The sequence below is a fragment of the Ictalurus punctatus genome, chromosome 28 (genome assembly GCF_001660625.3).
Source record: "Ictalurus punctatus breed USDA103 chromosome 28, Coco_2.0, whole genome shotgun sequence".
Lineage (NCBI taxonomy): Eukaryota > Metazoa > Chordata > Actinopteri > Siluriformes > Ictaluridae > Ictalurus > Ictalurus punctatus.
The window spans coordinates 9,448,901-9,510,770 of NC_030443.2; the positions used below are offsets into that span (position 1 = coordinate 9,448,901).

A 61,870-nucleotide genomic window follows, 5' to 3' on the forward strand; every position below is an offset into this window, starting at 1 on the left:
AGAAGGGAACCCGTCCTCATCTGGGTAACAGCAGATAGTGTGAAAGTAAAAGAAAGTTAATTATTTTTTAAACATGAAGTCAATATGGTGTTAACATTAGTCATTTTATAGACACGTCCCCAACTACCTGTCACATTCTCATAAATCTTTATGAGGAGAAGTTGCAAGTTCATACTTGTGATTTGGCTTTCAAGCAGTTGAATCTCTGAATGCGCTTGAAAGTGACATGATACTCCTTGCTAATAGCAACGTTAGTTAGCATGCTAACAACATGCTAAATGCCATAAGTTCTGGGGGTGGAGCTTTATGTACATGGGTGGAAATGGGGGCAGGCTCATTGAGTAAAAAAAATCATTCGAATCTTGTTCAGATCCAGTCATTTAAACGTTAGAGACCTATTTTCACAAATCTTACCTAATAGACTTTTAAAATAATGAACCCATTTCAGATTTAGTCCCCCTTCAATGTTAAAATAAGCTCTTCTGGGAAGGCTTTCCACTAGATTTTGGAGCGTGACTGTGGGGATTGATGATCATTCAGCCACAAGAGTATTAGTGAGGTCAGGCACTGATGTTGGGTGAGGAGGCCTGGTGTTCAGTGGTTTGAGGTCAGGGCTCTGTGCAGGTCACTCAAGTTCATCCACATCAAACTTGGCAATTCATATTTTCATGGATTTTGCTTTGTGCACAGGGGTAATGTCATGCTGGAACATGTTTAGGCCTCTTGGTTCCAGTGAAGGGAAATTGTAATGCTACAGCATACAAAGACATTTTATACAATTGTGGGTTTCCAACTTTGTAGGAACATTTTAGGGAGGAACCACATATGGGTGTGATGGTCAGGTGTCCAAAAACATTTGGCCATGTTTTATAAATCTGCTTAATAAATCAGATATTAAATACTGGCTTCCTCAAATTACTTAGAGGGCCATGGCCAAACTTCACATTTATTTAGTAGAGTAAAAACAAAAGAAATCAAATAAAGTACTTGGGTACAGTGATACTGGCTCCCAAATCTTTAAGATCCTTTTTTGGAGGTGTGATGGCAGACATAACAAATGAGAATCTCAGATGCAGGTGTGTGTGTGTGTGTGTGTGAATCCTGCAGGGATGAGATGCCCATTAAATGTGATAGACTGTCAGCTGGAAGCACATATGCAGGAGCCGACTGAGAGTCAGATCAGACAATTTCACAATCAGCCTGAAAAGCAGATGGTCATGAAGGCAGATATCATGGATCACAGTAGACTACAAGCAAGAAACGTGCGGAGGAGTTAGGTGCATGACTTTCTTTGTTTTGAATATGTAGGGTTGTTCTGATAAAATGCAATGGGCCTTGCAATGATAGGAAAATAAACAACGATGGGGCGGTGTGATGCAGTCCCATGCAAAGGTGATTATTTTGATTATCCTAAGGTGTTTTATTTTTCTCACACTACAGAAATTTGCTAAGGATTACAATTTTTATTTATTACCTTTAGCCATTTATAGTAGTTTCAAACTGAGTATGAATATGAGCACATGGTTTTGGGTATTCACTGGTACTACAACTGCTACAGAAATTAAAACCTTACTTAGTAATAATCAATCAAGGGCATCAAGGAGCATTTTATTTAGCTCTCTTTAGGTTGATTGCTACCATGTGCTGCTAGCAATAAACTCCTCCTGTAGAGTTTCCTTTAATCGAGGGTGTAAGGTGGCCAACCTGTGTATCAGTAAGATTAGTCATTAAAATGAGTGCATGGTGCTGTGAATTGCACCCTTATTCATGAGCAAAGTGTAGACCTGAAGTGTGCATATCTCAGTGTTCAGTGCTTACAGAACTGACAATCTCTCACATGCAAAAGCATCTACAGTGAGGGAAAAAAGTATTTGATCCCCTGCTGATTTTGTATGTTTGCCCACTGACAAAGAAATGATCATTCTATAATTTTAATGGTAGATTTATTTGAACAGCGAGAGACAGAATAACAACAAGAAAATCCAGAAAAACGCATGTCAAAAATGTTATAAATTGATTTGCATTTTACTGGGCTGTGGAATAATAAATACATAAATAAATATCAGCAGTAATTAATATTCCATTTTAATGCTAATTCTTTTCTAAACTAGTTGAATTCATATTTGCTCATTTAGCAGATACACCTCCATCCATCCATCAATCCATCCATTTTCTGTACCACTTATCCTACACAGGGTTGCAGGGAGCCTGGAGCCTATCCCATGGAACTTGGGGCAGAGGGCAGGGGGCACAATCACACACACATTCACACACTATGGACAATTTGGAAATGCTAATCAGCCTACAATGCATGTCTTTGACTGGAGGAGGAAACCGGAGTACTCGGAGGAAACCCCTGAAGCACAGGGAGAACATGCAAACGATACACTTATGCAAAACAACTTACAAGCAAGACAGAAATCAAACCCAAACATATAAGTTAGGCTCACTGAGCACTTTATTAGGAACACTACTGTACTAATACTGGAATACTGGGTAGGGCCTCCCTTTGCTTTTGAAACAACCTCAAATGGGCCCAAACCATGCCAAGAAAGCATTCCCCACACTATTATACCACCTCCACCAGCTGTTGTTGCAAGGCAGGTTGGGTCCATGGATTCATGTTGTTGGTGCCAAATTCTGACCCTACCATCTGTGTGCCTCAGCAGAAATCAATTAGAAATTCATTAGACCACACTACGTTTTTCCAGTCTTCAGCTGTCCAATTTTGGTGAGTCTGTGCCCACTGCAGCCTCAGCTTTCTGTTCTTGGCTGACAGAAGTGGAACCTGACGTGGTCTTCCGCTGTTGTAGCCCATCTGCCTAAAGGTTTGACGTGTTGTGCATTCTGAGATGCTTTTCTGCTCACCGCAATCGTACAGAGTTCGTTATCTGAGTTACTGTAGCCTTTCTGTAAGCTTGAACCAGTCTGGCCATTCTCTATTGACCTCACTCAACTGCCGCCCACTGAGTGGTTTTCTTTACTGCACCATTCTCGAGTAAACTCTCGAGACTGTTGTGTGTGAAAATCCACAGGAGACAATCATGCCATAGTCAAAATCACTGAGATAACATTTCTCCCCATTCTGATGGCTGATGTGAACATTGCCCAAAGCTATCTGCATGATTTTATGCATTGCACTGCTACCATACTATTGCCAGATTAGATAACTGCATGAATGAGTAGGTGTACAGATGCTCCTAATAAAGTGTTTGGTGAGTGTATTTCGACTCTGCCCTGTTCTTAAGACTTTTACATGAGTTTGTGCTGAGGAAAAGTGATCTGCTTCAAAATAGATCTGCTATTGTGTTTTATTTCTGTTATGTACTGTAGTCTATTTTTAACAGTGTCATGTAATGTCAGTAGCAGTTTAGCTATAAACTATAAGCTCCCTTACTTTTTTAGTCTTGTCGCACCAATGGAAAAATATAGAAGCTAACTTTTTGATGCCATGTCTTGGCTACATTCAGAGTAAGAAGAAAAATTTAATTAACATTTTCACCAAACTACTGTTTTAAATGTGGTTTGTAAAAATTCCTTCACACTAGTATTAATCCACTCTGTCCGTTACATCTGAACATATGATCAAAATCCATAATTACCAATTAAATTTGGCAACAGTGTATGGAACAGCCACACTTCCAATCCTTATTACACCAGCTTAAGAGAGACAGTGAGAAATCATGTTTGATTTAATTATCCATGTGACACACGGAGCGAATGGTATTTTGGAAGTGTTGCTCTCACTTTACTATGCTAAAGAGCCTTACAATCTTCAGCACAGTATTGTGAAACAAAACTGCAGAATGTCACAGTTTGCAAACTGTTAACTTATATAGGTATATATGCTAACTAGAAGTTAGCATCTATAACTAGGAGCAAAAATATTGTTTCATGATACACAATATGTATCACAAAACATAGTTCTGCTTAAATGCCAGGAAAGCAATGGTGTTACATTGAAAAAAAGGAGGAATTGATTTTGTTTTCATTTATAAATGGAGAGTATTTAACCAAGAGCAACATGGAATTAAAATAACTGTTAAGAGGAAAATTAACATCCAATGTTTCGTTAATGTGAGTAACAACACAGGGCCAGATGTACTTAGCTGTGTGAACCTATTTTTAGGTATAATTATAATTGTCCTCCTCAACCATATGCATTTGTGGGAGGATCTTGCAAAAAGTGGGAAGTGGGACTAATTGCATATTCTGTTCGATGTACTAAACTTTGGGCAAATTAGTGCCGTGTGTTTGCTCAGAGATTTATAGGCAGTGCTGTCATGGATTACCACAGAATCAAGCTATTATTGAACTGCCAGTGTTGTGAATAATATGATTTTTGTGGTCTGCAATTTTCCAGATACAGGAAACACACTTTTATACGAAGTAGCTTATTCTGTAAAAAAAAAAACAGCTGTACCATAGCACTGTTGAATTCTTCATTCTGACTGGTCAAAAGGTCTTGATTAACCCTTTCTCACAGTACAAACTGACTTATTGGGCATTTTCAACCAGTATAAACAAATTAATTATTTATTATAAGAATAGTGAGGACACTGTTGGGTTTCTGTGTGTAGAGTATAGTGACTATGTGTCAGGTGCTGGTGGGCGATGGGAATGGGGAGGGGTGCGAACCTCCTGCCAGGGAAACAATTAAATCCTCTTCACAATAACATTGGTATAAAGATAAAACAGACAGCACAACTAAAACTTTTCTGATAGTAAAACACTGTACACAACTGCCAAAATAAAATTATAACATTTAACACTTGACATAATCTAAGCCCAATAATAAGCAGATTTACAAAGTGTAAATGTTTACAAACTTTATAATCATTAATATGGTAATACCTTCTATAAGGAGGTTTATGTAACATTCATGCAAAGAGTTTCAGGTGTCAGTGCTTTGCAACTGTCAGTAAGTTTTCCTCTCTTCAGCACGGAAGACTTTCTAGTTTCTTGGCAACATGACAATCTGTGTGGGTTTTTTTGTTGTTGGTTTGTTTTGTCAGCAAATTGCTGTGGTATATAAGGAGTAATGAAATAGTCAACCTTGAGGTAGTAATGGCCCCCTACTTCGATTGCCCTATAACACATACAGTACAGCACACTTACATAGTAATCAAAAGGCACATCAGCTGCATTAATGCCCTCCACACCAGTAACTTGTTCTGACATGATCATATTTAATAAAACAGATTTTAGCATTATTATTCTTAAGTTAATTTCAGACACACTGTGAGTGAATTCTGTAGCTGAATTGCATTCCGTTTTGCTCTGTGTCTCCTGACATGTGTACGTCTAACCCAGAGTCTGTCAGTCAGTACGTTTACATGGACAACAATAATCCGATATTAACCCGATTAAGACAATACTCTGATTAAGAAACTAGCATGTAAACAGCGATTACTGATGACTTTAATCCGACTATAGTCATACTCGAAGTAAACACAAATCAAATTAAGACATGTGGAGTATTCCTTATTTAGTCACAATATGGAAGTGCATTATAGACATGTACGCACCTTAATAACACTATTAACATCGTGTGGGAGTTTTCCCTGCATTTTGCGACAGGACACGCGCACACACACACGGCAGTGCTCAACCGTTTGAGTGCAAACAAGAGAGCACGGCTGCGTCCAAAACTGCGTACTTACCTACTATATAGTAGGAGATATACATGTATTTCGGCTACTATACAGTAGGTAAGTACACGGTTTGGGACGCAGCCCACGGCTTCAAGCAGTCGTCTATTTGCACGTACAGCATGACAAACAATTAACTGCACTTGAAGCTTTCGTAAAATGAAAAATGAAACACCCAAAACTGTATACTGTACCATAACGAAGACTAACTGTATGTTGATACGTGAAATTCTGGAGGAAACGTCGGACGGCGTGGTGCGGTGACGTAATGACGTGTGCCGTTACTCGATTTCTGTTCTATAACATGTAAAACAGATACATGAAAGGAGTAATCTAAAAGCAACTCAGGTATACACCTTAATCACAATATTGTCTTATTCAGAATAAGGTCAATAATTAGATTACTGCTGTCCATGTAAACATAGTCAGTGTTGAAAAGTTGTTAACAAAAACCATACACGTGATTCTTTGGAAACTGCATAGTGGCATAGTTTAAAACAATATTAATGTTATAACATCATATCACTCAGCCTTACTGCTAACTAGATCACGTTTCAACATAGCTTGCTAATAAGGGGGAAAAGTTTTATTATTCTCAATTTAACTCCCTCTGTAAAAGACCCAGAGTTCTGTTTTAAAACCATTTTGATTTATTTATGAACTCCAATAACACGTCATTACATACGTTATGATGTGAGTGTATTCACAATATTGACTGTGTTAGCAATACAGTGCTGAGTTCTTGAAAGGAACATGCAGCACTCCTAACCACTTCTCTAAGGAGACCAAGATGGTCATTTATACTTTTTAAAAAAAAGATTTATGCTTAAAAAGCTGCCCTTGATGTAATTCTTGTACCTTGATGTAACATCAAGGTACAAATGATGGAAATGTACCTTCAATACTTAAAAATAATATAGTTCTTAATGTTCTTAAATATGTTTTTCCCATGTCAAAGACTACAGGGTGTAAAATGTATTTTTCAAGTGTCAATACATGTAAATAATGAAACTTGAACTGTTTCAAGTTTCATTGAACAGAAAAGTCAGCAGTTTGAGTAGACAAACAGGGAATGAATACATACTTTACAATTTCATGCTGTACAAGGTGCTGCATATTCAAATATGACTATCCTGTTGAACAAAGTACGTTTTTGCTTTCAGATTTGTTAGTACCATAGATATATTATAATATGACCATAATCACTCATGATGTCATTTTGTACAGAGAGATGTGAAGCTTCTGGCTGCCATATTGGTGTGCCTTCTCCATAATGTAAAATGACTTAATATGGACGTGATGTAAACACTGTTTTATCTAGCGTTACTCTAAAATTAGCCAATTAACCAATCATTTTCCTAGCTAACAAAGATAGCTTGCTAGATTAGACTCTTTTTGTCACAAATTTCTGTTAAGCAAGTAAAGTGGATTGAAATGGAAAATAGTATCTGAGTTAAATAAACAGAATTTTTCAAAATGCACCATATTAAGAGAAATCAGTAATCTGAAAATTGTGGAACAGTTCCTTTTGAGACATATGAGCCAAGGCTTAACACCTTAGCAGGTCTATAATATTCTATGTTTAGTTAGAGAAGCAATACATCACCATATCAGAGTTTAATGCAAGTCACACGCCCCGGTATGATCAGAGAAGCATCACAAGAGCAGCACATGTTGCAGCAGTAATTTACACCACACATGTGATCAGAACAGTTTAAAACAATGACATAAATAGGTAATTAAATACTGGATGCATGTCTGTATACATGAAACCAAGTATAATACATTTTCACTTTATCTTCAAAAAGACTGGCCTATCAGGTCCAGTGAATCACAGCCTTTCATGTCATTGTCCATAATCTACAATTCAATAACACAGTTTAAATTTTTATTCATTTATTATATACTTATATGGAAAGTGGAACATGTTGTCCTGTTTGGAGGCCCCTCATGAGTTTGATGTGTCTGAATGTCTTCATCTTGCTCCACCAAACAAAATAAAATGGACGGGTCTACTGGTATTCAGTAATATACTGATTTTTATATGTGCACTGCTCATGCATGGGTGCTTCTCTCTCCTTTAAAGGAAATTACTTAAGTCATCATATTCACAAGAATCTGGAGAATAATTCTGCAGAAGATGGCACTGTAATGTTGTCTTGACCTGTGTTTTTCTTTGACTATGCAGATGAATAATTGACAGCTGAGACGTATCCACAAGCATCCCCCACAATGCGCCAATGCAGTACATGGTCCAAGCAAGTGTGGGAAAGCAAGGAACACATCAGCTTCTCTCACAGAGCAAGCAGGATGGCAAAAATGGATTGTCGAGGTGGCCTGCGATCAGACAAAATGTCATTGAACAAGAAAAATCTATGTTGCAGTGGTGCTTGAAAGTTTGTGAACCCGTTAGAATGCTCGATATATCTGCATAAATATGACCTAAAGCATCATCAGATTTTCACACGAGTCCTAAAAAATGATAAAGAGAACCCAGTTAAACAAATGAGACAAAAATATTGTACGTGGTTGTTTATTTATTGAGGAAATTATCCAATATTAGATATCTGTGAGTGGCAAAAGTATGTGAACCTCTAGGATTAGCAGTTAATTTGAAGGTGAAATTAGAGTCAAGTGATTTCAATCAATGGGATGAGTGAGTGTGAGTAAGCGCCCTGTTTTATTTGAAGAACAGGGATCTATCAAATACTGATCTTCACAACGCATTTGTGGATTTGTATCATGACATGAACAAAGGAGATTTCTGAGGACCTCATCAAAAGAGTTGTTGATGCTCATCAGGCTGGAAAAGGTTACAAACCCATCTCTAAAGACTTTGGACTCCACCAATCCACAGTCAGACAGACTGTATACAAATGGAAGTGTATACGGTGATCTATCAACGAAGATCACTCCAAGAGCAAGACATGTATAGTCCACAAGGTCACAGAGGAGCCAGGGTTACTTCTAAGCAACTAAAGGCCTCTCTCACATTGGCTAATGTTAAAGTTCATGAGTCCACCATCAGGAGAACACTGAAAAACAATGGTGTGCATGGCAGAATTGCAAGGAGAAAGGCACTGCTCTCCAAAAAGAACATTACTGCCCAGCTGTAGTTTACTAAAGGTCACATGGAATAAAAATAAAAGTTTTGGTTTCAATGAGAAGGGCTTTGTTTGGAGAAAGGAAAACACTGCATTCCAGCATAAGAACCTTTCACAATCTGTGAAATGTGGTGGTGGTAGTATCATGGTTTGGGCCTGTTTTGCTGCATCTGGGCCAGGATGGCTTGCCATCATTTATGAAACAATGAATTGATGGAACAATGAATCTGTCCATGAACTGAATCTCAAGAGAAAGTGGGGCATGCAGCAAGACAATAACCCTAAACACACAAGTCATTCTACCAAATAATGTTTAAAGAAAAAAGTTAATGTTTTGGAATGGCCAAGACAAAGTCCTGACCTTAATCCAATATAAATGTTGTGGAAGGACCTGAAGCAAGCAGTTAATTGAGGTAACCCACCAACATCCCAGAGTTCAAGCTGTTCTGTACTGAGGAATAGGCTAAAATTCCTCCAAGCCGATGTGCAGGACTGATCAACAGTTACCAGAAATGTTTAGTTGCAGTTATTGCTGCACAAGGGGGTCACACCACATACTGAAAGCAAAGGTTCACATACTTTTGCCACTCACAGATATGTATTCGATTATTTTCCTCAATAAATAAATTACCATGTATAATATTTTTGTCACATCTGTTTAATTGGGTTCTCTTCATCTACGTTTAGGACTTGTGTGAAAATCTGATGATGTTTTTGGTCAAATTTATGCAGAAATATAGAAAATTCTAAACTTTCAAGCATCACTGTAAGCACCAAATTGCTAATATATATACATATATATACATACTCTCACCAGCCAAACATGTGGCAGCAGCACTATAGGTAAAATCATGCATATACAGGTCAAGAGCTTCAGTTAATGGTCACATCAAATATCAGAATGGAGAAAAACATGTGATCTCAATGATGGAAACTGTACATCTGAAGACTGGAAAAATATTGCCTGGTGAGCTGCAGTTCACTGGATATTTTTTTTTGTTGTTGTTAAAATACTCAAGCGTTTCTGAAATACTCGAACCAGTCTGTCAGGCACCAACAACCACGACAGGGTGAAACGTCACGGAGATAAAATTTTTTCCCTCATTCTGATATTTGATGTGAGCATTAACTGAAGCTCCTGACCTATATCTGCATGTTTTAATGCATTGCGGTGCTGCCACATGATTGGTTGATTACATGAATGAGCTGGTATACAGGTGTTTCTATTAAAATGGCTGCATAATATAATATAATACAGTTTCAACTGTGAAATGGTTCTTAGGGTTGTCATTCTGTTCTTCACAAGCATAACTCTTTAGTTTAATTGTGTTTGCACAATTGCTGTTTTTGTTGTAAAAAATGTGGGTTGCCAGTGCATCAGAGGGCACCATGCAAACACTCTTTCACACACACATTCACACCTGGGGCAATTTAGAGCAGCCAATCCACCTACCAGTATATTTTTATGAGGTCAGAGGAAAGCAGAGAATTCAGAGGAAACCCAAACAGACACTGGGAGAACATGCAAAACTCCTCACAGACAGTAACAATAAGTTCATGGCAGACTCAGTGACCCTGGAGCTGTGATGCAGCAGCGCTACCCGCTGCACCACTGCAGTGTACAGCAAAAAATTGAGTTCATAGCAATGTTGTTTAAAGGCTTGTGTTTCTAAAAGAATTCAGAATTTTGTCTCAGAACTGTATAATTGTCCCAGTAAACAGTGAATAGATGGAGAGAGATGGAAACTTACTGTGTGCCATGTTGAAGTCTGGCTACACAAGACCATCATAGAGTGACAGCGCCTGTACAATGGAAGGATCTGCCTTGGAGCCCTCTTGAAACTCCTGTAGTGTCAACATCCCGTCTGCATTCTGGTAATGGAGAAATGGATACTTTCCTCAAACTCAAACTTAGAATCAGTCACAGGGCTGTGCAGTGCAACAATACTGTCACAGTGCCTAGGTTAAAAAAAATCATTGAGTGCTAAAAAAAGATCACAGATGGTCCTGTGAATAAGAATTTTGTGTTGTTGTGTATGTGTGTATACACATCCATAGTGCATTCATGTTGTGATGGCCTTATGGTAAATTCATAATAATGACTAGGAGATTCCACTCAGAGGTCGTTCATCTCCTCCATCTCCAACAAATTTGCCACAAGCCTCCAGTCGAAGTGACATATCCATGAAATTGGTTGTTAGTAGGACTTTTTGTTGTTTGTGTTCCTGTTAATTAAAGTTATTTCTCATAACCAGCTTTCTTCACATACAGGTTACGAGTTAAAACAGGTCCATGATAAAGCTTCAGACTTAAGGTATTTTACATTGTTGTCCTCATCAAAGCTGTTTTGTGTTCCAGTTTGCCAGTTCATTGTATCAGTAAGGTCATACAGTATAACAGGCTCCTACTAGCTTAGTGGTCTTGATTAAAAACGTATGCATGTAACCATCAAATTTCACAAGTCATAATTTGTGTAGAAGAAATACAAGAAAAAAGTAAACAACACATGTAAAAAACAAATGCAGCAGTAAAATAGCCAGTCTGCCCAAAGGTGTCTAAAACCTAATTGTGCTATTCTCACACATTGAATGCCGTGCTAAGATTGCAGTTGGATAGTTATGTGCTGTAGTGAAAATAGACACAAGACAATCAATACAGTTTGTAATCAGATACCCAACTCCTAAAATGTCATCATCATCAAAACAGAGAAGAGCACTTACACACTCTCTATAGCTCAGACAGACATCATTCGAGTGAAGAGGCAATGATGAGGCTTATGTTTAAATGCCAAAAGTGTTTAAATGACTTTGGTGATGAGACAGAGACTGATGTTGATGATGTTAATAAGCTAAGTGATAACTCATTTCCTGTTGTAAACTTATAGTCATTTTGTTTTAGTAGATTTGGTTATAAATGTATAAACAGGTGGGGCACCTTTCAGTGGTATTTGAATTAAATCTTTAAAAGTAATTTTCTCAATTTTCACTTGTGCATAAAAATACATGCAAGTAAGATACTGATTTCAGATCAGCAAAGTCAGTAGTTTTCAGCGCTATATATAGTAGAAAATATTAACATTTGACACACATTTAGCAATAGTTGTTTATTATATTAATATATTTTTAAAAACATAATATACTATATGTTTATATGAATCTGATGTATAGATGAGTATAACTATATGAATAGGATTCATTCAAGAACTATTTGAAAATATTTATTGCAACAAAAGGAATTCTGCTATTTGTACAGACAAAGAACATTTTCTGATATCTTTAGAGCTTTTTTCTTTTGTAATAGTGTAGTTCTTTGCTTGGTGCAGACTAAACTGTGACTGTAGTATAGTACTCTGTAATAGTGTGCATATGTTACCTCTGCATTACATAACATTACACTATCTTTACATTAAAGAATACATAAGTATTATTAATACACTGGGCATAAACAGTATATAAATTTGAAAGTACACTTGTTTTGTTTTGGGGTGGGGGGTGGTGGTGGTGGGAGGGGGATTGGTGTGATTAAACATTTTTTTGACATCACAGTGGATTGCTGGCCTCTGTAGTGCAAAATTTCTCAAAGACAAGCTGAATACTTTACCACTGCAGTTTGTAATCAGATACCCAACTCCTAATATGTCATCATCATCAAAACAGAGAAGAGCACTTACACACTCTCTGCACAACAAAACTTGAAATAAAAAAGTAATTGGTTCTGTTTGTGTCACGAGTCATCTCAGATCACTCTTATTTTAACAGCATGAGTGTCAACCAAAGTGCCATATAGTAAAATAAAATAATAATAAATATGAATTTAAGTAAAGGCAGACTGAATAGATCTGTTGAATAAACATATTCTGAGTGCATTGCATAGATTAAAATGAAGGTGTATATTTAGACATACTAGTATATCAAAAGTAAACTAAGTATACTTGACAATGTACTTGCAGTACTACAGCTTTTCTAGTAATCATTGCTGCCTAAATAAAAAGTTATTACATTCTACTGGGTGATTTGTATGACTGACAGGATGAGTATGTGCTGGTTTGGATGGTAAGTTTTCTGTAGTTTACTGTCCTAAGGACTGCAATGCAGTTTGGAGTGTGATGTGTTGGAATGGAGATTGAGATTGTCTGTAGTGGTGAGAAATACTGTATGAGAGGTTCTCACTCCATTAATCAGGGAATTAAAATATCTTGGTTTGAAAGTCTACTCAAGCCAGTGCATTTCTGACCTTTAATATAATCTGTCCTTCATGGCTTTGGTGCAGTAAGGGCTACTGCAGCACAGGGGCTGGACCATGATTTACTGAGTGAGTATCAACAGACAGTTATGAGCCCATGTATGAAGCAGATAATAAATAGAAAAATATGAGAGAAGTATGAGAGGCATGGCTTATCAACATTGTAAACAATGGTATTTATAGGCCTACACATATAATTGGATATTTTCCAATTTTAATGCAAACAGATGGCCAGACAAATATATAATTGGATACTGTGTAAAAGTCTTACGAAATGCTGTAAAGCATAAATGCCTTCAAAAATAATGAAAGTAAACATTTTCAACATTAAAAAAAATACTAAAAAGAGCAGTAGACAGCACTGAATTAAAGAAATATTTGGTGTGACAACCATCTGCATCAGTAGTCTTAGGTATACAGTACACATTAGTCGCAGGTTTGTGCAGTTTTATGGGATCATTGACTGGTAAGTTTTTCTAAACATCTTGGAGAGCCTGCTACAGTTCTTTTGCCCACTTTGACTGTCACACTTCTGTTTTTGTAGGTAATAACTGACAGAAAGCATTAATGTTTTGTCTGAAAAGTGGTCTATTATGCAGTATGTTACTTTCTTTACTGACTGTGATGGAGTGTGATGTTTGAATGGATTCAGAGAGTGGGTTCACTACATATAGACTGCACAAGTCCTGTGTGACCAACAGACAAAAACAAACAAACAAACAAACACTATTTACAGTCTAGGGTAAAGAAGAAAAATTATTCTCAGTTCAAACCGACTCCATTAGCCCAACAGCTACCCATTGGCTAAGCTCCAGCAGCCACTTAACTATCCTAGTTTCAACTACAGTCTAGGAAATAAGGTAAGTACCTTATAAAATGTACCAGTAAATACATTTTTCCAGTTTTAATTAACAATATCTCTCCTTGTACAAGGGCCCCTTTCTCCACCATAGTGTGTCCAGTCTTTCTTGGAAACAATTTCTGGCTGAATACACTGCACTGGTCTCAGGTCATCACCCTCACCCTGCAGTAACACTGCTCCGGTTTCACTATCTGATGCATCTGTCAGTTCAACAAAAAAAAATTTAATAAAAAATATGGGCTCTGATGAACTGGCTCTGAGCACAAGCGTGGAAGTCTTGGAATGCTGCTTCACTCTCCCGTGTCCACTTGATCTTTGGGGGTTTGTCCCTTTCGGTCAGGTCAGTGAGTAGCAGTGCATGGCTGAAAAGGTTGGAGATAAACCTCCGTTACCATTTGCCTAGGCCAAGAAAGATTTTCACCTTCCTCAAGGATTGGTACTGGTATTCCTCTGATGGCCTCCACCTCATCGACTTGTGGGCATATCCTGCCACTTCCCAAGACACGTCCATGGAAGGAGACTTCACTTCTTGTAAAATTGCACATTGCTGGATTCACTGTCAGTATTGCATTAATGATTCTCTGGAATACTACCAAATGATCTAGATAATCTTCTCAATTCATGCTGTAAATGACATTGTCATCTATGTATGCGTCTGCAAAGTCCTCTGTGCTTTTAAAAACATTATCTATCAGTCTTTGAAATGTTTTGCAGTAGCTCCATTTAACTCAATCTACATAACTTTAACATGGTATAGGCCACTCACTGGGCACACAGAATGCATTCAACTCCTTTGCTGCTTGACACAATGGTATCTGCCAGTATCTTTTACACATACGTAATGCTAAAACCTTTACCCAGCCCCTCTATCAGTTGGTCAGCTCTCTGCATCAGGCAAAGGTCAAAATCCGATACTGTGCTGAATTTTTAAATGTCCACACAAAACTGTAGTCCTCCATCCTTTTTTTTTTTTTGGAACCAATACCACTGGGGTACTTTTGGACAGTTCAATCTCCCCCAGCTCCAACATTTCCTCCATCTCTCAGGAATCTATCACGCTGGTACCCTGCAGTTTGTCTATCGAATAGATCCTGCTTTTTGTAAGACAGATGTGGTGTTCTATGATGTTCAGTCTTCCTGATTCCTCTCTGAACAGATTTGTTGTAATTCAGCTCTTTACCTACAGCTGTTGTTGTTGGCTCAGATGATCTGTTGGTGCAGTATCTTCCTCAATGGCACATGCCCAACTCTCAGCTTTTTCTCACCATGGTCTCAGCATGTTGATGTGGAAGTTTAACTGAAAAATCTTCTTCTTCTTTCTGTCTGGCAGACTCAGTTCATATGTAGCTGCTCCTCATTTCTCTGTCCAACTTTTCTCTTGTTGTTAGGCCATATTCTCATTCTTGAGAACAGAGGCCAGGACATTCAGACCTTCCTCTGTGTTGTCCCCTTCCAAAGCTTCTATGAGGAAGTAGAGAGGAAGTATAACTGTCTTCTGTGCAGAAGTTCATATGGAAAAAATCCAATTGAAGCTTGTGGGGCTTCTCTGTATGAAAAAAAATATATGGGAGCCAGGTATCCCAGTTAGCTATGGTCTCCATCATGTACTTGCCCAGCATGTTCTTTTGTGTTTTAATCAAACACTCCACCTTCACGCCAGTTTGGGGGTAGTATGGTATGGTATGGGGGTTTTAATGCTCCTAACAGTGTGAACACCTCTTTTATCTGCTGTGTTATAAAATTAGTGCCTGGATCTGTCAGTACTTTACTCAGTATGCCTGCTCTAGAAGTCACTTGTATTTCATTATCTGGCATATTTTTCAAAGGTAACATATAGCGAGTTATGTATTCACAGATTATCAAAATATAGTAGTTTCCCAAATGACTTTTGGCAGGGGGTCTACTATAGCCATGGCAAGTCTTGAAAATGGCACGTCATGATTGATTGACTGACGTTATTAAAGGGTCAGATTTCTGTCCTGGGGCTTTTAACTGGCACTCTGGACATGATTTACAAAATTCCACCCCATCTAGATACTGACTGCTATTCTATCAATTGTTTTGTTTTGTCCTAGTTGCCCACAGTACTGAGTGTCCCAGTTTTAGTGCTATCTTTCTGAGAGATTTAGGAACCATTAAGTACTCACTCACCTCCTTGACTCCGTACAATTTATCTTCCTTAAGAATAACTTGCCCTTCTCCTACATATATAATGTATAATGAATCTTTATTTGTCACATATACATTACAGCACAGTGAAATTCTTTTCTTCGCATACCCCAGCATGCCAGGAAGTTGGGGTCAGAGCGCAGGGTCAGCCATGATACAGCTGGAGCAGAGAGGGTTAAGGGCCTTGCTCAAGGGCCCAACAGTGGGGGCCTGAACCCCCGATCTTCATATCATTAACCCAGAGCCATGCAGTGCTGGGGCTTGAGCCCACAACCTTCTGATCAGTTACCCAGAGACTTAACCGCCAAGCCACCACTACCCCTTAAAGACCGCTTTCATTTAGTAAATAATGAATTTTAAATGATTCATCTTTTTTTCTGAGGTTATGTTACTATGTAACACAATGTTTCATTGCTAACAGGTGTTTTAACTGCTCCACTATTCTACTGCCATAACTTTCACTTGTCTTTTGTCCCTGTCTGATTGCTTTCTTTTGGGCTTCTTTGCTATAGGTAAGTCATTTTTACGGCTCAGCTGATTTCTTTTCTTTAGCTTAGGGTATTCACGCTTCTTGTGACCTATATGGGTACAACTGTTGCATTTCAGTTGTGTTTTTTTCTTAAAGTTGTTGTGTGCGTTTTTTCCCTGTAAAGATTTCTTTAACTCAACATCCTTGTGCAGTGGTACAAGTACCCTGCTGTTTTGGACCAATGTCAACCCCTCTCCCAAACTTACCAGGCACAAAGCTGGATCTGGGTCTATCTCTGACAAGCTGGAATTCATCTTTTACTTGTCTCGTTACCATATATGCTTCCACCATTTTCCAGTGCTTGTTTCACGAATGATGGGCTGCATTCAAAAATCTAAGCCTTCAGCTTTGGATCCTCTTTAGTTTTCTTGCTTATAGTTATCCATTTCTCATATAGGACCTTCAATCTTGTTAAGAACTCTGTTGGCATTTTGCCCTCAAGTACATTGTTTTCTCTGAAGTGCTGCCTGTTAGTTTCTTTACTGATTTCATAGGAACAAAGCCACATCAAAGTCCATGGCCACATATGCTGTCCACATATTTACCGAGAAGCAGCATTACAAGATGCAATGCCCACTCCTTTTTGGGCCACCTAGATCCTTGAACGCAATGCATTCAAATGCCTCTACGCACATCCTCTTGCAACAGACAAAACTGCCGTTGTAGTGAATGCCACCTTTGTTCTTGTTTCACAGCTTCTCTTTCAAATGGCTCATCTCTTTCATGCTAAGCTCGGATGAAGATCTGGAACATGTAGCAACGGCACTCCACACTCACAGTGCTTTTATCTGTTACAGACCCTTCACTGCTGCCACCATTTGTGATTGTGTCTGACACTTGAGTGTATCCATACAAGCTCTCCAGGTAAGCTCCAGTGTTCTTTTATTGGTGTATCCAACATTCAAAAACAAACACAATTTACAGTCCCAGAAAAAGAATAAAAAATGATTTTCATTTCAATCCCCTAAGTCACTCCAAGCCCTTAACTCACTCCTTAAGTCTGGGGGCTGTAAATAAATATAAAATAAACATCTAAGACAAGCTTAATATTTAAAAAATAATAATACCTAAGACAGCATATTGTATATAAAATCATGCTGGAAGGTTTTCTTTTTTCTACTGTAGATATTAAACTGAAATCATTGTATGTGGACTTCACCTTGTCCATCATAGCGAAAATGCGATCCACTCTTTTCTCTGGGGTGTTTTCTTCCTCTGGTAGCTCCACTGTGTTTCCCTGCAATCGAAAGAAGCTGAAGCCTAAGAATGTGATCTGAGAGACATGAACTCACATGCTCATATTCACATGTTCACAATCAGCCTCTAGCCAACATGGAAAATATTCACACAAATACACAGATATAAATAAAGATGGCATTTCACTGGTCAAGTTAGTGATACTATGAAGGAGGAGAGAGAAACAGGAAGCTACATTATATAACTCACCACCATCTGGTAGATAGCATCCACAATGTTCAGCATCTCATCTCGAGTTATGTAGCCATCATTGTCAAGGTCGTAAAGTTTAAAGGCCCCTGCAACATCAACATTATATGAGCATATACAATTGCTGTAATGCTTCTACACATGTAAAAATTCTGATGCTTTTCAATAGCTGTACTATTGAGCCTGAAGTCACTGAGCATGTTTATCAGACATGAGAAGACAGCATTCAGGGTAACCTTTCTGTATGGACATAAGATCATTGCCATTGTGGTGACAGAATATTAACAGCATTCAATTTCACAATCATATGTTTCCTTATCAGATGTCAGAGTAGTCAGCCATGTACATTGTGCAAACAAATATAAAATTCATTATCATTGAACCCAGATTGATCCGTCACTGCATTTTAATTGCTATTCTCGAGCAAGGGCTGTGTCTTGACACAATAAAATGTAACATTACCTGTTTTGTAAATTAGTCTGTGCTGCTAAAACTAGGCTTAGCATTCATTTACACGCAGCTTATGTATTCTTGTGCACAAATTGCCAAGATGCCATGCATGATTTAATTTCTATTTCCTGTTATTATGTTTTATATTGACACAATGCCAACACAGAGACAATATATAAAAACTGTTAACTTATTTAAAATATTACTCAAATAAATAACTGATTGATTTATTTTGTTGAAGTCATCAAGACTTAAGGAGTTGTATGTTGTATATGAATAATGGACATCTTAATAGCTTAGCACTTACATCTAAGTTTTTCATCCAGTGTTCCTCTGGAGGTGACAGAAAGTGCTTGGATGAATTCAGAGAATTCAATGCGTCCATCCTGCCGAGAGAGAGAGAGTGAGAGATGGATAGGTAGGTACAGGAGAGCAGAACCATCCATCCATCCACCCATCCATTTTCTATACCACTTATCCTTCAGGGTTGTGTGGAACCTGGAGACTATCCCAGGGAGCATGGGGCACAAGGCGGAGTACACCCTGGACAGGGTGCCAGTCCATTGCAGGACACAATCACACACACATTCACACACCCATTCATACACTACAGACACTTCAGATATGCCAATCAGCCTACCATGCATGTCTTTGGACTGGGGGAGGAAACGGCAGTACCCGGAGGAAACCCCCGCAGCACAGGGAGAATATACAAACTCTGCATACGCAGGGCCGTGGCGGGAATAGAACCACGAACGTGCTAACCACTAAGTCACCATGTGCCTGAACAGAACAATATTATATGGGTATCAACTAGGTCTGAACTAGTACCTGTTATGTGCCATCATCATATCTGACTATTGTACAAGACTTGAAAGCTAAACTGATTTAGTTAACCATCGAGTTAATAATATTAAATATTCCAAAAAATATATAAGGCACTGACAGTTTTCTCTGACAGCACTGGTCAGGAAATAGTGTGATTTTTATGTGTTGACAGGCAGATGAGGTCAGTGTGTGTTATAAACTGTACACACACACACACACACACACACACACACATTAACTGTCTCTTCATTACAGATAATATAACAAACACATCTGTGTTTAATCCAGTACTGTATATAAAAACTGCTCATGGGTACTGGGTTTTCCTCCACTTTTTTATTTTTTCTAAAGCCTCCTTCAATCTTGACACCTCCTTACCTTGTTCTCATCAAAGACGTTAAAGACAAATGTAGCGAACTTGGTGGGATCCCCGAAGGGAAAAAACTGCTTGTAAATTTTCTGAAAGCCAGCTGAGTCCAGTTGCCCACTGGGACAGTCCTTAATAAAACCCTTGTACCTGAAGAAAAGAGAACAGAAGAGACGAATAGAGGCAGGAAGGAAATAAGTTGTGGGGGAGAGATTTGGAGAGAGATAGGAAGCAGTTTTTAATAAGTGTGAGCTTCTAAATTAGTTTATTTGGCATCTCTGTATACAGTAAAACACATCCAACATGTTCATTAATCTTATGAATATCAAGAATCCGTCAACATAAATGAGCAATGCATTATATGAAACATATAAAGAAACAGAGGTAGGCCTAGTTTCCCCAAAACATCCTGCAGTTAGGATAATCTCAACTGGTAATCTTAACTTTGTTTGTATGCCAATTCCCACACACCAGCACACGCTCCGCTATCACACAACAGCAGTCAGGCTAACCAGGCTAACACGTGCATCTTTTCAAATTACTGCATCACATGGCGACGTGGCTGTGATTGACAGGAGTGAGAGAGTATGCCATGCCTCCCGCACAAAGAGCACAGCCAATTTTGCTCTCTAGATTCGCAGCGTATTGCTATTGCATTGTTGAAATTTGAACTTGCGATCTCCCGATGACAGAATGAACTGTTTTCTGTTGCACCAATTGGAAGCCACTCACTCTACCATTTAATAATCATCCTTGTGCTCCAGTGCTTCTAGGAAAATCAGCCCTGACATTTAATCTGAAATTTGAACAGCTGAAAAGAAATTGATAAGTAGAAAAGCCTCTTCAGGGCACATGCTTAAGGTAAACAAGAGAGCAAGAGATTATTTCTGGAGGGTGTGCTCACAGAAAATGACAAAATATGCAAAGATATGTAAATACGTGATGGAAAATGAAATTTTTTTATTTTTTTTGCAGACATCAGAATCTGAGCTCCAATGTATGAAATTTTATAATAAAAATCATTAATCATTTACAGACACAGATTTAGCAAGACATATATAACACAAGATCCACTATATAGAAACAGAGATTTAATTTCTGATACCATATATATTCGACAAGACACATATACACATTTTTGCCAAGTTTCACCAGGCCAGTTGTTGTTGGGGGAAAAAAAGCTAATGAAGGCCTCTTGGATGCAGTACACACTTGTGTAATTAAAGTGTGCAGAGTTAAAAAAAAAAAAAAAAAAAAAAAAAAAAAGTGTTTAAATGAACATGTAAATAATTTCTCGTTTGTAAACGTAAAACTAGCCCATAGTATTCATACTGACACAGTGAACCTCACACCAGTAGAAATTGTGTACAGATTTTGTTCTTTTATGAAAGCTCACAGAATATTTGTATAGGACCAATCTGAGTGGATGATCACTGCTTTTTAATGAGAGTCAGCTATCTTTTTATGTATCTTTGATGCTTGTCGGCTACTTAATGAAGCTTTCTGCCATTTTGAGCTTGTTAGAATTAACACAGTTCTCATCCTGTATTTCTTCCAAATGTGAGAACCTGTGCATGCACAGCCCTCCTGTTTGAAGGGCATGCCATGTTGCTAATCATCAGGAGATGTTACAGTGTTACAGACAAATTTATACTGTCTAACAACTTATTACAAGGGTTCTGTTAGACACGGACAGATCCAGGCGTTTCTCTCTGATGTCTTAACACAAATAATGGCATTAATGTTCTCATGGTAATGTACTAATAGCTAGAGAGCGTTCACATATGCAGTACTGTTGTACTGTTGCCATTGCTGTCTCAACCTTGATTCAAGACAAATGGAGGAAGTGGTTAATGAATAAAAGACTTCTCAGAGTGTATTTCCAATCAGACGCTTTACTACAATAAATTCGGCAATATCTGAATTCTGGTCTGTTTGAATTTGATTTTAATTTTGTCGTTGTCTGTTTGCTAGGTAATCAGAGTGAACTGCATACTTTTGGATCATTTTAGTTTACAGCTGACTTGCTGAATTTGGGTTAATTGTGTTCTCACTGCAGACAAAATACACCAAGGCACAAATGGCAGCAGTTCAAGGACACCATTAGATTTGAGTGAGTTTTCTCTGGTAGGCATTACTAGCCTGTATTAGCTACCACTCACTGCTTTGTTTGCTATGTTATCTCGTTAGGCCGATAACCAATCCTCATACTAACTGCTTATCTATTATTGAGGAAAGACACAGAGGACCCCCTTGCCTAAGAAGAGGCTGACCCACTGGCTTATAAAAGTGCTGGACACTCAGCCTCTTTTGTGACATGTCACACTATGACTACCATCTCGTCCTCGTGGAGCCAAGCTGTTCAGGGACTCTGTACTACTGCTGCACGTGTATCACCATGTTCTACATCCTTAACATTGCCCTTCCCAGTTGTGTGAGTGAGTCATCATCTCTGCGTTGAGTCATGTTCCTTATGACATTTCTGACATACTTTATCCAGGTGTTTCTCATCATCCAGGTGCATTGAAGGAGTAACATGATCCACCAGTTATGTAACCCCTCATCCAGAAGCGGCGATAGTTGAGTAGGTGACAGTGAATTATGGCTGTATAATAGAGGTATTTATTGCAAATACCATACTGTGTGTATCCAGATGCACACAGTTATCTTGGTTTCATTGAACCATAGTTACAATGTTAATTTGTTATACATTATGTTTAGGCCATTACAAATACTATACCAACATATAGTACATAAATGATATGAATGATATACATATCTTTAAACAACCCATGCACCATATTTACTTGGGTAATGAGCACTGTTTCAAGAGACTGATTGGAGTTTAATACATCACTAAAATCAACTATGCCCAAACAAATGAATGAAAGCTGTTGTTAATGAGAGATCTCAGAGATCTCAGGTTGTAGACTTTAGTTATTTTCTTTCATTGGTATGAATGTTTCCTTATGAGTTCATCTTGGTGAACCAGCTGATAGGCTGCACAAACAAACAGGTTATTTTAATCAAGCCGCAGCCTTTTGTAATCAGCAGAGGAGATGGCTGGAGAGATGGAGGTGGGAGGAGATGCTTTCCAAACTGAAGACACATTTACAGTTAGCAGATTATCTTGACGAACAGTGTGGAGGAGGGAATATGGCAGTAAAATCTTGAGACGGATAAAATGCATTTTAAGTGTCTGTTTGTAACATCTGAATAACACTGAAAAAAAAAATGCTTGCAATCATAAGATGAGTGTGTGTTTCAGGAAATAGTAACAAGAAGCTTGATAAAGCCAGCTGTGCTGTCATTGGTGCTCCAGCTGTTAGTACTGCAATAAGAAAGGCTGTCAAATAACAAGACAACTACAAATGCAGTCAGTAAACTCATTCATCCATGTAGCTTTAGACTGTGATGGCAGAATTTTACATATCTGTTTATATTTACAAATACACATATGTTTTCCCTAAATGCAGTAAAACGTTCTTAACCTTTTTTTCCCCGAACTTGGGTATATATTTGGACTTAGTTTACCCTACAGTTTGTTCAGCCAAGACATGTTTACTTCAGTAATATATTCGGTAATATATTGCCAAAGGTATGTGGACATTTGACCATCACACTCACATGGAGTGTTTGTTGAACATGCCATTCCAGATTTAGTCCCACTTTTGCTGTTATAATAACCTCCACTCTTCTGGAAAGGCTTTCCATTCGATTTTGAAGCATGGCTGTGGGAATTTGTGCTCATTCAGTATTAGTGAAGTCAGACACTGATGATGAATGAGGAGGCCTGACCTGCAATCAGAATTCCAATTCATCTCAAAGGTGTTCAGTGGGGTTGAGTTCAGGGCTCTGTGCAGGCCACTCAACTTCTTCCACACCAACTTTGACATACCATGTCTTTATAACCTTGCTTTGTGCACAGGGGTAGTGTCATGCTTGAACTTTTAAGAACGTTTCGGCCTTTTAATTCCAGTGAATGGAAATCTTAAAGTTACAGCATAGAAAGACATTGTTTTTAATGTCAGCATTCATGTATCTTTCATAGTGATACATATCCCATAATCCTGTGTGTCACCTCGAGTACTAGAGCCAGTCTGGCAAAAACAGAGAAGAAATTACAGCAGAGAGGGTATATTTACGGTTTGTTAGCTTGTTAATAGTGTTTAGTTGGTGCAGTAGCAGAATATTTGTGAAAGAGGTCACTAGTTTACACTAGTTTAGTGTCTTGGCCACTTTGTGCGACATATGTGGCTTTCAAATACTGTCTCAAACTGTTTACTTAGAAATACTTTCATTGACCAAAAGATATTATTTGGCAAAATAATACAAATTTCAATTTGTCAGGATTGTGTCTCCACCTTAAGAAGAAATTCATTTGTTCGTTCATTAATTAATTAATAATTCATCTTGAGTAAGTGCTTTGTTTTGGTCGGGGATGCTCCAGAGGGCTCCAGAGTCTATCCTGAGAGCATGGGGTGGGGGTACACTGTGGATGAAATACCGTTCCATCACATGGCACCCTATGCACACACATTTAGTGTAGATAGCAGGTTTTTGAGAACTGAGAGGAAACCAGACAGCTTGGAGGAACTCCATGTGTACATGGGGAGAACATTCACAGAAACTCCACACAGACACTCAACAGAGCTCAGGATCAAGTCAGGGATGCTGTTTCTGTCAGGCAGCGACACTACCTACTTAGTAGTTAGCACATTCGCCTCACACCTCCAGGGTCCGGGGTTCGAGTCCTACCGGGGCTGTGTGTGTGAAGTTTGCATGTTCTCCCCATGCTGCGGGGGTTTCCTCTGGGTACTCCGTTTTCCTCCCCAGTCCAAAGACATGCAGGGTAGACTGATTGGCATGTCTAAAGTATCCGTACTGTATGTGGGTGGGTGAGTGTGTATGTGACTGTGCCCTGCGATGGACTGGCACCCTGTCCAGGGTGTACCCTGCCTTGTGCCCGATGCTCCCTGGGATAGGCTTCAGGTTCTCCGTGACCCTGAAGAGGAGAAAGCAGTAGAAGATGGATGGATGGAAGTGTTTGATTAATTGCTCTTGTTAGTTTTCCTGCATCAAGTAAAGATAGGATGTTTGAGAGGAAAAGCACAAGTTTACTGCTTTCCTATGTATAGCACCAAGGTTCAGTTAGCCTTCTTTTAATACAGTATAAACAAATGTTCTATAATCAATAAAACATGAGAAGACAAGGGAGGCCTGAGAAATATCCACACACAACAAGGTTCATGAGATTCATGCATTTATAAATGCTGTTTAGGACCCATTGGTCTCTAAACATGCCCTTAATTTCTAATTTGCAGACAGCCTTATTTTAGCTTTGAGGACAGAGCTTCTTCAGTAACAGCCAGTTCTGAAGATCAGAAATCATTGCGCTGAATCTCTTATTGCTTTTCTGCCAAGAAGACTGTACTGTGTTTTATTTTCTACAGCCAATGTGAAGAGCTAATACAAAAGTAAACTTGTATTTACAAACCTGTAAAGCCATGAGTGCAGGTTTGTTAGAATACAATCAAACAGTATTCACACATAGTTGTTCTTCACACCCAAATAAAAATGACAAGTCATTTGTCTCCATCTATGTCCTTTTATCAGTTTTCACTTTGTTCTATTGATTTACCTCCTGATTGTTCTGTTCAGCTTCCCCTAATGCTATGTATTAATACTCTCTCTCTCTCTCTCTCTCTCTCTCTCTCTCTCTCTCTCTCTCTCACACTGACTCACCCCCCCACCCTCTCCCTCTCTCCCTCTCTCTCTCTCTCTCTCCTGGGCATGCTGTCCCATGTCAATTGCTCTCCATCTGCTGTATGTGGTATACAGCAGGCGGGTAAGCTGAGGCTTTTGGCACATGCATTAAGGGAATTAAGAATGCAGAGAGGAAGAGAGAAAGAGAGAAGAGAATGACTCAATATAACAAAATGTACAGTCCAAAGTGACACAGCAGGGGCAATAGTTAGGAAAGTTTATTTGCGAGAAACGAAATCCTTGAAACAAGTGAAACTATAGTAAAGCACTAAAGTGTTTGCTCACACATATAAGTAAACATTAAGGCACCTGCTCTTGAGAGTGTTCATGGCTGTTGTGGCATTTGGGAAACTGGAGTAAATGCAACTTTCAAAAACAGGGTTGACCTTTTCCCAGAGCCAAATTACCAGCAAAATGTAGCTTTGATATTCTGTTTGGGTCAAAATAATCCATTTAAATTCACTAAAAGTGGAACAAAATAATTTTCTCCCCACATGAATGGGTAAATTTTTAGCTCAGTTTCTCTATTAAACATGGAGAAATCATATTTATATTTAAAATATTCTATTCAGTCTATATTAGCATAAATGTCCAATCCACAGCACATATTTTCAGTTAAGCACTACCGATGATATAGCATGCTTCATTTTTTTATGCAGAAAATGAAGGCTAATATGTACAATAACCTTAGTGTAACATGAAGGCTGGGGACAGTCCTTGGACAAGCTGTAATTACAACACAATTCATTTGAAATTCTGATAGGAGACAGCGTGAAAGTTAACACCCCATGGCTGCACTAATTCTGGTCCCTTATGGTGGTGTTGATGTAATGAACATCATTACCATAAAAACACTTTGCTCTAACACTAAATGCAGCACTACCATACACAAACAGAACCATCTACAGCAAAGTGCTGACTGCACAGCTGGATTCTGGATGGGGTTAAATTTTGACACACAGGAGTTTTATGTCTCAGGGGCTGGTGTGGATTGGTTAAAATTTGTGTTACGTTACAATACACATGCTTCAGAAACCATCAGTGCAAACTGGCCTTATGGGTAAAAGAACAAACCAAAAGTGTTAAATTGACTGGTGTTATTTTTAACCATCACCTTCCCTCATTGTCACTTGCTTCCACTGACACAGATGAACATTAGGATGATCAGCGTGTTTTTCACTATTACAACTTTTATATTTTGTGTTTTAGGTCTCATGTTCTACCTTCAGTCATGTAATCTAACATAGGCATCTACTAAAACTCATTGGCAAAATGACCCCTGTATTTCTTGATAAAAACAGCTCTAAATAAATACATTAATTTTAAAAAAGTATTTTTGTATGTTATGTATCAATTTCCAACTGACATACAATTGATCTACACACATATTGCAGTCACTTATTGGTGATATTGGAGGTTTCTGTGGCCTAATCTCAAATGGTATTCAAGTATACAGTACTATGAAAAAGTATTGGACCTCTCTGGATTTCCTCTATTTCTGCATATTTGTCACTACATGGTTTCAGATCCTTATACAGAATGTTATATAAGACAAGGGGAACATGTTATATAAGACAAGGGGAACAAACCACAGACTTTACATCTACATTTACATTTACATTTATTCACTTAGCAGACGCTTTTTTCCAAAGCGACTTACAAATGAGAAAGCGACTTTAAATGATAATTTCATTTCAGGAAAAAGATTAAGCATAGCATATATATATATATATATATATATATATATATATATATATATATATATATATATATATATATATCTGTCTGTCTGTCTGCCGTCTATCTATCTAAATCCCCTATATACACTCACTGTCCACTGTAAAACACAACACATCAAAACTTGAGGTGGATGGGCTACAACAGCAGAAGATCACATCAGGTTCCACTCCTGTCAGCCAAGAACAAGAATCGGAGGCTATCATGGGCATGGGCCTATCATGGGACTCTTGGAAACTGCACAGTTGAAGACTGGGGAAAAAAAAATCACCTGGTCTGTTTCCAGTCTTCAGCTGTCCAGTTTACAAGAGTCTGTTCCCATGATAGCCTCAGATTCTTGTTCTTGGCTGACAGGAGTGGAACCTGATGTGCTCATCAAACCTTGAGTTGAATATTGTAGCCCATTCAGCCCAGGGTTTCAAGAAAAAAGCCTCTACTCTCATCCAAAAACAAACTCAAGTGTCTACAGTTTGCCAGACACTAAAGCTTAAAATGGGCCGTGGTTGAATCTTCCAACAGGAGAATAATCCAAAACATCAAAATCAACACAGAAATGGTTTACTGACCACAAAATCAAGGTCCTGCCATGGCCATCCTAGTCCCCTGACTTAAAACTCACAGAAAACCTGTGGGGTGAACTGAAGAGGAAAGTCCACCAGCTTGGACCTTGAAATGTGAAGGATCTGGAGATATTCTGTATGGAGGAATGGTCTCAGATCCCTTGCCATGTATTCTCCAACCTCATCAGGCATTATAGGAGAAGAATCAGAACTGTTATCTTGGCAAAGGGAGGTAGCACAAAGTATTGACTAAAAGGGTGCCAATAACTGTTGCACACCTATATTTAAAAAAAGTTTTTTTTTTTTTTTGATAAACCTGCATTCTGTTTGCAATTATTTGATATCCATGACAGCAGAGTAGTTTTGTTCATTTTTTTAATTTTTAAATTTTTCATAGCCTTCTTTGCTCATATTTACCATATTTGCCAATATTAGTGGAGGGCACTGTACACACACACACACACACACACACACACACACACACACACACACACACACACACACATACACACACACACACACACATCCACACATGGACACACACACTGACCGTCCAAGTGAATAAGTAATTGCTCTTCTATACTTAATAACCAAACTCTTCCATTAACTGGAGATCGGTCTTTCAGATCAGTGTGGAGGAATTCTAGCCAACACGTTTTTACAACATTGCTTTAATTCAGTCACATTGGAGGGCCTTCGATCATGAAATGCCAGTTTAAGGTCACTGGGGTTAGCCTACTCTAAACCTTAATTTTGTTTCTTTTGAGCCATTCAGTGGTAGAGTTGCTCTTGTGCATCAGATCGTTGCCTATAACCCAATTGTGCTTGAGCTTCAGATCACAGACCAATGACCAGATATTCTCCTTCAGGAAATTCTGGTAGAGAAGAGAATTCCAGGTTCCCTCAATTATGACAAATTGCTCCGGCCCTGAAGCAGCAAAGCATGCCCATACCATCACACTACCACCACCATGTTTGACTGCTGGTATGATGATCTTACTGTGGAATGCTGTGTTTATGCCAGATGTAATAGGACCCATATCTTCCAAAAAATTCTACTTTTGACTCATCAATCCACAGAACATCCCAGAAAGCTTGGGGCCATCAAGGTTTTTTTTGTCTTTCTTTTTTTTTCTTGCAAACGTGAGACAAGCCTTTATGTTCCTCTTGGTGGTTTTCAACCTGCAACTCTCCCATGGAGAAAATTTCTTTCCAGTTTCTAACTAATTGTGGAATCATGAATGCTAACCTTATCTGAGGTAAGAGAGTCCTGCAGTTCCTTTGATGTATATCTGGGTTCTTTTATAGCTTCCTGGATGAGTCATCGAAACACTGCTAGAGTAATTTTTGAAGGACGGTCACAGGTTTTCTCCTTAGAAATGGTTTTGTAACCCTCTCATTTAATGATATACATATTTCAGTAAGTTTCTTTCTTATCTCTTCAGGAATTTCTTTGATTATGGCATAATATTTTAACCTTGTTTTATTGAATGATGTTTAGATTCAACAGAGCTGGCAGTAATCAAGCCTGGATGTGTCTAGTCTAATTAAAAAGTGCATTTTGTGTTTACTCAGGTTGTCTTTGTCTTATATTAAATTTTATTGGAAAGTCTGAAACAATTATACAAAAATAGAAGAATTAAGGAAGGGGGCAATTACTTTTTGCTGTACAGTACACTAGGGTTTACTATGTTGTATGCTATGTAATGAACATGTGTTGTGACATGGATTCGATTGAAAATTCAGTCTAATTGTGTTCAATCCATCCATCTTCTACCGCTTACTCCTTCTTCAGGGTCGCGGGGGAACCTGGAGCCAATCCCAGGGAGCATCAGGCACAAGGCGGGGTACACCCTGGACAGGATGCCAGTAGTCTAATTGTGTTTTGAAATTAAAACATATCTTAGTAAAGGCAACTTGAAGATGCTGGATTTCTTAAGGACTTATGTTTTCTTATGATGTCTTATGTGCATCCAGGATCAAGCCAGATACAGTGAGGGAAAGAAGTATTTGATCCCCTGCTGATTTTGTACGTTTGCCCACTGACAAAGAAATGATCAGTCTATAATTTTAATGGTAAATTTATTTGAACAGTGAGAGACAGAATAACAACAAGAAAATCCAGAAAAACGCATGTCAAAAATGTTATAAATTGATTTGCATTTTAATGAGGGAAATAAGTATTTGACCCCCTCTCAAACAGAAAGATTTCTGGCTCCCAGGTGTCTTTTATACAGGTAACGAGCTGAGATTAGGAGCACACTCTTAAAGGGAGTGCTCCTAATCTCAGCTTGTTACCTGTATAAAAGACACCTGTCCACAGAAGCAATCAATCAATCAAATTCCAAACTCTCCACCATGGCCAAGATCAAAGAGCTCTCCAAGGATGTCAGGGACAAGATTGTAGACCTACACAAGTCTGGAATGGGCTACAAGACCATTGCCAAGCAGCTTGGTGAGAAGGGGACAACAGTTGGTGCGATTATTCGCAAATGGAAGAAACACAAAAGAACTGTCAATCTCCCTCGGCCTGGGGCTCCATGTAAGATCTCACCTCGTGGAGTTGCAATGATCATGAGAACAGTGAGGAATCAGCCCAGAACTACACGGGAGGATCTTGTCAATGATCTCAAGGCAGCTGGGACCATAGTCACCAAGAAAACAATTGGTAACACACTACGCCGTGAAGGACTGAAATCCTGCAGCGCCCACAAGGTCCCCCTGCTCAAGAAAGCACATATACATGCTTGTCTGAAGTTTGCCAATGAACATCTGAATGATTCAGAGGACAGTTGGGTGAAAGTGTTGTGGTCAGATGAGACCAAAATGGAGCTCTTTGGCATCAACTCAACTCGCCATGTTTGGAGGAGGAGGAATTCTGTCTATGACCCCAAGATCACCACCAAGATCAAATCAATTTATAACATTTTTGACATGCGTTTTTCAGTTTTTTTTTTGTTGTTATTCTGTCTCTCGCTGTTCAAATAAATCTACCATTAAAATTATAGACTGATCATTTCTTTGTCAGTGGGCAAACGTACAAAATCAGCAGGGGATCAAATACTTTTTTTCCCTCACTGTATAACCAGTAACGTTACTAAGGGTAAATACACATATACAGCCAGCTCCAGAATTATTCGCAACCTTCATAAAGTTAGGTAAACAGGTTCTGCACAAATGTCTTTGCGGTTAAATATCTTAATCTTGCACGACAAATATGAGTGATACAGTCGTGTGAGAAAATAAGTACACCCCATGGAAATTGTTGGCTTTTTTGATATTTTTGGACAAGCAAACATTTGATCGTCTTTGAAACCGTGCCTTTGAAACAATAAAGTTGATATATTTTAACAAAACTACAAAGTGAGATTTTTCAACCATTTATTCAATAGAAATATCAATAGATGTGATACTCTCCTATGCAAAAAGTAAATACACCCTTTGTATCAGTAGCTAGTATTGCCCCCTTTAGCAGAAATAACGTCTTGTAGGCGTTTTGCATAATTGTTCACCAGTCTATGACATTGGCTTGCTGGAATTTTTGATCACTCTTTTATTCAATTTTCTTTCAGTTGCAAGATGTTTGAGGGTTTTCTTGCATGTATTGCCCGTCCCCCGACAACATTTCAAAGGGTTTCAAATCCGGGCTTTGACAGGGCCATTCATAACCCTCCATTTCTTCTTTTTGAGCCATTCCTTGGTGGATTTGCTAGTGTGCTTAGCATCATTATCCTGTTGAAAGGTCCACTTTCAGTTAAACTTCAACTTTCGGACAGACGGCCTCACATTATCTTCAAGCACTATTTGATAATGATGCAGAATTCATAGTTGAATCAATGAATGCATGCTGTCCAGTCCCTGAGGCAGCAAAGCAACCCCAAACCATAACATTTCCACCACCATGCCTCATAGTTGGTTTGAAGTGCTTCTCCTGAAAAGCTGTCTTTTCAGTGCCAAACATGTCTGCTGTTACTGTGGCCAAACAACTCTAGCTTTGATTTGTCTGTCCAGAGCACATTATTCCAAAAGGTTCATTGGCAAATTATTTGCAAATAGGCAAATCCATGCACGTCAAATTTCTGCCATTACTTTCTGATTGCAGAAGCATGCACTTTGACACCAACAGTTGCAAGACTTACTAACAGATCCTGTGATGAAATTCTGGGGTTCTTGGAGACTTCTTTTTGCATCAGACGGTCTGCTCTTGGGCTGAATTTGCTGAGATGCCAGTCCTGGGCAAATTGGCAGTCATTTGAAATCTGTGCCATTTGCAGATTATTTTCCTTACAATGGAATGACGTATTTCAAATAATTAGGAGATCTTTTTAAATCCCTTGCCAGACTCATAGGCATCCACAACCTTTTCTCTGAGGGCCTTAATGAACTCTTTAGGTCATGATGACACCACACACCTCAACAGCAAAGGGAGCACCAGACACTAGATATAAAAGGGGTATAAATAAGGTTCCACCTGTACTCCCTAAGCAGGTTCTAATCACTGGCACCCAATCTCGAACAGCACATCTATGCCAACACACTATTAGGAAGGCATCTGGTTGGTCACATACCTTTACCATGGTCAGTGTTAAAAATTATGGAACAGGCAGTAATAAAATAATAAAATTATGATATTTCCTCCTTTTCTTTTATCAAGAAACAAAGTTTTGACCTTTTAAGTGTGGTTTATTTGATATGAACATGGCAATGTTTCTTTCTCTTGCTATTAAATGAGATGATGATTAAATAGGATATACTATATGATGTCTATAAGATATACTGTATATAAAACTTTACAGTTGAATTGCTATAAAATCAAGAGATATTCACTGCTCATTAGTGAGCTCAGTAATTGACTCAAGGGTGGTGGATGTGGGAAAACACTGAAATGTGTAGCACTGTGATTATCTTGAATTAAGATTTCACACTGATGCTACTGACAAATAAAAGCCTGTACAATCAATCTACACACTGACACAGGCATGAGCACAGGAGCCAAAAGCTGCCCACAGTGCCCACACCACATCCAACCACAAGTCTGAAAAGCAATTTCTGTCTTTATACACCCTTACTCACTTCACTAAGGATACAATACCTCACTGTGTGTCCATGGTAACACTGAGATTCAGAAACATGTATTTTCCAAACACATTCATCAATACTGTTACAGTAAATCTGAGGCTTATAATGCACAAAACACAGAGATTTCTTTTATAATAATTAATCTGTGATTGATTTGGAGTGCTTGGTGACATGTAAAAGAATCTGATGGGAAAGTAAAGGAGAAGAAGGATAAAATGTAACTTACCACTGCTGGACTTCTTTTTCAGTGACTGCAGAGAAAGACAGGATAGAAGAGACTATTATTAATAACCCAGTCTGCAGTATGAGGTATTGCAGAACAAAAAGGTATGCACTGTATATAAAATGTACTGAAAAATATTATTCTTATATTCTAGGCTAGCAATTTACATTCTAATAGTTTTAAATTAGTTATAATTTTTTCTTGTAGAACCATGGCAGATCGCTGTGGTTTAGTTTTGCATGTGTATGTGACCACACTGTACACCTGACAATACAGCACAAAACTGACAGAGAGAAAAAGAAAACTGGTGCTGTGGAGATGTCAACCTTCAGGTTGGAGTCGGTGTCAGCTCTGCCACTGAATTGCGACACACTGCACAGTTCTAGCTTACACGTGTTTTATATTTTGATTTGGATCAGAATAGCTATAAATAGATCGTTGCAAATAGATGGTCCAAATTACTATAAGAAACTCTTAATCAGACTTATGCATAATAAGTAAATCCCTCATTAAGCCTTTGTGCATGGGGACATTGAGATCCTGAAATAGACCACGGCCATCACGACAGAAATGTTTCATCATAGGACAGGAGGTGATCAGTCAGAATGGCTTTGTATAGCTGTGTAGTGGCACTTCTTTCTAATGGGACAAGTGGAGCCAAACCATGCCAGCAAAATGCTACAACACAACAGAGCCACCAGCCCCTGTAAGCATTCAGGCTTACAGTTCAGCAAAATGCTTCACAATCAAGACTGCACTGTTCTCTTGGTGTGCACCACATATGTATTTGCGCTCACATGTTGATATCACACTCACAGCCATGCTGTTGTACTGCATTTCAGCACAGCTGTGGTCTGGTTGTAGATAGTGTCAGGTTATCACAGCTGTGCTGAAATTCTGTACAGCCCTCTTGCTTGTGTGATATTGCTTAACTGTATTACAGTAATGACATAATAGCAGAAAGACCATCTATCCATGACAGATGTTCTCGACCTTTGCAATAATTTTAAAGTTAAAAGTTTATTATTTTCATCATTAATGCATCACCACAGTTTTGCCCTACAAAATGGCTAAATACACCTGCCTAATATGCCTTATATGTCTGGCACCAAGATGTTAGCAGCAGATCATTTAAGTCCTGTAAGTTGGGAGAGGTGGGGCCTCCATTGATCGGACTTGTTTGTCCAGCACATCCCACAGACGCTCGATCGGACTGAGATTTGGGGAATTTGGAGGCTGAGTCAACACATTGAACTCATGTCATGTTTTGTCATGTTCCTCAAACCATTCCTGAATAATTTTTGCAGTGTGGCAGGAAGCATTATCCTGCTGAATGAGGTCACTGCATAAGGGAATACCGTTGCCATGAAGGGGAGTACTCGGTCTGCAATAATGTTTAGGTACTTGGGACGTTTCAAAATAACATCCCCATGAATGCCAGGACCCAAGGTTTCCCATCAGAACATTGCCCAGAGCATCACACTGCCTCCGCTGGCTTGCCTTCTTAACATAGTTCATCCTGGTCCCATCGCATTCCCAGGTAAGTGACGCACATGATGTAAAGAAAAAATAAATCAGACCAGGCCACATTGCTCCATGGTGCAGTTCTGATGCTCACATGTCCATTGTACATACTTTCAGCGGTGGACAGGTGGTGGTCAGCATGGGCACTCTGACCAGTCTGCAGCTACACAGCCCCATACACAGCAAGCTGCCATGCACTGTGTGTTGTGACACCTTTCTATCATAGCCAGCATTAACTTTTTAAGCTATTGGTGCTACAGTAACTCTTCTGTGGGATCGGACCAAACCAGGTAGCCTTCAATCCCCACACGCATCAATGAGCCATGGGTGCCTATTTCTGGTTCACCGGTTGTCCTTCCTTGGACCATTTTTGGTAGGCACTAACTACTGCATACCGAGAACACCCCACAAGACCTGCCATTGGCCCTTGTCAAAAATCACTCGGATCCTTACGCTTGCCCATTGTTCCTGCTTCTAACACATCACCTTTAAGAACTGACTATTCACTTACTGCCTTATATATCTCACCCCTTGACAGGTGCCGTGGTAAAAAGATAATCAATGTTATTCACGTCACCTGTCAGTGGTTTTAATGTTATGGCTGATCGGTGTCTAGTTTCAGTTAAAATTTGGTTACTTTTCCAGTTAAACATTAAATGTTGTTCTTAGTTTGATGAAGATATGTGTGCCCGTCATGTGTTACATCATCGCAACATCATCACAATGCCCATTCTGTCAAAGCACTCTACGAGACATATGTGCCAAACATGAGTACAGTTTAATGGTTTCATTTACCAACAAACATCACTGTGAAAGACAATTTCGTGCAATTGCAACTTCGCCAATTTGAGTCGTTTTCCGCAAAAAAGCACAAAAAACACAGCAAGTTGTGTTGCAATGTGAAAAAAATCCAGCAAAATCAAGCATTTTGGCTGCAACAGTCACAAAAAAAACCTCTGCGACAAGGCAAGAACCAATATCACAAAACCAGGAATGAGAACGGTCTCAAAAAACAGAACATCATACAAGAAAACAAAAGCTCTAGCAAATAAATGCCAGACAAATTCTCAGTGAGTCAGTGCTGGTAAAGTGCATAAATAGTGTGAGTACATGAGTATATGAGTGTGAGCATGTGATTGCTCTCAGGTGTACATGATCAGTAATCAAGTGACTATGAACATGACAATGGGTGTCAGTGTTTTAGTCCACGTTGGCCCTGTTTGTAGGCTGTGGTGTTGTCTGGGAAATTGAAACGACGCTGTTGTGGTAATGAGATTTTACGTGAACATTATTTTAACGTCTGCATTCATAGTAACACTGCATTCATAGACACCCCCCGCCCCCCCCAATAAAATAACAATAAAAATAAAAAAGGTGTCTTCTTTTTGGAAAACCAGAATATGGTCACCCTGGCTTTTGTGATATAATGTTACCCACTTCAGGGACAGTGATCTTTGATTTATTTATTTATGTTTTTAAGCTCTAAAATAAGCTCTAAATAAAAGTATTTCAGATCATATTGCTTTTCTTTTGACTTTATTTACATATTTACATAATATGTATTTACATACATATTAAACTAATCCAAAAGTAACTGTAACAGAATACATTTTTAAAGTAACCCTCCTGACCCTGGATGCGGCCGACACAAAGCAGACTTAATGTTACCCCGACCCTTTACCTTTTCTTTCTCTTTCTCTCTCCTGAAAGTAGTAAGACCAAAAAAAAGCAGCTTTCTCGTGTTAATGAGAAACCACAAAACACAACATCATCCTTCCTTAGATGTTCCTGTGGTGGAAAACTTAAAGAAATAGCTTAACTTATAACAAATGCAAAGCCCTGACACTCCGGACTCCTTCCAAAAATGTTAAATAAACATCTTTAATTATACGGTTTTCGCCATTAAATATCAACACATTTCTAAATCCATTTATTATCAGGCTGAGGTTATGTTGAGCATCCACGATACAAGGCCTCGTGAATTAGCTGTTAATATTGAAATGATAATATATTAATATAATGAGCTCATTATAAACCTGTGATATGACTTGCAGACTGAAATACTGCCAGAGTTGTGCAGCTACAGGAAATTAATCAACACATTCTCCAAGACTTTTATTGACAACATTTTCCAGTGAAATGGAGTGAAATGCTTTCCTCGAGTGTCTGTAAAAATGTACATTCTAGAAAAAATATAGAAATATATTAAAATACTGAAATATAATATGACGGATATAAATATTGGTGGCAGAAACAGTACTTTGTGTAGTAAGTGTTTTGAATATATTATAATATATCATGCAGTGCAGTATATGTGCAGTTGTTTGTGCAAAAATTATTCTGTGCAGTATCAGGCTGAGGTAGTGGGTATTGTGCACACAAGTCCAAGCTCTAGTCCATGGTGTTGTCCTGGTTGAGCGCCTGAATGACCTGTGGCAAGAAGCTCCTCCTAATTGTCTCTGTGTTGGCCTTCAGGGAAAGGAAACACTTCCCTGACCGCAACAGGGAGAAGATTCCATTGTTCCCAAGAGTTCATTCCACTTCATTTTAATTTGCTGGATGTTTAGCATGGGGTGGTAAGGTACACCACCTCAAGCTCAGAGACACATCTGGAGCATGATAAATTATTAATATGGCTGTTGATATGTTGCCAGGTGAATGTGACAGACTATAAAGCCTTTTTCAATTTTGTAATGTTAAGCTAGACTCAGTGTACCGAGTTGACAATCAGCAAGTTGACATTTTACCTGCTTTCAGTGCCCATGTTTCTATGCATGTTAGGTGGACAAAAACTGGCTTTAGCGTCACACTGTTATAGTCATACTGCATTTGTCACGTACAGGTTTTAACTATAGAATTGATCCACATGTCTGCATTCAGTTTTTTTTTATTATTATTTACTTTTCACTCATTCTCATGAATTTGGGATTGTATTGAGATTTTAATAAAAAATTAAAACTGAAATTTTTAGAGATCATTTCCATCCTTCCATTTTCTATACTACGTATCCTTCCTTCAGGGTCACAAGGGAACCTATCCCAGGGAGCATCAGGCACAAGGCAGGGTACACCCTGGACAGGGTGCCAATCCATCGCAGGGCACAATCACATACACATTCACACACTTTGGACATGCCAATCAGCCTACCATGCATGTCTTTGCATTGGGGGAGGAAACCCCCACAGCGAGGGGAGAACATGCAAACTCTGCACACATATGGCCACAGTGGGAATCAAACCCCCAACCCTGGAGGTGTGAGGCAAACGTGCTAACCACTAAGAGATCATATGAAATTATAGTGAGCTTTATTATAGAGACTTTATAGATTTTAAGAGTTCATATTTTTGTAAACATTTTAATACACTGAAAATGACGCATTATTAGCATCACATAAATATATATCAGTTCCTACATTCTTTTGAATGTCCATGGAATAAAATAAAATATCAGATGCTACGAGTGAACCTTCTGCCATCATTTACACAATTGAATGGCCATGTAATACAAAGCAATGTGATAGCATGAAATAAAAAATGACCTTATATGGCCATGGGCATTGTTTCGACTCAGGACAGCTGTCATTTGCTGCTATTGTCAAGCAACTGTTTGATGCCAAACACAACAGCGCTTCACCTTCACACATTCGCTCAGAGTAGGCTAATGGTTGAGAGGCAGGAATTTGACCAATAGTTGCTGCAAGTCATTTATAATCGATCAGTTGCTGTGCGAGAAGGCGGGATTACAGAGAGGGGTTAAAGGAATGCAAACATGCGCACATGTGATGCAGTATTCAACCATAAGCATGTGATAATGAAACTAAACCCAAATCCTGGACATTTTCTCAAATTTAGAAATCCTGGCCGGAGGCTTCTTTAAGGTCCGAAAAAGAGGACATATCCAGGAAAAAGAGGACGTATGGTCCCCCTAACAAAAGTATTTCAGACAACAATTTGTGTTCATTTCTTGCACCACGAGGTTGCTCACGTGAGCCATGACTGGCAAGAGAGAACCAGAACTATAATCAAGCAGCTGTCTATATTGTGTTATGTCTAAAGAGTAATTTCTTTGGTTTTAATCCTGATAATATTCCCATTTATATGGCTTTACATGGCATGATATTCAACCTGATTTTGCTGTTACAGGCACAATCACACATCGTGAAGGATAATTGTGAAGGAGTTGAAATTGAACATATAACATGCTCACTAGCAGCCAAAATCCACCAGTCTTCTTCTTCTTTTCGTGTTGAGGTTCCAGTTCATCGTGGAACCATGGTGGTGGAAGGATTAGCTACTCAGCAGTATGATACTGAAGGTTGCCCAGGGTGCGCCAGGGGAGGCTCCTTCCGTGCACAAATCCACCAGTAAGAGTGAGTGTTGTGTGTGTTGCTAAATGAATAAATGTAAATGTAATCTTATGCTGTCCTCTTAATCCACCAGTAAGAGGACAGCATAAGATTACATTTACATTTATTCGTTTAGCAACACACGCAACACTCAAGCAACAAAAAGGGTAGTGGGCATGGTGAAAGTAAACAAAACATATGGGATTTAAAAGACAAGCAGTTTGTTTAATTGTGGAAGCAGAAAGAATGTCTCTATAAGGTCTTGTCTCAGTTTTATAATGACAGGACAAGCAACATGACATGGAACTCATCTCGTCCAACACGAAGAACTCATCTTGTACAGTGTGACAAGTAATAACCATAAAAGACTGCTGGAATCGATCACACAGTTTAAAACTGCCTGTATACTGACAGCTACTGTGGCCAACTCACACTGATCTGGTCAAGCAGGAATCAGAGAGGCTTACAATTCACCACTCAAACAAGAGTTCTTCGGCATGCTGCTGGGAATCACACGGTCTTTCAAAATATTGGAGTCGATTATTCTGCTTATACCACAGTTACAACCTCTCAAGACATGTCAGGTTGTCAGGTTTTTGTCCTTAAAATGCTCTTGTGTGTGGAACTAATTTATTACACATCCCATCTCAAGCCTCCAATGCTAATTTCACAATGTCATTTTAGAGGTAGTAACGGAAGCTTGAGCCATTGATAAGCAGTTATTGGAGAGAGAGAGAGAGAGAGAGAGAGAGAGAGAGAGAGAGAGAGAGAGAGAGAGATCATGTTTTTTTTCTGTCTCATGCTGATAATATAAAAATAGATAAATAAATAAATAAACTAGTAAATAAATAAATAAATATTGGCCGGCCTACTTGTTCACAGGATTTTTAGGTTTTTTATTACTGCAGAAAATACGACAAATGAACAAATAAATGAATATTGATACTTGATCACTGGCTTTTCTGTCTCATTACTGCAATCACATGCACTCTCTCATGCTTTCTCTTTCTTTTTTCTTGCTCTCTCTCTCTCTCTCGCTGATAACTACACATCAATGGCTCAAGCCTGCACTTCGCCTCGTGGCCACATTACCACCTCCGGTGCACATTATTTTTCTAATAATTCAGTTAATAATAAGTCGTCAATTATTACTTAATTATTTCTGTAAAATCAAAATAGTCTGTCATTTTGTTTGTTTTTAGCTCGGTGTGCTGTGGTGGGCAGTAGGCTAACCTTTCCATTATTTCAGCTAACTTGGCAAAGTGATATGGAACTGTAATGCGGTCAAAACCTGACTGGAACTACTTTAGCTGTGCATTTACTGGAAAATAATTACAGACCTCAGAACATCTGTTAGCCAATCAGAATCGAGTGTTCAGCGCTGTGGTATAAGCTCGAAATACAGAATTGACCATAATGTCATGTCCATTAATATTACAACCAGCTAGCACACAACAGTTTTGCATGAAGTATGTTTTCTAATTGGGAAAATAATGGCGCAATGTTGTTTTTTGATCATGCGCTCCTTTCAGCCATCACTGAGTATGATAAGGCATTTAAACCCGACAGAACCCCCTCTTGGTGGTGGTTTATTTAAACTCCACTCTCTCACCATGTAATGAACAGATATTCAGCCCATGTTCACTTCATGCAACATTTCTCCCATAATTAAACTGACAACTGACTTTCCTGGGGGGGGGGCTTTCTTGTTTAGCCAGTAACACACAACTGAATACAACCAGTGGCTGGATAAATATTACAACTTCTCTAAAGCTAAAAGAGGAATCTGCATACGATGTTGTTGAGACCCAATTTGTTCATGTTGTATTGATGTCAGCTAGATGTGTGTGTTCAGACTGTGAACACTGTGTATGTAATGTGGACTAGTAAAGTTTGTTTGTATAAATGAAATGATGCTCCCTCCATGAAATGTGTACTGCCTGCTGTTGTTTTGCATTGCTACAGGAGCTAGCAATGTGTTTCCAGCTGAGCCCATAGTAACACACACACACGCACACACACTCAAGCTTTTTGTCCAGACAGCAGCGTAGTCATTACAAAGGTCAGTGAAGTGTATCCAAGCGGACAGGAATGAGCATGGCAAGATAGGGGCAGACGTGAAGGAGAGTTATGTGTAGTGGGCTCTGACATGTGCAGTGGCTGAAAATTAGAGAACAGCATGCGAGAAAAGAGAGACGGACAGCAAAGAAGGATAACACTGCTATCTTTTTGATAGGGGTGTGCAAAAGTACCTATTTTCAAAATTGTCTGCTCAGTCAGTTGTCTGAAAGACTAGTCATCTAACTGAAAAAAAGCCTTGTGTAACGGTGCTGGCTTAGGGCCACTTCCACACGACACCAGTCTCTTATTGATGTGTGGACACCACGCACAGTCCTTTAATAACCAGCATGCAGAGATCTGTTCATCAATTAACTGTGATCAAATAATACGCACTGAATAATGCATTGCCACCTCACACCTCCTTGGTCCTCAGTTCGACCCTGAGCTTGGGTTATTGTCTGAGTGGAAGTTCACGTTTTCTCACAGTATGACTGTGGGTGTCCCCTGGGTATGAATGAGTGTGTGAATGTGTGAGTGCAGTGTGTATTGTGATGGACAGACATCCCATTCAGCGTGATCCCCTTCCCGGGATCCACGTCCACCCTGACCCGGATAAAACACTTATTGAATATGAATGAATGAATGTTTGAATGAATAAATCAGGATCTATCCTGCATATACAATGCCTTGCACTGATATTGGCACCCTTGGTAAATATGAGCAAAGAAGGCTGTGAAAAACTGTCTTTATTGTTTAATTTTTGTTCAAAGAAATTCACAAAAATACTCTGCACTCATACATATCAGAAATTGCAAACACAACACAGGTTTATCCAAAAACAATATCTTTGTTAAATATAGGTGTGAAACCATTTTTGGCACCCTTATGAATTCATATGAGAAAAATATATTTGAAGTATATTCCCATGGATATTTTACATTATTAGTACACCTGGGTGACTAGGAACAGGACATTGTTCGACCATGACTTCCTGTTTCACAGGGGTATAAATATGAGTTAAGACATAGGCCAAATTCCCTTAGTCATTCATAACAATTGGTAAGAACAAGGAATATAGCTGTGATGTGCAGCAAAAGGTTGTTGAGCTTTACAAAATGGGAAGTGGCTATAAGAAAACAGCAAAAGCATTGAAAATGCCAATTTCTAGCAGCAGGGCAATTATTAAGAAATTCCAGTCAACTGGAAATGTTATGAATCAGCCTGGAAGAGGACGTGTGTCTATATTGTCTGAACGCACTGTGAAGAGGATGATTCGAGTGGCCAAAAAATCTTCAAGGATCACAGCTGGAGAAATGCAGAAGTTAGTTGCGTCTTGGGGTCAGAAAGTCTCCAAAACTACTATCCGAAGTCACCTACATCACCACAAGCTGTTTGGAAGGGTTTCAAGAAAAAAGCCTCTACTCTCATCCAAAAACAAACTCAAGCATCTTCAGTTTGCCAGACACTACTGGAACTTCAATTGGGATCGGTTTCTATGGTCAGATGAAACCAAAATAGAGCTTTTTTGTCAATAAACACCAGAGGTGGTTTTGGCACACACAGAGAGGTAGCCATATGGAAAGGTACCTCTTGCCCACGGTTAAGTATGGTGGTATTAAATTCCAAGCCCAATCCAGACTGCAGAATCTGTCACTATCTTCAAAAAACAGCTAAAGACCCACCTCTTCCGTGAACACGTAACCAACCCCTAAAAAATAAATAAATAAATAAAATACCTTACTCTGGCACTTGCACCTTGACTCTGTGCACTTTGCTTCTTCTAGAACTCAGTTAATAGATCTTGTATGGTAGCACTACTTGTATTGTTCTCTGCTTGATATATCGCTTTGCTTGTATTTTCTCATCTGTAAGTCGCTTTGGATAAAAGCGTCTGCTAAATGAATAAATGTGAATGTAAATGTAAACATGGTGGTGGCTCTTTAATGTTTTGGGGCTGTTTTTCTGCCAGAGAACCTGGACATTTTGTTAGGATACATGGCATCATGGACTCAAATATCAAATATCAACAGATATTAAATGAAAACCTGACTGACTCTGTCAGAAAGCCTAAAATGGGTCGTGGTTGGATCTTCAAGCAGGACAATGATCCAAAACATTCATCAAAATCAACACAAAAATAGTTTACTGACATCAAACTCAAGGTCCTACCATGGCCATACTCCCTGACTCGAAACCCATATAAAACTTGTGGGGAGAACTGAAGTCCACCAGTGTGGACCTCAAAATTTGAAGGATCTGGAGAGATTCTGTATGGAGGAATGATCTCAGATCCCTTGTTGTGTATTCGCCAACCTCATCAGGCATTAAAGGAGACGACTCAGAGCTGTTATCTTGGCAAAGGGAGACAGCACAATATTGACTAAAAGAGTGCCAATAACTGTTGAACACCTATAATTTAACTTTTTTTGATAACCTTGTGATGTGTTTGAAATTGTTTGATATCCATGAGAGCAGAGTATTTTTGTGAATTTTTTTAACAAAAGATCGAAAGGTTAAACAATAATGACAATTTTTCACAGCCTCCTTTGCTCATATTTACCAAGGGTGGAAATATTAGTGGAGGGCACTGTATGCCTGAACTGTTACCTCTGATTCACTTTTCTCACTGCCATCTAAAACTTTTCTGGCTTTACTGGTGCCCAGGTATCTCACTCTATGCACATCTTCATGAGAAGCCAAGGTCAAGAGCAAATAAATACAGTATGCACACATTTTGATGTTCTTCAGAACATCTCTTTAAATAAATACTCCACTCCACAGTAAACTGCTTTTTTATTTACAGCGGTAGGTTTTACACACCTAAATGTAAGAATCACTATAACCTTTTATTGCCCCAAACACTGTTGTCACAAAGCGACACTGTGATGGATTATGCACAATAACTGGAGCGTAGCTCACAACACATCAAGTCCTTCAAGAATTGCCTTGAAAAGTTATTGTCACAAGGGCAGCAGTGGCCGTGATTCTGTGGCAGTGGTGGTGGTGCTTTAATGCCAATGGACATCATTTATAGTCATAATTCCTCCACCACAAATAGCCTAGTTAACAAATGGGCAATAATTAATAGACAGTAATAGTGGCATGATTTACTGTGGCCACAGCTACACTGTTTTGCAATTAGTGTTGACATACTTTCACTTTGTGTCGTGTTGTATGTCTGCCAAGCATGTTTACCACAATAGCTAGGCCCTTTATAGGATCATTAGTCATGGATACTTATTGTGACATGTCAATGTAATGGTTGTTAAACTGTGACAAGCCGTTGTCAGTGTCCAAGTGTTGTATTGTAAGAGATTTATAAAAAAGAAACCATGCATAATTTGCTTTTCGCAAATGTGAAACAACCCCCAAAAGATGAACATAATAATATATTAAATTACATTATGATACAATAAAATTACTACTTATAGTAATCACACACACACACACACACACACACACACACACACACACACACACACACACACACACCAACAAATGTTTGATTTTGTTCTGCCTGGATAAGGAGCTCCTGTAAGCACCATCTCGCAATCAAAATCAGTCTAGCTGGCTCTCAGCATGATGCAGAGGGAGGACACTGATTAGGCTTATTGTGTACAAATAATGTCAATTGGATCGCAAATGAAGAAAGGAGAAAACTGGTTTATGGATCATAACAGTGTTGCATAAGATAAGTCTACTCATCCTCTGAATCATAGTAATCCTAACATATCTCAGAGCAAGCAGACCCAGGCTGACACTGATGCTAAGTACAGTCTCCAAGATGGAGCTACGGCAGAGAAATCCAAATGGTAACACCTCCTCCTGCATCTCCATGCTTCTAACACAAGCCCACATAAACACAAACATAAAGCTACTTGATGTGGGTGAGAAATGCATTAGCAGGTGGAGAGCATGAATTCTGCAAAGCTCAAGATGAAATCTGTCAAAACAGGGAAATGTAAGCTTATGTTTGATCACAAAGCCATTCAAAACATAATTTTCAAAAGGCCAATTATTACTGATAATGAAATGAACAATGCATTTTACTTTCATGATAGTCACGTTATAACTATACTTTCTAATCTACAGTGCGTTATCCCAACTAATGAAAGTACTTTTTTTTTTTTTAATATGTCACTGTTGTGGAGTTTCCATGTGTGCTCCATAAATGTAGATGAGTTGACCAAAAATAATAGCTTGGCAAAAAATGATATTTCCACATTTTGTCCCATTGTCCCAAATGTATTTGATCAGTTGAGATTTCCTCTTCGTGTTGTTGTTGTTGCCGTAGGAACACTTGCAATTTGCTTTTGTTTATGTTTTGCCTTGTGCCTTTGTCTCCATCCCTGTCATGTCATTAGTCTTTTCCTCATTGTGTTCACCTATTTTGCATTAGCCCCAGATTAGTTTATCTATTTATACACTGCCATGTCTTTGTCTTATCGTGCTTTATGTAATTAAGTCCGACCTTAGTTTCTCAGTGCTCCTGTGTTTCTAGTTTCTCTTTGTTTTGACTCCTGCCTGTTTGTACAGAGTAATATTATTGATTACCCCATTATACTCTGCCTGCCTGTGTGTCGACAGCCACCACAACTATGACAATGATTTCTGGATTTTCCCTAATAAAGCACATGCTGAGTTTTACACACACACATCAACTTGCACCTTACACGTGTGTGGTTACTGATGTTTGCTTCTTTTTCAGTTTTGCTCTGAGGCTAATATACTTAATAAAATAAAATATGTTGCATAGCCCATAGTACTTTCTTCAAATGACATTGTTAAGCTACATACTCTCATTGTCAAATAGCTGTATATATACACAATATATACAAATTTAAGATTAGCGTATGATTCCATTTGTCTAAGATGGCTGCCTCCATATTGTTAATACTGAGTTTAGCTACACTGTAAAATGTTCATCATGTTTATAGATGGTAAGACATTATTATGGTAAGACATATTGTGTCCTGAGCCACATATTTGATGTGATAATACTGCAGAACTGGTTGTAGTAGTTTGAATTAGAAATTGAGTGAGACTTCCATTACTTAATTGCCTACTCCAAACTATGTCCATTTGCACTGCAATACACAAGCATGTGTTTGAGACATGTAAGAACATGAACTATGTGTGAGAATGTAACCAGGTACTGTATGTGAATGGAATAGCAAGTGTAGAGAAGAGGCCTTCCAAGCCTCTCTTTTTCCATTAGTCTTTACTTCATAAACACACTTCCTTGCACATGCCATAGCTGCTTTCATACTATATATATATATATATATATATATATATATATATATATATATATATATATATATATATATATATATATAAAAATACAGAAAGTGACTGGATTCACAAAAATTGTCTTAAGAAAGAAGTTATGAAAGTTCTTAAGATAAATTCTAAGACTGGTAGGAATGTTCCTAAGTGCAATTCTTGAAAAAGTTCTCAAATATTTTCCTAAGAACATCTTGATTTTTTTTCTTAAGAATAAAATGACAGAAATGTGACAGCTACAACAAATTCAATACTGCCAAATTTTAAATGTATCAATTTATTATCCTTTTTTAAGTAGCAATCACCTCCTGATGATTTATTCAAATTTTAAAGGGGGTGAGATTGAACATCGTTAAACAAACAATTACCATTTATTTTAGAATTTACTTGCTGGAAAGCGGAAACCAATAAGCCAAGGATGCTAGTTTATATAAGTGAAATATTGTAGTAGTTATACAGTATTTATTATATGTTGCAAGTTTTATCATTTTGTAAGCTTTAAAATTTGAAACAACCCAATAAATTCATTAAACATCTTACCCTTTGGGGAGCTACAACAAGTTGGCAGTTATCTTAAGGTTAAGAAGTTATTTAAGGACGTTATTTTTAAGAATTAGAATTTTTATGTTACACGTTTTACATTTTTACATTTTTACATTATTACGTTTTGTCTTAGGGATAAGAACATTCTTAAGAAGGATTTTTGGGAATACAAAATTGTCATCTTTTTTCTTAAGTTACAAAATAAGAAGAAAATGTCAGTTAAGAAGAATTTTGTTTCGTAAATCCGGCCTCAGCATCACAATAAGGTCTGCCAGCTTGGAACATATATCAGTGTTGTCAAACAATTATGTTTTCCCTTACCCATACTACTACTACTACAAGAACTACAACTACTATTACTACTACTACTACTACTACTACTAATAATAATAATAATAATAATAATAATAATAATACGTTTGACCTATATAGCCCTTTTCTCAAAAAAGAAATAAAAACATCAATTGGAAGAACAAAGTTGAAGAGATTGAGGTAAAGAGTTTAGGTAAAGAGTTTACGGGCCATGACACTAAAACTAAAACATTAATATTTGCCCCCAGCAGTGGGCACCAGTTTGAATTTGGGAATGGCTTAAAGTCCAGTACTAGCGGACCTGGGAGTGCAGACAGGTAAGTACAGGTGAAGACCCTAAACTACCATATGAAGACACTATGATATGATATATTTCAGTTCCTGAAAACACTGTTTTGTGGTAGGGGCAAAAATTGATAAGAAAGAGATGACAGTGTGAACTAACAAAGTAGGAATAGATACGGTGCAGGACTGGGAGATAACTAAAGGACAAAAATTACTAGGTAACAATCAGGCTGAACTTGGGAAGGAGGGCTGAGGAAGAAGGGAGAATAATACCAAATGACTAAAAGAGGAATCAGGATGAAAGAAAAGGTAAACACAGAGAGGTGTGTACTGTAGTACTGAACAGTTGGTTACATCTTTGTGAGTGCTACCATAATACAGTACACATTCTAGGCCTCCATTCTTTCTAATGTGTCTTCGTAAAAAAGTGAGTGTATGTTGCTTACCCTAATGACTGGAGGGCCAGGAGGTCCTTTGAGCAATGGCAGTCTCAAACTAATTATAGGCCACTCTATCCAGTGGCCCATCAGCAGTAATTACATAGCCAGGGCTACGACAGAGGCCAAGAGAGGAAGCTACACATGTAATAATGTTCTAAATATCATCTTACACCACAAAGAGGAAGCACCTTCCCACACTGGTACTTCCCAAGTCCACAGGAGACATTTCAAGATCTGGAACAATGATTATGTTCAAAATGAATTAGCATTAGCATTTTTTATACTACACAGCCTTGTGACTACAACAATACTTCTGGCTGCAATTCTCTGACAATTATGTTTTATTTTTAAGCGTGGGTTTTTGGTGATTTGCCTTTATTTTGGAGCCAGGCATTTAATATGCATGGAGTAATCGCACAGTTAACTACCTAGCATAAATCATTTGTATCAGGAGTAAAGCTATCATGGCCAGACAAGAAGAATCTTTTGGGGAAAAAATATCAATATTAAATGTACAGTACTTATGCACATTCATTCATTCATTCATCTTCAGTAACTGCTTTATCCTAGGTAGTGGTGAATCTGGAGCCTATCCAGGGATCACTGGGCACAAGACAGGAACACAACCTAGATGGGACACCAGTCCATCAAACAGCACCACACATGTGCATGCGCGCACACACACACACACACACACACACACACACGCACTGGGGCAATTTAGAGTCACCGATTTACCAATCTGCACCTCATGGAGGTGACTACAAGTAACTATTAAAAGGTAAGCTATAAAAAGATGGTGGCAATGGGCAGCCTTTGAAAAAACATGCATACATGAGAACTAACTTTTGGCGTGACATGAGTGAACCTTTTGGCGTGAAAGTAGTCATTTAGACTCCTGACAGCTGCAGTCACCATCTCCAATGCGGGTAAAAAGCAGGCACAACCTTGCAGTTTGGCATGATAAAGTGGTGAGTATTCTGAAATATATGCGTCCCTGGACATAGAAATATTAATGGATGGCATTCCAGACCAGAACTTATGTATACTATCATAGAATATTTCAGAAATGATCATGCTGTTAAAAAAATTATTCTTATTTTTTCGTTTCTTTTCTTTTTTTAGTTAAACGTATCTAAATTAAGGGCAGAATTTCCACTAAGTTCAAGGAAATAGCTTAATAATGCCAGATTCATGTTAAACAGAAATACAGTGCTGTGGAAAAAGTATTTGCCCTGATCCTGATTTCTTCTTTTTTTGTGTATATCTCATACTAAATTGTTTCAGAAATGAAAACAAAATCTAAGATAAAACAAACGCAACCTGAGTAAACAGAAAATACAGTTTTTAAATAATAATGTTATTACATCAGTCTGGGAAGGGTTACAAAGCTATTTCAAAGGCTCTGGGACTCCAAAGAACACAGTGAGAGCCATTATCTCCAAATGGAAAAACTCAGCACAGTAGTGAAACTTCCCAGAAGTGGTGGACCTTCCAAAATTCTTCCAAGAGCACAGCAACTACTCATCCAGGGAGTGAAAAAAGAGCCAAGGACAACATCAAAGGACCTACAGGCCTCTCTTGCATCAATAAAGGTCACTGTTCATGACTCCACTATCAGAAAGACACTGGGCAAAAATGGCATCCATGGAAGAGTGGCGAAGTGAAAACCACTGTTAACCCAGAAGAACATTAAGGCTCGTCTGAATTTTGCTGAAACACACCTTGATGATCCTCAAACCTTTTGGGAGAATGTTCTGTGGATTGATGAGTCAAAAATGGAAATGACTGACCATTACATCTGGTGTAAACCAAACACAGAATTCCACAAAAAGATCATACCTACGGTAAAGCATAGTGGTGGAAGGGAAGTGTGATGGTGTGGGGATGCTTTGCTGCATCAGGGATTGGGCAACTTGCAATAATTGAGAGAAACATGAATTCTGCTCTCTATCAGAAAATCAGAGAATGTCTGGTCTTCAGTCCGTAAGTTGAAACTCAAGCGCAACAGGATTATGCAGCAAGACAATGATCCAGTTAGTTTTTCACATCGGTGATAGGTGTTTTTCCGTTTCGATAAAAAAATTTATAAACTGTATCATGTGTTTACTCAGGTTGCTTTTGTTTTATGTTGCATTTCATTTGAAAATCTAAAATTATTTATTATGAGATGTACACAAAAACTACTTTTTAACAGCACTGTACATACATTTGCTAACTTAATTTATTAGTAGCCACATGGACATAATTTGATTATGTAAAGGCTATATAAGGCCTTTTAGAGTGTACAGACCAGGGTGACTGTTATAAGCCTGCTAACCAAGGAATACTATAATATTATAATAATTAGCCAATAATAATCTTCAGATATGAGATTCAGCCCTGCATCCTACTTCCATTTCATTTGTACAGTCTGATAGGATCATGATGTGCTAATGTGCTAGAGCTAACTGAACAGACCAGGCAGACAAATCTGGTAAAATAATTAATTAATGATTTAACCATAATATAACAATTTTGACAATATATCATGTGTTGGCTTACACTCTACAATTTGGCATCATTTCATTTATAAAATCAGAAATAACCATGATGATCAAAAGATGTGCCAGAACTAACTGACTCCAGTAATTGGGTGTAATCATCACATGCTGACAAATTATAATATTCTCATAATAGCTGGCTTGTGATTTTACTTTTATATATTAATTTCAGCCCCATGCCAGATTTTGAACTACAACCCCAGTTCTGAAAAAAATTTGGACAGTATGGGAAACACAAAAACAAAACAAAACAAAAAGAGCCGTTTGAAAATTCAGTTCACCCTGTCCTATAAAACACATTATTAACAAATTATTTGATGTTTTACTTTGTGAATTTCATTTATTACTGTTGGGACAGTCGACTGTTTACCCCTGTGTAACATCACCTTTTCTTTTACTAACACTTATTAAGCATTTGGGCGCTGAAGACACCAGTTGGTTAAGTTTAGCAAGCAGAATTTTCTCTCATTCATCCATTATGCATTTCAATAGCTGCACAACTGTACGGGACTTTTGTTACCTTATTTTGCGCTTCATAATGCGCCACACATGCTCAATCAGAGACAGGTCATGACTACAGGCAGACCATGCTAGCACCCGCACTCTCTGCTTACACAACCATGTGTAACCACTTATAATCTGGGCAGAATGTGGTTTGGCATTGTCCTGCTCTGGATGGCAGCATGTGTTCCTCCAAAATGTGTACATATCTTTCTGTATTAATGATACACTTACAGATGTGGAAGTTACCCATGTCATGGGCACTGACGCACCCTCATACCATGACAGACGCTGGCTTTTGGACGTGACGCTGATAATTTTGGATGGTCCTTTTCCTCTTTGGCCCGGAGAACAAGATGGATGTTTTATCAAACAACTATTTTAAATGTTTTTGTCAGACTACAAAACAATTCCACTGTGCTACTGTCCATCTCAGATGAGACCGAGCCCAGAGAAGTCGGCGGTGCTTCTGAACAGTGTTGATGTATGGCTTCTGCTTTGCATACGTAGTAAAGCCTTAACTTAGCTGGGAATGGTGTTGACTGACAAAGGTTTACCGAGGTATTCCTGAGCCCATGTCAGGATATCCTTTATAGACTCCATTAAGACAGTGATGTCTGAGGGATCGGAGATCACGCGCATTCAGAAGTGGATTTCAGCCTTACCCTTTACGCACCAAGATTTGACCGGATTCCTTGAATCTTTTAATGACAGTATTGTGCACTGTACAAGGTGAAATACCCAAAATCCTACCAATTTGTGTTTGGGGAATGTTGTTCTCAAAGTGTTGGATTATTCATTGACGCATCTGTTGGCAGATTGGTGAGCCTCAACCCATCCTTGCTCTTGAAGGACTAGGCCTTTTTTGGAGGCTCCTTATATACGATTATTAGACGATTGACTCACCTGTTTCACATCACCTTCTTATTTCAACTTGCTACATCGCTATTAGTCCTAAATTACCCCTGCCCTGTCCAAACTTGCATGCATGCATGGAACATGTTGCATGCATAAATTTCAAAATAAATGTTTATCTTCAAAAAACTATGCAGTTGATTAAGTCAAACATCAAATACCTCTTTATACGTTTTTTGTTAAAATACATGTCAAAGTACATTTACAAATCACTCCACATTGTTTTTATTAGCATTTTCCATACTGTCCCAACTTTTTTGGAATAGGGGTTGTACTTAGATTTCATTTCATTAGTTGATTTCATTCATCTTAAATAACACACTTGCTACAATACAGTACAGTACAATATTAGATGCTAAAAGATTTATTTCAACAAAATCAATAAAAACAGATAAGATCCAAAATGTTGACTGAAACATAATGCATACTAATCTACTGAATGTCAGATCACAGATGACATGTAACCAGTCTGAGGGAGCTAGGGAACAAATGTCAGATGCTAGAAAGGTAGTCTAATATGGCCTATAATCAGGCCTGGGCTCATGCATGAGCTAAACTGGGCTGTAGGCTCCCAAGGGAAAGAGGCTCACCAAATAAATAAAAACAAAATTGAATAAATATTTAGGTTTTTATATATGTTTAGTAGTATGCCAGTCATGGGGAGCACGGTGGATTAGTGGTTAGCACATTTACATCATGCCTCCGGGATCGGGGGTTCAAATCCCGCCTACACTCTGTATGCACAGAGTTTGCATGTTCTCCTTGTGCTTCAGGGGTTTCCTCCAGGTACTCCGGTTTCCTCCCTCAGTCCAACGACCTGTGTTGTAGGCTGTTTGGCATTTCCAAATTGTGTGATTTGGAAATTGTGTGTGAATGTGTATGTGATTGTGCCCTGTGATGGCTTGGTACCCCATCCAGGATGTGCCCCAAGTTCCCTGGGATAGGCTTCAGGCTCCACTGCAACCCTGTGTACGATGAGTGGATGGATGGATGGATGGTATGTCAGTCATATTTGGCTAGTAGTTTGGACAATGGGAGGGAATGCAGATGCAGCCATGTGGGCTTTTGATGTTAGGTAATTGTCATAATATCAGATAACAGAAACACACACAAAAAAAAATAAAATACAAAAACAAACAAAAAAAAAACATGTGGAGGATTGATTTTACTGAGTTAGATTTTTCAAGAACTTTGTTATAAATATATCTGGATGATGTAATGTCTAAAATTTAAGGCCCTACCTTAGTATTATATTTTAGGGATTTTGTATTTTGGTGGCTAAGTGTTTAAGACATTGGACTTTTGATGAGAAGGTCCTGAGTTCCTATCCACTGCTGGGCCTTGAGCAAAGCCCTTAGCCCTCAACTGTTCAGTTGTATAAATGAGATCAAAGTAAGTCACTCTGGATAGTGTCTGATAAATGCTTTATAAAATGTCATGGTGTATCTACAGGGAGCATCCCATTCCAGATTTAGTCCCCCTTTGCCATTATAATAAGCTCCACTCTTCTGAGAAGACTTTTAACTAGATTTTGGAGCGTGCCTGTGGGGATTTATGCCCATTCAGCCACTAGAGCATTACTGAGGTCAGATACTGATGCTGGGTGAGAAGGCCTGGTGTGCAGTTAGTGTTCCAGTTCATCACAAAGGTTCAGTGGGGTTGAGGTCAGGACTCCAAACTTGGCACACCATGACCTCATGAAGCTTGCTTTGTGCACAGGGGCATTGTCATGCTGGAACAAGTTTGGGCTTCTTAGTTCGTGAAGGGAAATTGTAAAGCTACAGCATACAAAGACATCCTATATACAGTCATGTAAAAAAAAATAAGTACACCCCATGGAAATTGTTGGATTTTTTTTTTTTTTGTCATATTTGGACAAGCAAACATTTGATCATCTTTGAAATGGTGCCGATTAATGAAGTTGATATATCTGTACAAAACCACAAGGAAAATTTGCTTTTTCAATCATTTATTGAAAAGAATTATTAATAGATGTGATTTCTTCTGTGGAAAAAATAAGTACACCCTTGGCCTTCAAAGCTAGTATTGCCCGCTTTAGCAGAAATAACATCTTGTAGCCATTGTCCTCCATGCTTGGTGGAATTTTTGACCACTCTTCCATGCAATATTCTTTCAGTTGCAAGATGTTTGAGGGTTTTCTTGTATGTACTGCCCATTTCAAGTCCCCACACAGAATTTCAATGGGATTTCTACCACCGTGCTTCACAGTTGGTATGAGGTACTTCTCCTAAGAAGCTGTCTTTAGTCTGCATCAAACATGTCTGCTGTTACTGTGGCCAAAATACTCTGTCCAGAGCACATTATTCCAAAAGGCCTGGTCTTTGCCTATGTGCTCATTGGCAAACTGTAGTCTTGCAAAGGCTTTTTCCTGGTATGCCTCCCCTGCAGGTCAAATCTCTCTCTGGTTGTAGAAGCCTGCACATTGACACCAACAGCAGATCCTGTGATAATTCTTTTTGCATCAGATGGTCTGCTCTTGGGCTGAATTTGCTGGGATGGTCAGTCCTCAAATTGGCAGTCGTTTGAAATCTGCGCCACTTGTAGGTTATTTTCCTTACAGTGGAAAGAATAATTTGGAGATCTTTTTAAATCCCTTGCCAGATTCATAGACATCCACAACCTTTATTCTGAAGGCCTTACAACTCTTTAGATCTTGGCATGATGACACCACACACCTCAATAACAAAGGGAACACCAGACACTAGATATGAGAGGGGTATAAATAAAACAGTTTCCACCTGGCATCCAATCTTGAACACCTGATTCTAATTTTATGGATTTGAAGATGTGATAAATGTAGGGGTATACTTACATTTTCCATGTGACTGATCTGTTTTTTTTTTGTTAATTTAAATTGTGAAAATTAGTACACACTGTCAGTTTTATGTATCATTTGATAGTGTATCAACTTTATTAATAGGTACTGTTTCAAAGAGGATCAAATGTTTGCCTGTCCAAATATGTCAAATATCCCAAACAATTTCCATGGGGTATACTTATTTTTTCCACATTACTGTAATTGTGTGTTTCCAACTTTGTGGCAACAGTTTGGAGGAAAACACATATGGCCTTGATGGTCAGGTTTCCACAAACATTTGGCCATATAGTGTAGGATCGTATCATTATGATACTCTTAATCTGTGATCCTTTCAGAACTTCATGTAACAAGTGATTTTCTGTGGTTATAGATATATAAGTAGAGTGCTTTCATTTTTATACTGTTCAGTCAAACAGCTTACAGAATATCTGTTCATATAGTGTCTATCTAGTTCTGAAGGTTTACTGCCTTTTCCATGTTACCTAGTACAGGTGAGAATCTCTAGGTTCTTGTGTTATCTGATATATTATCTGATTCAGAATGCCAGATGTGATTATAAAATGATTCTTTATACATCTTGATTTAACTTCTGTAATCTTCACCATGGGTCTTCAGTTTTATACGCATATGAACAATGTGGCTGCACAATTTCACATTAGGAGGCACATTTTCCTTTTATTTTAAACTTTTATTGTTTAATTACATGAACTTGGTCTTCAGACAACAATTGGTGATCTATATTCTTTGGCTTTGGAAAGTATTCAGACCCGTTCACTTTTTGCACATTTTATTGTATTATAGTTTATATAATACAACATAATAACATATAATTTTAAATTGATTAAATGTAATTTTGGCCATTATTCTATACACAATAATCCACTTTTTTTCTCAAATTTATTAAAATTGAAAAACTGAAATATTTCATTTAGATAAGTATTCAGACCCTTGGCTAGCACTCCAAATTGAACTCAGGTGCATCCTGTTTGCTTCAATCATCTTGAGATGGAACTCAAGAACTCTCCATAGACCTCCGTGATCAATTTGTGTCGAGACATACTTGTGTCTGTGAAGGGTATACAATCATTTCTAAAGCTTTGAATGTCCCCATCCATCATTGTTATATGGAAGATGTTTACAGCACCAGGACTCTTCTTAGCCCTAGCTATCTGACCAAACTGAGTAAGCAAGGACCAAGGACCAATGGTCACTCAGAGCTTCAAAAGTTCTCTGCAGAGATGGGAGAAGCTGCTGAAAGGAGAACCACCTTAGAAATACTCCATCAATCAGGCCTTTATGGTGGAGTGGCTAGACAGAAGCCACTCCTGAGTAAAAGGCATATTACAGGAACATAAATGACTCTGAAAGCATGAGGGAAAAGATTCTCTGGTCTGATGAGACAAAAATTAAACTAGGCTGAAATCCAAAAGCTACCTCTGTCAAAAACCAGGTACTGCTCATTAACCTTCTAATACCCGACCTCAAACCGGGGTGAAGGTTCACCTTTCAGCATGACAACGACCTGAATCTCTTCTAATGTCCTTGAGTGGCCAAAGCCCAAACTTAAGGAACATTTGTGTGGAGACCTGAAGCAAGCAGTTCACAGATGCTCTGTCATAAAGAATGGGAGAAACTGCCCACATCCACATGTGCAAAGCTTGTAGAGAATTACCCAAGAACACTCAACGCTGTAACTGCTGTCAAAGGTACTTATACAAAGTACTGAATAATGTGTCTAAAGGAGAGATTTCAGTAACTGATTTTAATACATTTGCAAAGAAAAGAAAATCTAAAAACTTCCTGCTTTGTCATTATGAGTCACTGGTTGTAGACTGATTGCAAAAAAAAAACAACATTTTAAATTAAATCTATAATGCAATAAAGTGTGCAAACTCTGAAGGGTTCTGAATACTTTCCCAACCCACCATACATTATGACTGCTTTTACAAACATCCACCCATCTATCCATCCATCCATCCATTGTCCATACCACTTTTCCTACACAGAGTCACAGGGAGCCTGGAGCCTATCCCAGGGGACTCGGGGCATGAGGTGGGGGACACCCTGAACAGGGTTCCAACCCATCACAGGGAAAATTGCACACACATTCATACACTATGGACAATTTAGAGATGCCAGTCAGCCTACAAAGCATGTCTTTGGACTGGGGGAGAAAACTGGAGTACCTAGAAGAAGCCCCCAAAGCACGGAGAGAACATGTAAATTCCACACACACAGGGCGGAGGGAAGAATCAAACCTCCGCAGCAAACGTGCTAATGTATTGGTGCTGTGGTTGAATTGTGTGATTTCATACAAATGAAATTTTATTACAAAATAAAATACATAAACCTGTGTAAACATCTGATTATGATGTTTTGTAAATGGATGCCATGTCCATCTGTCTTGATCTGTATCTGTTACTGAGGTTTAAACTTGGTCAGCATGGGTCTCTCTTTCACTTGTTATTAACTGACTCTGTTTGTGTGGCACAACTACAACTGGCCAAAAAGTGTTATCACAATAAATGTTCCTATATCATTCTCAATATTTAGATTTTCATAAAATAGACTATCCTCATGAATACTGCAAAACCACATCCATTACTGTTTACAATATAGAAATGTTTTAGTAAATATTTATTACCAGAACATAACATACATGCACCCATTATATAAGGTAAAATATGGCTACACTTACAACAACACTTAAGTGCAGTTTTATATGCTTTGCAGGGGTGGACTAATCATAAATTTTTATCTAGCCCACCACACAAGTACAAGCTCTCCTCTGCTACGTAGTGTCATGTTTTGTTATGCCAGAAACCTGACTAACTATGCTAAAACGCAACGTAATAATGCTGGAACTAGTTGGTTTATTAAGTGTATTAAGCCAAAGAAATGAGAATATGAATTTTTGGGGACATAAAGGATGAAATCCTCCACAATACCCAGCAGCAGAGTGTTATTTATTGAACTCATTGAACTGTGGTGGCATAAACAGGCCCAATGTAATGTAATTTCAAAATAAATGCAGTCGAAATAAAAAGGTTAATGATTAGAGCACTATTAATAGCTGAGCTCAGTGAAACACAGCAGAGATCCCAGTAACAGTATTCTGTATAGAGCCATAAATAAGGACACATTCAGGTTAACACACATCATACATGAACATCTCTCTCTCTCACACACACACACACACACACACACTTCCTTCTCAAAACACGTGCAGCATAGTATGCTTTTTCACAGGGATAATATTCAATTCTAAATTGTGACCTAGCTGTTCAGACAAGGGTGAACTGCCTTCCTAGATGGTAAAAGAGAGGATTTTGTAAAGAAAAATCTCCTTTTCGAATAAATATTAGTAGAGAACCTACAGGACGATTATTATATCTTTATATCTTTAAAGGAGCAGTTTGTCATTTTTAGAGTCCTCTGCTGCCTGTGGAGTGAATTACAATTGCAATAAAAACACTGGTAAGTCTTCCACCTCTCTCAGCTGACCCCATCCTCTATGCTGAAATTACATATTCGTGAGTTACATTGTAAGAAAAATGGGCGTGGGGGTCAGCTGGCTGGGTTCTGCGCTTCAGCTCAAGGCTGAGATAAACAGAAGCCTGAAATTGAGAAACTAGCCAGCCATTGTACAGCAATGCTGCAAATCAAAGATATTTTTAAAAAGATAGAAAAAAGATTATTATTATTATTATTATTATTATGCTACTATTATGCTAAATGTAGTATCATTAGTATGTGAAGTTCACTTTAATACCAATTTTAATCAGTTCGATGAGCTCTATATCTACATTTACATCGGGAGTGCAACTTGTGAAAGAAAATGATAGTAATAAATATTTAAGTACTACACATTTTAGGGCTATATCTTTCTACATTCACTCATTAAAGGCGTTAAAGGGAATTGTATTGGTAATTTACAGTTCACAGTGTCACACAGCAGCAGATGTCACACTGATAAACAAACAAGGAATATTACAAACATAAAACTTAGTTAAACTGAGATGTTTCATTTTTAAGATACTGTTCCCACATGATTGTTACCTACTTGCTGTGTGTGTGTGTGTGTGTGTGTGTGTGTGTGTGTGTGTGTGTGTGTGTGTGTGTGTGTGTGTGTGTGTTACTCACAGTAGGTTTTCCTGGTCAGCTCCTCCACCACCTCTGGCTTGAGTTTGCTGTTGGATTTTCCCATCCTCTCTCTCTCTCTCTCTCTCTCTCTCTCTACGTGTCCACACGCTCCCTAAAATCGCTGCACACACTTCTTCCCATTCACATTTATGAAAGCATTACGTTGTCTCCTTTTTTCTCCCACACAGACATACAGAAGGGGAAACGATGTAAAAGAGACAGAATAAAGAAATGTGGAGAGCACGCTGCTGCCGCTGCTGCTGCGAGTTAAACGCGTGATGAAAGAGAAGGTGTGTAAAAATAAATCTTAATCCCGTATCTCTTGTTCCTTCTCCTCTCCTTTTTACGTTAACAGCAATAAGTGTCTGAGAGCTCGAGCCCAGGAGAAGATCCTGTCCCTGAGTAATTTCCTCAGGTCTGTGTGGAGAACACGGTGTGGACACAAAGCGCGCACCCGCACACTGCCTTTCTCCCGACTGTGTTGACGCCGTTGTCCCTGACAACTAAAAGCTCCGCCCCCTTTTATATGCAAGCTATCTAACTCTTTCTCTCTCTGTATCTCTCTAGACACACACACACCCTGTCTACGTTTGAAGTAGTACTGGAATAAAGTTGTTTTGACGTTGGACGTTCGATATTCGCGGATATGCCGAAATTAAGGGACCGTCTCTAAAGTTATATACGACATTGTTAAACACGTTTCTAACTTCAATAGCATTTGAAGGGAATGACTTACAGTCATATAACCAACTGTAAAGTGTTCATCTAGGTGTCAGCTATAATGCACAACTCTTAGATTTTTGATATTTAATAAAAATAAACTATTAAATCACATATAAATATTGCCATGTATTTTAGTACTGCACGGACTCATACACAAAATATACCATAATTTAAAGCTCAATAGCATTTGAAGGGAATGACTTACAGTCATAAAAGTGTTCGACTAGGTGTCAGGTATGACGCACACCTTTTAGATTTTTAATATTTATTAAAATAAGCTATTGAATCATATGTAAATTACATATGAATTTCACTACAGAATGGGCCCATACACAAAAGCTCAACAGCATTTGAAGGGAATGATGTACAGTCATGAAGCCAACTGTAAAGTGTTCATCTAGGTGTCAGGTATGATACACACCTATTCAGTAATGAAATACATGTCAAATTTAAATGTGATTTAGTTTGTTTTATTAAATATCAGAAAGGTCTAAAAGGTATCATACCTGACACCTAGATGTGTGACTGTAATTGGATGTGATTGGATGTGTGACTGTAAGTCATTTCCTTCAAATGCTATTGAGCTTTAAATGATGGTATATTTTGTGTATGATTTCATGCAGTAATAAAATACATGGAAAATATGATTTAATAGTTTATTTTTGTTAAATGTCAAAAATCTAAGAGGTGTGCATTATAGCTGACACCTAGATGAACACTTTACAGTTGGTTATATGACTGTAAGTCATTCCCTTCAAATGCTATTGAAGTTAGAAACGTGTTTAACAATGTTGCATGGAACTTTAGAGACGGTCCCTTAATTTCCGCATATCCGCGAATATCTAACGTCCAACTTTAAACCAACTTTATTCCAGTTGAAGACGTCTATTTTATTTCATTCTGTAGAAATACACTACCGAGAGACTAGCTTTTCTCGTTACGCCTCATTTCCACCACATGTACTGTTATATTATAGCTAATAAAAAGTCCTCTGTTGGACGTGAAAAGCAAAGCTCACAGCCAATGAATTGATTTCCTGTTGCACGAAGGTTTGTTACTGTTGTCCCTGACAACTGTGGCCCCGCCCCCTTTGCTGATTTTCTTAGTTTTAAAATGAAAGACAGTTTTATAGGTACAAATGACAAATATAAATATAAAGCCTAGAAAATACTGTTTTCAAATGCAAGCCCTCTTTGGTATCTACTGTTTATAAAAACATCTCTGTTTTAAGTTTTATTTGATGAAATGAAATCTCAGCCTACAGAGCCAAGACAACATCAAAGCACCTATAGGCCTCTCTTGCATCAATAAAGGTCACTGTTCATGACTCCACTATCAGAAAGACACTGGGCAAAAATGGCATCCATGGAAGAGTGGCGATGTGAAAACCACTGCTAACCCAGAAGAACATTAAGGATCGTCTGAATTTTGCCAAAACACACCTTGATGATCCTCAAACCTTTTGGGAGAATGTTCTGTGGATTGATGAGTCGAAAGTGGAACTGTATGGAAGACAGGGGTCCCATTACATCTGGTGTAAACCAAACACCTTATTCCACAAAAACGATCATACCTACGGTCAAGCATGGTGGTGGAAGTGTGATGGTGTGGGGATGTTTTGTTGCTTCAGGGCCTATATATATATATATATATATATATATATATATATATATATATATATATATATATATATATATATATATATATATATATATATATACACACACACACAGTATCTCACAAAAGTCAGTATACCCCTCACATTTTTGTAAATATTTGATTATATCTTTTAATGTGACAACACTGGAGCACAAGGTCTCGAACATCCACCAGCTCTGTGATGTTGTCATGGAGGAGGACACCAGTGGCAACCTGTGAAGCTCTGGTGAACTCCATGCCAAGAGGGTTAAGGCAGTGCTGGAAAATAATGGTGGCCACACAAAATATTGACAATTTGGGCCCAATTTGGACATTTTCACTTAGGGGTACTCACTTTTGTTGCCGGTTTAGACATTAATGGCTGTGTGTTGTTATTTTGAGGGGACAGCAAATTTACACTGTTACACAAGCTGTACACTCACTACTTTACATTGTAGCAAAGTGTCATTTCTTCATTGTTGTCACATGAAAAAATATAATCAAATATTTACAAAAATGTGAGGGGTGTACTCACTTTTGTGAGATACTGTATATATATATATATATATATATATATATATATATATATATATATATATATATATATATATATATATATATATATATATATATAGTGCCCTCCACTAATATTGGCATCCTTGGTAAAATTGTCTTTATTGTTCAACCTTTCGATCTTTTGTTAAAATTTTTTACAAAAATACTCTGCTCTCATGGATATCAAACAATTTCAAACACATC

The 61,870-nt window shown here is 38.3% G+C and overlaps 1 protein-coding gene across 2 annotated transcripts; it reads right to left on the reverse strand.

Annotated features, from left to right (window-relative positions):
- Positions 1-7,255: 7,255 nt before the first annotated feature.
- On the reverse strand, positions 7,256-59,340 carry ncs1a (neuronal calcium sensor 1a). 2 transcript variants are annotated; one of them, XM_017459412.3, is made up of 8 exons: positions 58,751-59,338; positions 33,017-33,041; positions 19,660-19,798; positions 18,761-18,839; positions 18,004-18,092; positions 17,717-17,794; positions 10,507-10,627; positions 7,256-7,988 (listed from the first exon to the last, which is right to left on the reverse strand). In XM_017459412.3, the coding sequence occupies exons 1-7, from the start codon at positions 58,812-58,814 to the stop codon at positions 10,529-10,531; spliced, it is 573 nt and encodes a 190-aa protein (XP_017314901.1). In that variant the 5' UTR covers positions 58,815-59,338; the 3' UTR covers positions 7,256-7,988; positions 10,507-10,528. The 2 variants fall into 2 exon arrangements, with proteins under 2 accessions (XP_017314901.1, XP_017314902.1); XM_017459413.3 differs by lacking the exons at positions 7,256-7,988; positions 10,507-10,627 and adding an exon at positions 16,936-17,564 and having other exon boundaries at positions 58,751-59,340.
- Between the last annotated feature and the right edge of the window lie 2,530 nt (positions 59,341-61,870).

Excerpts from the sequence above, each read along its gene's own strand:
- ncs1a (XM_017459412.3), bottom strand. The coding sequence starts at position 58,814 with ATGGGAAAATCCAACAGCAAACTCAAGCCAGAGGTGGTGGAGGAGCTG. Across the intron at positions 33,042-58,750 it reads GCTGACCAGGAAAACCTACT|TCACTGAAAAAGAAGTCCAG; the intron begins GTGAGTAACACA and ends CTTTCTCTGCAG. Across the intron at positions 18,093-18,760 it reads ACTGGATGAAAAACTTAGAT|GGGCCTTTAAACTTTACGAC; the intron begins GTAAGTGCTAAG and ends TTGATGTTGCAG.